The 57307-nt window shown below is 36.6% G+C and overlaps 4 protein-coding genes across 4 annotated transcripts; 3 read left to right on the top strand and 1 right to left on the bottom strand.

The window, feature by feature from the left end:
• Positions 1-3354: 3354 nt before the first annotated feature.
• Positions 3355-11838, top strand: LOC117341794 (monocarboxylate transporter 7-like). Its single transcript, XM_033903657.1, has 6 exons — positions 3355-3639; positions 4873-4879; positions 6620-6736; positions 9562-9708; positions 10083-11216; positions 11666-11838. Exons 1-6 carry the CDS (start codon positions 3355-3357, stop codon positions 11836-11838), a joined length of 1863 nt encoding a protein of 620 aa, XP_033759548.1.
• A 6459-nt stretch (positions 11839-18297) lies between these two features.
• On the top strand, positions 18298-27939 carry LOC117342617 (monocarboxylate transporter 10-like). The gene is made up of 7 exons (XM_033904815.1): positions 18298-18357; positions 18616-18704; positions 22432-22554; positions 24580-24723; positions 25360-25506; positions 25825-26961; positions 27430-27939. The coding sequence occupies exons 3-7, from the start codon at positions 22437-22439 to the stop codon at positions 27579-27581; spliced, it is 1698 nt and encodes a 565-aa protein (XP_033760706.1). The 5' UTR covers positions 18298-18357; positions 18616-18704; positions 22432-22436; the 3' UTR covers positions 27582-27939.
• Positions 27940-28827: 888 nt separating this feature from the next.
• Positions 28828-42017, top strand: LOC117342618 (monocarboxylate transporter 12-B-like). The gene is made up of 8 exons (XM_033904816.1): positions 28828-28973; positions 32681-33258; positions 35710-35769; positions 37811-37916; positions 38351-38494; positions 38662-38808; positions 38985-39989; positions 40751-42017. The coding sequence occupies exons 4-8, from the start codon at positions 37850-37852 to the stop codon at positions 40912-40914; spliced, it is 1527 nt and encodes a 508-aa protein (XP_033760707.1). The 5' UTR covers positions 28828-28973; positions 32681-33258; positions 35710-35769; positions 37811-37849; the 3' UTR covers positions 40915-42017.
• Positions 42018-52967: 10950 nt separating this feature from the next.
• LOC117342630 lies at positions 52968-55178 on the bottom strand. Its single transcript, XM_033904829.1, has 2 exons — positions 53961-55178; positions 52968-53612 (listed from the first exon to the last, which is right to left on the bottom strand). Exons 1-2 carry the CDS (start codon positions 55125-55127, stop codon positions 53403-53405), a joined length of 1377 nt encoding a protein of 458 aa, XP_033760720.1. The 5' UTR covers positions 55128-55178; the 3' UTR covers positions 52968-53402.
• Between the last annotated feature and the right edge of the window lie 2129 nt (positions 55179-57307).

The following is a 57307-nucleotide window of genomic DNA, read 5'->3' as shown; positions in this document are numbered from 1 at the left end:
TTAAAACACATCAGTTACGCTTGTTTGTGAAATTATCAGAGATGCAGTTTGAACCTTACAAAGATTTTTCGACACTTGATTTCACACACATATAGTATTGGTTATCCTTTCCATAGGCGTCTGCATCTGGTTTTGATACGACAAGATTAAAGGCTAATACATGTATATTTTTTCTCTAAACGTGTCCTTTCTGATATTAAAGTATTTCTTTTATCTCATTCCTTGACATTGTAGTCATGGTATCAAATATACTTAAACAACCTAGTGATGGAAAAAATACTAGTTTAAAAGTCAAGTATTCCTATACCCCTGAGACAAGTAGTTAAAACAGCCTTAAAAGTCGCCCCTTTTTCTGTAGTCAAATAAAACATGTTGAAACAGTATGATAACTGATAAGTTTATAATCTGTACCTACATACGTCATGAGGTTAAGTGCCTCATTCGTAAATTCTGTCCTGAGTGAGATATGAGAACAATGGCTAGATAGGTTCCCCATTACTGTATACAACACTTGTGGGTACTCATGTCATATCGGTCATCAACTGTACATTACGATATCAAGTTGTTTAAATCGGTGAAGGACGAGGATAGACTTGTATTTTGTTCGCGTTGCTAGCCTCTCCTACCTCAGTATCAAGGTCATGGGTACTTATTGGCTTGACGTAAATGTACATATAGTTACGCGGTGTAATATTCATTTTTTTTCTGAGAATGTATGAAGCTAACTATATTTATTATGTATAGGGTTTTCACACAGAGTATCATAGTTTTATTGAAATTTACAAATAATCGTGGGCTATTTTATGTAGGAATGAGGCCAGGTATTGAGTCCTTTATCATTTGGTCTTTTGGTGTAGTCACTGAATAATCTTTACTAAATTATTAAAGAGTTAATAGTGTAGGACACGAAACACCATTTATAAAGAATAATTATCATCACTAATTGGTATGCAGTCATTGTATCTATGATAATCATATATATATAAAAAAAAAAGGATGCCCAGTTTTCACGGAAAAGAATTTCAGATTGAATGAATGAATAATAAAATCCCTAACAGTGATTTATTTTCACTGACCTCATCGTAATTGATATTGAAAATAATGGAAACCGAAACTAATCAATCATAATTTATCGATGATATTCCAGAAGCCAAAGCGCTGACCTAAAATTGATACATGTAGCTAAAACAATTAATTATCTGCTCAAATCTTCAACTGAGAAATACATAGGATATCGTGTTTGTTAACTTCTTAATGAACGATGCCGATGAGTTCCGCATATTGTGATTCAAATACACGAGAATGCTACAAAAGGTAGTCGCTTTTGAGATATAGATTGTGTATATTTTCTTTTCTGCGTCGTTAGTGTCAAATATAATTAGACTGAAAATCGAATAGGCATGTGATTGAAAGAGAGCTTTATTAACAGCAAAATTGTCACCTATAGTTTGGTCCTCTATCATCTGGTACGACCACAACTTTTTTGGTTTTTGTTGACATACCACCTGCGCAACTGTGTGAGTTTACATGTTTCATTCTACATTTTGTCGTGCCGATAATAATTATCTACTGATTTTTAACAGGTATACCATGTCTGTTTTGTGACACTATTTACACAGGATTAATCGTTATACGTTACGGATATAGCCATACTAAGTACCACCACACCTTTTATTATCTGATGATGACAATAGATAGGGCACATCAACCTCCTCTACGTAGTAGGTGTTCTACTGCTAGACTACACAGGTACATGCGTGATTGTAGATTAGTTTTCAGTTTAAATATATTTCATTGCTTTTTAAAATCAAGAGGATTGGGCACAAGTTATGGCAAATTATAGAAACCCTTTCATCCACAATTGAATTCGGCAAGGTGACAGCAACAGCCGACATATATGTACAGCTTATACAATACCATGAATTTGGAATCAGTAAAGTGGAAGAAGAAACAAGTTGAAAGTGCAGGGATTTGCTAGTTTGTTTGTTTTGTTTTAACGGGTAATCGACGGCTGTGACCATTTAGGGTCATTGTGATTCATTTAATATCTTATTATATACAAACAAGTAATATTCATTTTTAAAAACACTCGCATTTCATATTTAGACAATTAGAATGAAAAGGGTGTTAAATGATAAAAGAGATAACGAATAGAATATAGATGATGTGGACTATATGGTAAATCGCCAAAGCGAGTAATGTTAAAGGACATCAAAGTCTGTAGAATAGGTTGATGTTTTTGAAATAGCTTAATAATGCCTTCGAATCCACGGAACTGAAAAGAATTTTTTATCCGGGACTCGGAAGTATTTATCACGAATCTACGTAATATCGGAACATTCTAGTGACAAATGTTCCTTTGAAATGAAGTATCACATTCATGGCATATTTGCTAATCTTCTCGCTTTAAAAGGAACGAATGAGTATGATACGTACGGAGCCAAGAGAGGACAACTACCTCTACGATCTTTCCGACTTGGAATGTATGTTTTAAGTTTCTGTTGTACTTTAGAAAGATTGTTCGGGGAAATGGCATAAATATCAAAACGACATATTGTGTAATAATGTATAAAATATCATATGGGATATATAATGTATTTGTCTGGCACGTACTAGCTTTCTCTGTCCCATCGTCCATGTAAATACTCATACCTATAACAATCTTGCTCCAATATACATTCGGGCTCCTTGTAGGTATCGTTTCATTGTACCAGACAGAAAATAAATTTCAATTTGTTTTATTCTCTTTTAACACATTTAGTATAGAGAGATATAAATAAGAATATATATTTCACTGTAGTACTGTATATATATATATATGGAGGTCCCGGTGTGTCTCCTCCATCAACACCAATGGCAAATAAAAATACAAACATTTGCCTTCATATTTTACGTTTTTAATGAACGAGGGAATAAGGTAGATGTTTTTAAGGGGTAAGGGAATGGGGTGGATGTTTTGAAGGGGTAAGGGAATGGGGTGGATGTTTTGAAGGGGTAAGGGAATGGGGTGGATGTTTTGAAGGAGTTAGGGTTCTAAGGATTGGGGTGGATGTTTTGAAGGGGTAAGGGAATGGGGTAGATGTTTTGAAGGGGTAAGGGAATGGGGTGGATGTTTTGAAGGGGTAAGGGAATGGGGTGGATGTTTTGAAGGGGTAGGGAATGGGGTAGATGTTTTGAGAGGGTAAGGGAATGGGGTGGATGTTTTGAAGGGGTAAGGGAATGGGGTGGATGTTTTGAATGGTTAGGGTTCTAAGGATTGGGGTAGATGTTTTGAAGGGGTAGGGGAATGGGGTGGATGTTTTGACCGGGGTCCGGGAATGGGGTCGTTTTTGCCGGGTCCGGGCCTGGGGTCGCATGTTTTTGCCGGGGTCCGGACATGGGGCTGGCTGTTTTGCCAGGGGTCGGGCATGGGGTGCATGTTTTGCCGGGGTACCGGGCTCGGGTGGCTGTTTTGCCGGGGTCCGGGCATGGGGTGGCTGTTTTGCCGGGGTCCGGGCTGGGGTGGCTGTTTTGCACGGGGTCCGGGCATGGCTGGCTGTTTTGCCGGGGTCACGGGACTGGGTGGCTGTTTTGCCGGGGTCCGGGCATGGGGTGGCTGTTTTGCCGGGGTCCGGGCCTGGGGTCGCTGTTTTTGCCGGGGTAAGGGAATGGGGTAGATGTTTTGAAGGGGTAAGGGAATGGGGTGGATGTTTTGAAGGAGTTAGGGTTCTAGGAGGGGTGTGTTGAAGGGTAAGGGAATGGTAGATGTTTGAAGGGTAAGGGAATGGGGTAGAGTTTGAGAGGTAAGGGAATGGGGTGGATGTTTGAAGGGGTAAGGGAATGGGTGGATGTTTGAATGGATAGGGTTCTAAGGATTGGTGGAGATGTTTGAAGGGTAGGGGTAGGGAATGGGGTGGAGTTTTGAAGGGGGTAAGGGAATGGGGGGTGGATGTTTTGAAGGGTAAGGGGAATGGGGTGGATGTTTTGAAGGGTAGGGGAATGGGGTGGATGTTTTGAAGGGGTAAGGGAATGGGGGTAGATGTTTTGAAGGGGTAAGGGAATGGGGTGGATGTTTTGAAGGGGTAAGGGAATGGGGGGATGTTTTGAAGGGGTTGGGGATTGGGGTAGATGTTTTTTAGGATTGAGGGAATGCGGTATATGTTTTGAAGGAATGAGAAATAGGGTTACATATGTTGAAGAGGCGAGGGAATGGGGAAGATTTTTTGAAGGGGTTAGGAAATTGTGCAGATATTTTGAAGGGGTGAGGGAATGAGGTAATTGTTTTGAAAGGGTAACGGAATTTGGTAGATGTTTTGAATGGGTAAGGGAATGGGGTAGATAGTTTGAAGGGATGAGGGAATGGGAAGGGGAACATGTTTTGAAGGGATGAAGAATTGGGGTAGATATTTTGAATGGGTAAGGGAAAGGGGTAGATGTTTTTAATGGGTAAGGGAATGGGGTAGATGTTTTGAAGGGATGAAGAAATGGGATAGATGTTTTGACGGCGTAGGGTTTTGGGAAGGGGAACATGTTTTGAAGGGGAGAGGGAATTAGTTAGATGTTTTGATGAGGTAAGGCAATGGACTATATGTTTTGTAGGAGTAAGGAAATTGGGATATATGTTTTAAAGGGTGTGTCCCAGAATTCCCTCATCCCTCACATGGCACTCCATCATCAGCTAGACATGCGCTGTGATATTCATTAACAGGACATATTTTCAGTAGGTTATGTTCGATATATCATTTCAATGTTGGCGTTAACGTTTATGCTTAGTAGCATTACTCGATTAAGTTGTCACACAGTCCATTCTAGAAACGTAACCTCGTGTTAGGTGACTGATAAGCGTCTCTCGAACAGACTTTCTGAACGAAGACAATGACCGTTTATCCACAGGATACAAGTAAGTACAATTGCACGTTCTTCATGACATTCACATTTTGTTTTCGTCCTACTATGGTTTCCCTCTTGACCTTGATAGTATTCTATCATATAGATTAATGACCTTGATAAGATATTATCATGTAGATTAATCTACGAACACGACAAATGTGGAGGTTTCTACTAGTAGGAAACAGACAAGATGTTATATTTAGATCTCTAATGTAGGGAACTGCTTTGTATATACGGTGTATTAATCAGTTGTGATATTGTCAAGGTTATGATGCCAGCCGAAATGTAATAGCTGGGAACAGGCAGATATCGATCCTGTGTGCGTTATTTTAGTTTAGTTTAGTTCTCATTATTTTATTCATTTTTTGTTTATGCTTTAGTTTATAACCTTTCAAAGTTCATGAAGTTAATAAGCATGGATTCAATTCCAGCATTGACCCTCTTACGTCAATTGCAATATTAAAGCACTGTTTATTGAAATCATTGGAGGAAAAACGGGAAATTATCATCCAAATTTTGAATCTAATTACCTATCTTAAATATCATAAATTAGGAAAGTATGCCATTTCAGTTCATCATTATCTATAGATTTAGTACGAGTACATCTAATTCCAAGATTTATTTTGACATCAGTTGGACAAATGAACCATAATGCCGTAATGAACCCCTATATAGAAGTTATATACGTAGCTGTAAGGCTACGTATTGACCTTGCGAGGTGAATTCCAGAATTGATGTTCCCCCTCATTTACAGACGTATCTCCCGTTTTAACTCTTCGAAATTTCTGTGTCATATCATAGGTTGTGGTGTCTTAGGTTGTGACAGATAGCACCTGAAGGTATTCTGAACCGGAAATTAACCGGAAATGCTTTTATACATGATGTCTACTAGAAGTTTTTGTAAAGAAATGCAGGTGAAAATAAAAATAGAATACTGAGGGAAAAATCAACACCTAGCTTACGGGTGTGACAGCGAAATATCCAATCGCCGGGTGACATTTTCGATTGTCTAATCAGAGACTCTGTCTTGTTGGAGATGTCACACTCCAGATAATCGATTATTCTATTTATCACCAAAAGTTCTAACCATGTTTATCATAATAAGGATTTGCATATACTAAAAGGGCATTATAAAGCCATTTTATTTCAACGAAACAAACATTTCCTCTCAAACACATGTAACCACCACTAGTCGTACTCTATAACGTCCACGTATATAACCTGTTAAATATAGGTTTTGATTTTTATTCAAATATGTTTATTGTCAGCCAACATTGAACAAGGGCATGGCTCAAATTATTACAGCTTATCTATGCCTTCTCCCACATTTAAACATGGGAAAACTATCATTTATAACGACCCATGGATATTTCTGCAAAGAGGTTAAGAAATCAAAATCTGTGGCTGAATTATTTACCGTAGAATTTAGGTGGAGAGCCTGATGAATATGTTTCACAACACTGGCTTGAGTTGACGAACGTACGATCATAATTCAAGATGTCTGTTACAATATTAGGCTCGTAAAAGCACCTGACAGTGGCACGATTGATATTCTGACTTTAGTGCTGAGACGAATTCCAGCGAGGGGTGGAGGTGTGTAGGTGGTTAACTACTGAAAATAGCTAATTTAAGATCACTACCCAAAACGCAAAGAAACAGAACTGTAATCGTATCTATGTTATAACCATTACAATCCACATAACAGATACATTATAATATATTATGCCATATATATGTTTATGTCTTATAGGCGTGATGAAACAAGGTGAACGAGAGAGGAAAGAGGAGGCTGAGGAAGAAGAAGAGGACGAAGAAGTCGACAAATATAAACAAACAGATCGGGGATGGGCTTGGATGGTGTTGATAGGTAAACGTTTGGCTTAGGATGGCTTGCAGACGGTAACATTCGGCTCGTCAGATAAAGATGGTTTAGGGTAGGGGTCCAAAAGGTAACGTTTGAGTCGTCAGATATGGATAGTTTTGGGAGGGGTCAAGAAGGTAACGTTTGGCTGGTCTAATAAGGATAGTTTATATTAGGATGGCGTTTAGTAGGTACCATCTGGCTCATCAGATAAGTATGGTTTAGTATATGTTCAGTAGACAGTGTTTAGCTTGTCAGGTATGGGTGGGGTTAGGATTGTATTCAGAAGGTAATGTTTTAACCTACGGGACGGGGAAATGGGTAAAAACAATGATCTATAAAAGTGACATCAAAATAAGAATTAATGTGCATGTGGCAAATCTAAGGTGTACAGAATGCACGAACCGATATACAGATATGATATATCTTTTATTCATTTTTTTTTTTGCATTCAACAACGATATAAACGTAGAATCTATACAATCCGGAACTCTCTACAAACCGGCTTTATTTTGTGGTCCGAAATGTGTCCGGTTTAGACAGAGTCCACTGTAATTATTTATTTGCCATGTTCATTATCAATGTTTTATCATGACGCCATACAAGAGATTCCGTATATTAATGTTGATTCCTCGGTATATAATGTTTTCACTGCGTACATACGAAGGGTGCATTGTCTGTACTCTGGAGGAGTAAGATTTCCTACTCATTCAGCGACACACATAGCTATTCATTTCCATTTAACACAATATCTAATTCTAATTAGTCCTGTAAATATTGCATGTTATATGCTAATATGATTCATCATCTGATGAAATTCCTGAGAATTTGTTCGCACAACAATAAGAGCTATCGCCCTTGTACTGCATAACATAGATACGGTGCTTCAACTTTTGACAAAACACTCAGCATCCGAAAATTTATAACACATTTTCTGTATGATTTAATAATTCTGTCTTCCTTTAGCTGCGACGCTGGAGAGTTTCATGCTTATAGGATTCCTGAGATCGTTTGGGATATTCTTTGTGGAGTTCCTTGTTGCTATGAATACAAAAGCGTCCATTCTGTCATTGGCCTTATCAGTACAGACACTGGTTTTTTGTTTATTATGTGAGTATTTAATCGAGCGAATCACACTGAGTATTCCGAATGTTGATACAGTTGAACTTCGTTAACTCGAACTCTACAGGGACCACGAGATACTATGATAAAGAGAGAATTCGGCCGGGACTGACGACGTACTTCGAGTTAAGCGGGGTATTCGAGTTTTCCGAGTTCTAGTTAACGAAGTTCCACAGTATATATAATTGAATATCTTGTGGCTTTGTTAACACTGACATCCGATCGTGAGATTGATCTGTATTGAAGTTTGATATGCTTTGATAGCCTTGGTGATCCTATTCCTTCGTGAGCTAAATCTGTTTTGCAGCTGTTGACCCTGGCAGTGTGCAATTTTGATATGTTTGTAGCCTTGTTGACCCTTACTATGTGAAATATTGATATGTTTGTAGCCTTGTTGACCCTGGCAGTGTGTAATGTTGATATGTTTGTAGCCTTGTTGACGCTCACAGTGTGTGTAATGTTGATATGTTTGTAGCCTTATTGACCCTGACTGTGTGTAATGTTGATATGTGTGCAACCTTGTTGACCCTGACAGTGTGATGTTGGTATTTTTGTAGCCTTGTTGACCCTGAGACTGTGTGTGATATTGAAATGTTTGTAGCCTTATTGATGCTGACACTGTGTGTAATGTTGATATGTGTGTAACCTTGTTGACCCTGACTGTGTGCAATGTTGGTATGTTTGTAGTCTTGTTGATCCTGAGAGTGAACTGTTTTGATATGTTTCAGACTTCCTGACTCTATCTGTGTGTACTGTTGATATGTTTGTAGCCTTGTTGACCCTGACTGTGTGATTTTGATATGTTTGTAGCCTTGTTGATCCTGACAGTGTGCAATGTTGATAGGTTTGTAGCTTTGTTGACCCTGACTGTGTACAATTTTGATATGTTTGTAGCCTTGTTGACCATGACTCTGTGATGTTGATATGTTTGTAGCCTTGTTGACCCTTACTTTGTGCAATGTTGATATGTTTGTAGCCTTGTTGACCCTGACTATGTGCAATGTTGATATGTTTGTAGCCTTGTTGACCCTGACTCTGTGATGTTGATATGTTTGTAGCCTTGTTGACCCTGACTATGTGCAATGTTGATATGTTTGTAGCCTTGTTGACCCTGATTGTGTAATGTTGATAGGTTTGTAGCCTTGTTGATCCTGACACTGTGTGTAATGCTGATATATTTGTAGCCTTGTTGATCCTGACACTGTGTGTAATGTTGAAATGTTTGTAGCCTTGTTGACCCTGAGAGTGTGTAATGTTGATATGTTTGTAGCCTTGTTGACCCTGACTGTGTGATGTTGATATGTTTGTAGCCTTGTTGACCCTGACAGTGTGATGTTGATATGTTTGTAGCCTTGTTGACCCTGACTGTGTAATGTTGATATGTTTGTAGCCTTGTTGACCCTGACTGTGTAATGTTGATATGTTTGTAGCCTTGTTGACCCTGACTATGTGCAAGGTTGATATGTTTGTAACATTGTTGACTCTGACTCTGTGATGTTGATATATTTGTAGCCTTGTTGACTCTGGCTGTGTGATGTTGATATGTTTGTAGCCTTGTTGACCCTGAATGTGTGTGATGTTGGTATGCTTAAGTCTTTGTGATTCTGACTGCCTGATATTTATTGTTTAGAATTAGAGACTTTGTTTGATGTTTGATCTGTTCTGTTGCCTTGATGTCCCAGACTATATAACGTTGATACGTTTTTCAGCCTTAGTAATCCTACCCATTTGTGAGATACTTGATGCTAATCGACCGTTTGTGATTATTGGTGGAATTTTGGCCTTCGCCAGCTACCTCCTTAGCAGTTTCGTGAGAACACCGGAACTCCTCGTCCTCACCATAGGGTTCTTATTCGGTAAATATTTTTGAAAAATTCTTATATTGTACCGATAAAGTATGCTCATTATACTTACGCTATTGAAATCAATCTATTCAGATCAATGGAATTATTAAAATATTTAGATCAGATTGAACGGTGTTTTAGTGTTTTAAACTACTTTGGCCACGATCAACGTAAACACAGTTTGGTAAATGCATACCCCGGTCGGTCTTCTGGCACATACATGTATAGCAATTTTAAAGGTGGCAAAATTAAAAGTTTGAGTTGTTCTCCAACACTTGAACCGCAAAAAGTATTGACCTGTTTATGATTGGCATTGTCCATTGAAATCAGGTTTTTTATTTTACAACAAATATAAGTTTAAGCGTATTGCTTTTTATTTACAATAGGGTCGGCCATGGCTTTTACCCACGGACCAGCGCTAGTGATGTTAGGGAAATACTTCGACAAGAGACGGGGAATGGCTAATGCGGTAATGAACTTTGGCGGGAGTTTCGGCCGCTTGGTCCTACCGAACCTGTTCCGGATCCTATTGGATGTGTACGCTTTACAAGGGACATTGTTGATTGCCTCGGCATTGCTTTTCCATATTATGGTCACAGGATCACTTCTCCGTCCTCTTAGACGTCGCCCAATCATAAATAAACTATTAAAGGACAATGGCGAGGGCAAAATTGCAAAAAAGCTTGAATTTAATGGCGTGATCTACAAACCCCTTAAAGTTACAACAGCTTCTATTGGCCAGTCTTATGACAGGCTGGTCATGAACCATGGACAGGATGAAACATGGAGTAAGCGGAGCTATAAAATGCTACAAGCAGAACGACGACGGACGGTCTCAGATTCCGTAGTGACGGGCGACGTATATGCTGCGAAATCCCGTTTTCACAAAAGCTCGGAGTTAGCCCAGGGACTTGGAGACGCCTTAGGCTCCCTTGGTCATATACACTTTTCTGTATCGTCAGCAGGCGATGAAAATGACAGTGAAGACGAAGAGGATACCTGTGTATCTAGTTTCTGTCATAAACTCACATGTAAGAATGTTCTTGCAAGCATTTCAGATTTAAAGCTTTTGAAGAATAAACTGTTTTTGATGAACTTGACAAGTTCAGTATGTTCTGTGTTTGGTCTTGCCCTAATAGTGACCTATCTACCACATCACGCTAAGGACGTGGGTATGAGTGACCAACAAACCACACAATTACTTACAATCATTGGCTGTACAGATTTGCTAAACAAATTCATATTAGCCTTCATTGCTGATAACAAGAGGATCAAACGTCATTTCCTGGTTGCGGGCTCCTTAATAATTACAGCTATATCTACTCTGCTGATTCCCTATTGCACCGAGTTCTGGTCACTTGCCCTTTACTCGGTGTTGTATGGGACTTTCCACGGGACGTTTTTCGCCATGCTTGCAGTATTAGTCGTGGATTTTGTAGGAATCGAAAATATATCCAATGGATTAGCAATAACCATGCTTTCCCATGGAGTGTCGGTCTGCGTCTTCAACCCAATCATTGGTAAGTTCAATTAATTTATGGTTCAGCTATATTTTGCTCTCAGTTTGTATTAAATCATGTTTACATATTGTGTCTCTTTTAGAAAATAGCATAAAAAACACTGAATTGCAAACAAAACCGTAATTCTACACGTAACTAAAAATCAGGACCAAATATTGACAAAATTTGCAAGGACAAGAAAGATAATAAGATCTGAATGAAAAGCGCCATCGGCGACATCCGTCATACAAATCTAGGAGAAAATGTGAGTTAAGTCACATGCTCAAAATTATGATTAGGTCTTTATAACATATGGCACACTCTGTATCAGTAAATATGATAGTACATATTTAACGATTAGGTACCTTTTATTATTTCCTTGGCAGTTAAGAAGCAAACTTCATTGATACGGTTCCATACTCTTATGCATGATTGTTTGTCTATAATTAATCATATACCGTTTTATACAGGTGCTATCCGGGATAATTTCCACTCATATACACTAGCGTTCTACCTCATGGGAGGTTTTATGTTATTCGGAGGGATTATACTGTTCTTGGAACCGAAGATACGACAATATGAAGAAAGGAAGAATAAAGATGTTATACAAACAGAATTACAGCGTACTGAAATAGCATTGTAAATAACTTTTAAAATAAATTTTACAACTTTAAAATATGTAAATTGTGATAATATCCAGGTAATATCTTATTTGTGAATTCGTGATAATTGCATGTGAAACTGAATGTTGATGATAATGTTGATAGTACATGGATAGCGGTTTCCAGATTGGTGACGCTATCCTAATGTTGAAGGTACGATAGAGCTGTTGCCAATATTTATATGATCATGTTCTTCTTACGTGTCTGTTAACTCTGTGGTCATGCCTTGTTTACTTACCTGTTAATAGTATTACCACATTGTTAATACTCAATTGTTAACACTGTGACAAGTAATGGGTGCTCAACTGTTATCAATATGACAACATTTAAGGAACTTCCATTTGAGGCAGATTTGTTTTCATGTTCTCATGAATCTTAATTGAATTTAAGTAACATTGTGCATTTAATTATATTCATTTAATTTTTTTTCCAAATTGCTGGTATTTTTAGTCCCCTGCCGTTTGAAAAACGGGGGGACTATAGGTTTACCCTCCGTCCGTCTGTCCGTCCGTCTGTCTGTCTGTCACCGGAGAACTACTCCTAAAGGACTACTCCGATCTTAACGAAACTTGGTATACATTATCAGTATAACATGTAGTTGTGCATCCCACATTTGTTTTTTTCGAAAAACTATTTTTCAAGAAAAAATGGGAAATGAATAGGTGCACTTCTAGCTCAGGCAGGGGACTTTGTATTGCTGTTGCAATACTATCCATCCTTGTTATATATAGAATGTGAGTTATGATTATTTTACACGCAAGGTATTTGTACGGGAAGATATATTTCATTAAGCAACAAACTTTCAAACATAGCTTTATGTTTTATTTGATAGCTACAAGGCATCTTTTATAAAATTAGATTGACAAGTGACGTTGAGTAAATAACTACATGTACCGTTAGAAGTGTTTGCTTAGCCGCATAAAATCGTTGATAAACTTGATTTATGCGTTAGGGATGGTAAACATTTTTTTGTAATATGGATTCAAACTTGAGCTTTACATGTATGTATATTCTTACCATTAAGAACTTACATGTACCTATTGGTTGGAAATGTCTTTGTTTAAAATTCAGATAGGCTTTTTGTCGATATTATTTACGTGGACTGAACATCTTCGAACGATATTACCCAACTACAGACGTTTTAGAAATCTTAAATTTATCTATGAATAGTCATTGACATACATATGACAAGCAATACTTTTAGAATATTGTATTACATGCAGAATAATGATTGTAAGAATGCACAATATATCTGTTTAAGTCCTCTAGTCGGCGATGGCCCCCACATGTTAGGAAATCTAGAGAGGCTAATACAATTCAAATTGGGTCTAACGAAATGTCATAGCAACTAATTAAAATATGTAGAGTGGATGTAAAGGTATAAACCGGATATTGAATACCTTGTGTAATTTAACAGAACATTAACACTATGTGTTTATTTTGACCTGTAGCAATTAATATTCATGGTAGTTAAGACGATACATACATTGTAATGCAGACTAAATCCCAGTTAACAGGGCTTTCTTCCAAGTAAGGGCTGTAAAACTACACACTATCACACCAGTAGTACAAAACATATATTGTTTTAAATGGAGAATCAATTTTGTAAGCAAACATCATGTAATACTGCACTTTTACATCATAGGTGAATTGATTACGATTCAATCGTATATAAATTATACTGCTTATTAAATTATTTAAAGTTATTCTTGTACATTTGACATTGAATGTATTCCACGTACAGCTAATGTTCTTAGTATACGTTATCCGACACAGACAATGTCTTGAGGTAAATTTGACCTGAACAAATATTGACCGAAAATCGACAGAATTTGACATGAAAATATACAAAAATGGACTTAAATTTGACATGAAAAAAATAATGTTATATTCAGGTAAATTTCTTGAAATTCATTGACCATTTTGCTCTTTTCAGGTCAAATTTACACATTTTCACACAAAATTGACCTAAATTGACATGAAGACATTTTTCCTGTGTAGTATAATGATGATGTGTGGTCTTTTAATCCATGTTCAGATAAATTGTATAATAAACAACCATCGGAGGGGAAAATAGAGTCGCATATGAGATGGGATAACTTAATTCAGGTGATCAATAAAGTTTGACTGCACTACATTAAACATATGACGATGACGATGGCGATGCTATTTGTAAATTGCCAAAGCTTCATCTTCAGCTTCGTCTTTTCCCTTGTCTTCTTGATCAGCCCAAAATAGTTCCAACGGGACCAGAATACGAACGAAACATAGATGCATATGCAGGCCTATGAAATGCTGACCAACGTGAATAAGACCCTGTGTTCTAGAAAGAGGAATGACCGCTTCCTCAACGAACACTTCCGCCGTGTAAGTCAAATTTGTTGCTAGGATGTATCATGTTCTGAAATCTAAGATCCGTCATTGTGACAACGGTTTCACGAAACATATCAACGAGTATCGAACACTTTCAATTAGCATCTGTCACGGGAATAGTAATATTAGGAACAATATATAGCACATAAAATCATCTATGACGTATCAGTACCAAGGCTTGTTCAAGGCGATATTCTACTATGTAGAAAGGGAAAGTCCACGGCTGATGTGGAAAAATTCAAGTGTTTAAGTTGTAAAAAGGTGGCATTGCCAGTCGTCATTTACATGAACGTCTTTTTAAAGGCAGCAAGTCACTAAATTCACAAAAACTATATTACATTAATGCCAAATTTTGTGTGCTTAGTACATTTAATTATTTGAGTCATTTGTATTTGTGAACAGAAATCAAAATATATCGAAGAGACTACACTCTCCACAGGGTATCAATACATACCTGTCAGTGATATCTGCGGCACAGGTAAGATATTTTTGTCGTTTCGGCTTACGTGCGATTTTGATTGTACTAGATTATATAAAGATCAATGTGACAAGCATTCGGCAAGTCGTTGTTTTTTTCTTCTGTACCGAGTTTAAGTATATGACAATATTTAACGTTTAGCAAATGCAAACAAATTTTAAACTTCGGTGAATTATGTGCATGTGTTTACCTTTCGTCTTCTGTGGACGCATAAAAACATCCAGACAGTTGTCAAACTAGAAGAAGGTTTGAAAACACACGCACGGATATTTCAAAGGAAATATACATGTAGATCAATTTTTGAAATGCAGTCAGAGGTATATGAATGGTTCAAACTCTATTGGTTTCAATCAGAGACTACTGGACCTTTTTTATATAATAAGTAGGTCACGCAGCGCGGATGAACACGTTGGGCCTAATTCTTATGTTGACAAATTAAAAAGGCATCAACTTTGACAGGTGTGCAAACATATATGCAAAGTACATCCGGGTTAATGTTGCTCCCGAAACTTTAGAAGTTCATATTCATTTACTTACAATAGTGAGCCGCTGATGATTGTAGACTCTTTATCTTGATTTATTATATTGTTTTATCATGTACGGTTACGTTCATTAAAGCCATGAACACATTTTCTGAACAGGCTAGAAATTCATTACATGACCTCTATCGGGAAATTAGAAATATAATAATATATGTTGATATTTAGCTTAAATTTTTTGATTCACCTGTATCAGCAATTTAACTGTATGGGTGTGAGGTACGGAGTTTTCAGAAGGTGACTGGTATTGAACAAAATCTGCAATTTTGCAAAAATAGTCTTAACCTGAGAAGTAATACCCCCCTTTTTTTGATATAGCGAGGGCTTGGTCGTTACCCCTTGGCAATAGACACTAAGACACGAATTGTAACCTTCTGGCATAAATTCGTTACAGGTGAAAATAAAATATCTAGTAATCTACATCTTTTTATGTATAGACTTCTGTTGCAAGATCAAACTGATTTTAAATTGTTAACGTTTATAAAACCAATACCGATTGATACAGGATATAGCGATTTATGGCATACACAATATCTATGTACTGCCAATAGAAATGTGTTAAAGGCTAATGTCAAACAAAGGCTAATTGATCGATTTATTCAGGAAGGGTATCATGGTATAGGTATTTCCTCACGTAGGAGAACTTGTTCAAGTTTAAAAATTAAATAGGAATTAGAGACTTATCTAATCAAACTCAATCCAGAGAAAAGTAAATATCTCTGCAGATTTAGAACATCTAATTTAAGATTTCCAATTGAGTGGTCTATGGGCATGGGAAATGTCCTTTATGTAACATATACATTGGCGATGAGTTTCATTAACTTTATCAATGCGAAAATGCGAAAGAAATAAGTGACGAATTTATACATAAATATTATTACATGTATCCAGAGTATTATCAATATGAAAGGAATATTCACGATTTGCAATACTAGACTACTTAATAAAGTGGCAATATTCTTACAAGAACTAGATAAACTACACAGAAATTTATTGATTATTTAAATAATAAAAATTCAATGAAGTTGAATAACCACATTTCTCTCCGTCTAGTAGGCTTACGAGTTGAACTCAAGGCCGCGTCACAACTACTTTAATAATCCTGCTGCGTAATGTTTCGTCCATCTAGGACTCGTCAGTGATGCTGGGGACATCATACAGCTGTGTCGTCCTTCTATGACTCGTCGGTGATGTTAGGGACACCATACAGCTGTTTCGTCCTTCTAGGACTCGTCAGTGATGTTAGGGACATCATACAGAGGTGTCGTCCTTCTAGGACTCGTAAGTGATGCTGGGAACATCATACAGCTGTGTCGTCCTTCTATGACTCGTCGGTGATGTTAGGGACACCATACAGCTGTTTAGTCCTTCTAGGACTCGTCAGTGATGTTAGGGACATCATACAGAAGTGTCGTCCTTCTAGGACTCGTAAGTGTTGTTAGGGATATTATACAGCTGTTACGTCCTTCTAGGACTCGTCAGTGATGCTAGGGACACCATACAGCTGTTTCGTCCTTCTAGGACTTGTCAGTGATGTTAGGGACACCATGCAGCTGTTTCCTCCTTCCTTCTAGGACTCGTCAGTGATGCTGGGGACATCATACAGCTGTTTCGTCCTTCTAGGACTCGTCAGTGATACCAGGGACACATACAGCTGTTTCCTCCTTCTAGGACTAGTTAGTGATGTTAGGTACATAATACATCTATTTAGTCCTTTTAAAACTCGTCGTTGATGTTCGGGACATCATATAGCTTTTTCATCCGATGACTCGTCAGTGATGTTAAGGACATCATACAGCTGTTACGTCCTAGGACTCGTCATTGATGTTCGGGACACAATACACCTGTTTCCTCCTTTTATGACTCGTCGTTGATGTTAGGGACACAATACAGCTGTTTGCGTTCTTTTATGACTCGTCGTTGATGTTAGGGACACAATACAGCTGTTTGCGTTCGTTTATGACTCGTCGTTGATGTTAAGGACATCATACAGCTATTTCCTCCTGGGACTCATTATTGATATTCGGGACACCATGCATCTATTTCGTCCTTTTAAAACTCGTCGTTGATGTTAGGGACACAATACAGCTGTTTGCGTTCTTTTAGGAATCATCATTGATGTTCGGGACATCATGAAACTCTTCGGCCGACTAGTTAGTGATGCCAAGAGCCTAAAGTTCAGATACCATAAAAGGCGACTAAATGTAAAACTTGAAACATTTTTTCATCATTGAGTACGCTCATCAACACATTAAACACAGGTTTATATGAAATGTACAAATGCAAAATGTGCTTACGACCTCCAGGCTGCAAGCAGAAAACTAACGGCACAAAGTTATGTGGTGTTTTTGACTTTCTTTCGGATATTTGGTATTACATGTATATACTACAAATGTAAACTTACACGTAAGTGAAAGCAAACCATCCCTTTTTTGTTCTAATTTTCGACCTCCTGGTCTTGATCACGGCCAATCATTGTTAAATAATAGCAGGAGGTCAAAAATTAGGAAATATCATATGTTTTGCTGCGTTATAAAAAATAATTTCCCTGAGGAGAACTTTTTGCGATTATTTTTAAATCTATGTAAATATTGAATTTTATCACCCGAGTTATAGTATAAAGTGACGTAGGTGATTCGTGTGTTGTGTTTAAATGAATAGTCAATAATAACTTACTTAAGTACCTCTTATAATCGATATCGATCCACCATATGCATGTATATATTCAAATAGTCCAATATAAGTAATCCGAGGAATCACCTGCCATACTCTATTGTGTTCATCCTAATGTCAACATAATCAATTTATAACAATACAAACTAAAACCACTATGGAATTACCCATTCATCAATCTTTTCTATTTACTATGTATAGACTGCTTACGTAGGAACCTGGCTGTTCTATTGTTGGGGTGTTTGGGTGATATTACTATAAGCAATGTAAACGTGTAAGCGACATGGACGGCATAACAATGTATCTTAAGTCAGTAGCAAGTAAGGCTTACTGAATAAACAAATTGAATTGAATTGAATTGAATTGAAGACAATGGCTCAAGGTACCTGGCTCCGGTTGGTTTACGGCCATTGTGCTGAGGATTATCTTTCGAACAGGTATGTTTAATTTTACTAAAACGTATTGCATATGTTTCGTAAATTCGTCAAAAATTCCATTTTTGCGGCAGAATCTTAAATCTGTATTAATATAATGTAATACTCTATTCCCGCGGAACATAGCGGTAAGCGGCTGATGTCGTTATTGTGGCTTAAAGCATAAATAATATAAGTAATGAAAATGCTGGTAACTGTTCATCACAGATTAACTAGTTGTCTACGAATGACGTAAACAAAATCCGCTTGTGTATTCTACAGCCATTCTTCAGTTGCCGCGAACATTTAGGGAACCCGTGAGGACAGGAAAACCCGCGAGAATAGGGAACCCGCGACGATAACAGAAAACGGTAAACATATATTGTAGCTCAATGTTTACCCAAGATACTTTGTTTCGAGGGGTGAAGGTTGACCAATGCTAACGTGTAGTAGTTGATCTGATGATCTCATTGGGCCCATTATCTCCACCCGTACGATATGAAGTCATTCATGTTTGATGCTCGTTGATATACTTTGTGGTCCCTTATCTCTTTCTGAGAACAGGTCATAACATGTGCCAGCCATGCGCTACATATCGGTTTTAATCATTAGCTATATATTTTAAATATCTTAAATATTAACTACATATTTTAATTGTTAACTGAATATTTTAATTATGAGTAATACATTTTCATAATTTGCTGTATATTATATATATTATTACTTCTATCTCATAGGGTATTTGATTTAAGTTTTGGGTACCATTCGATATATGGTCATTACATACATGTATGTCAACGGTCATTTCGTATCAGCACTTAGACTTACAGTGCCTCGGGTTGATTTCTAGGCGATAGATAGGGTTCGTACGAGGAAGGATTTTACTGTAGTTAGCCTCAAATCTATCGTTTAAAAATTGTATATGGAGTATCCCACTTGCATGTAAAGCACCACTTTAATGAAGGAATATCTCAATTAATCCTCAGTCACGAGATATTGCATACTACTCCGACGACAAACACAAAATATGCACACAACATCAAAAGTTAAACTCTTACGCTCTAACATGGGCCAATATCCAACAGTTTTAGTTTCTCGTGCCTTCTTAATATGCAAGTGAGTAGATAATTCCATCCCCAAAGATATTCTATATCGTAGATATAGGACCCCGAAAATCAGCATATACGCAGCCGGCCGCGTATCATCTTTAAGGTATTACAGGTATACCAGATCTGTGATATGACTTTACGGTATTATCTGATACTGGCAATAGATACGGGTATACGTATCAGCCTCCTTTTGACAGAGGACCCCCTATTAATATATTACACGTATACGCTTCTGTATTACTGTGTATAGCGGTTCGGGTGTATCTCCCCCATCCAGCACCCAAGGCAAAATGAATTACAAATATTTGTCTTCCTTTTACGTTTTCAAGGGGTGGGGGGAATGGGTAAACGTTTTGAAGGATGTGTTCCAGAAAAATCCGTGATCCCTCACCGGGCACCCCACCATCAGCTGGACATGCGCTGTGATATTCATATTATCAGTACGCGATGTTCGATATACGCTCCCTGTTAGCGTAAACGTTTACACTCAATATAACATTACCTAACTCGATCAGGTTGTCACACAGTCTATTTGAGGGACGTACCCTCGTGTTAGGTGACATATAGGCATCTCTAGGTAGACTTTGTGAGCGAAGACACTTGTGCAGTTCTTTTTGGTAAACACCGACCGTTTAACCGCAGGTTAGTAAGTACCATTGTACATCCTCCTCTGACCTTCACTACATGTTTTTCGTTCTACTACGATTTACCTTTTGACCTTGATAGTATTTTATCATATAGATTAATGACCTTGATAGTATTTTATCATAGAGATTAATCTACGAACATTGACAAATGCGGAAGTTTTAAGCAGCAAGAAAGATACATGATGTTATATAAGTAGGTTACTTTTTTTTTTTTTTTAACGTGGTGTTTATTAGTCACTGTGATATTTTCTGGATTATCGTGACAAGTACATCTCATTCATTTTCCACGTTCTGATTTTAGCGTGTACATGTATTCGTGTTGACATTACAAATCAGCTGATTTAGAATGTACGCTATGTATAGAACGAGGTCAGAACATTGTGTAAACATTAATACCATACTTTTTAAACGGGCAATCTTATCGCGAGTTGTTCGCTTTTCTTATCGAATTCAGTTTCGTGTCAACATTGCTATGGTTCTCATCAAAACTTATCAGAAGACACATTTTCTGCCCACCTGGACAGATGTACCACATTTTACTTGTAGTTAAAAGGTACATATAGTCTTTTCTAAAGGAACAGACGAGGGATCTCTTCTTCTTTATTTTTTTTTAATATTCTATTTCATTTATAGCATCAAAGTCGTAGCGTTGTATTTGCAGTCGTTATGTAGCACCTGGGAACACGCAGGTATCGATTTATGTATAATTATTTTGTATGTTAAAATTAAATTTATTTTTTTAGTTATAACCTTTGAAATATTAGGAAGCTAATGAACAGCGATTCAACTCGACCATTGACCGACTTACGTAGATTGCATTATCAAAGCACTGTCTATAAAAATGGAGGAAAAACAAGAACTTAATATTGAATTGCTTCAATTTTTTTAAATTCAAAATACTCATAAATTACTTATTTGTTCTATTTCAGTAGACCGTTAAACTGATATATTATTAGTCATGTAACACGTTAATTGGAATATCCAATGGGATGGGGATTTACATCGGCGTTGATTCTACAGACCTCTATCTAACCCGTTTCTGTGTGTTTGTCAGTATGCCTAGTATCATAGAAATCTCTCGGATGAAGCTCTTATACAATAATTTTCTAAGTGTAAACTACTTGTGATCCAACCAATTGCCTCTCTGGCCGTAACCATGGTTACAGGGTTAGTTAAACGGGCTACCCGTTGAGAACATGCGTAGCAAGTATTTGTACAATTAGTGACATCTGTTGTCCGGCTGTATATGACAACCTACCTGTAAAGTGTTTTTAAAACCTTATATCAATTACTTACAATGTACAATGCAATGTAGTCATTGTAGACAAAAATAATCAAAAGCTAGTAGGTTCAGTAGATGCATGTACATTCAGGTACGTACACGTTCAGATTTGGAGTCAGACTCGTATCTTATGCAGAAATCTACAGATTGGTAAGTGTATTGATACTTGAACCATTCAATGCGAATGCAATAATATGAACACTTGTAGATTGGTCACCATTTTACAGTAATTAGTATTGAGAATACCTTATAATTTCAATTAGATTTTAAGTAAATTCCATCACATGTATATTAGGCATTAGTTGATGAATGCTGCATTTTGAAGTTATTTCTTTTGTACCCTGATATATATGTATGGTTAACATATAAAAAGGACCTGATCTTAATCTATGTGAGTTGTACATGTAGCTGTAGACTACGTATTGCCTTTGCAAGATGAATTCCAGATGAATTTCCCCCATCATTCACCGATTTGTCTCCCTGTTGTTCGAGATTTCTCTGTCAACTCCTAGGTATGATTTCCGTTTAAACAGATGTGAAAATAAATTAGTTTGTCGGAGAAAAATTACCCTCTACCTTACAGGTGTAAAAGCAACCCACCTCTATAACGTCCACTAGTGCAACCTGTTAAATAAAGGTTTGGCTTTTAATTCAAACATTTTGTATTGCCAATCATCAACGAACATGGGTTAGACACAAGTTACTACAACTTATCTACACCTTCTCCCAATAATTTCTTCAATGACTTTACGAAATAAAAATCTACCGCTGGATTTGAAGAAAGTTTGAGAAAGGGCCTGAGACAATATAACTCATTTAAGTACTTAGCTCTTTGAATAAATCCCTGCTTACAATGGCACGATTGAAAGACTGACTATAGTCGGTGAGAGGAACCCTAGGTATATGAGTCACGTGGGCGGTCCTTCTGTAACTGACTTGTTTATGATCCTCTGACCGAAAACTGAAGAAACACAATTGTAACCGTATCCATGCTATAACCATAACGACCCCTTTAACATAAATATGATATATACCATATCTGTATGTTTATGTCTTATAGGCGTGATGGAACAAGGTGAACGACAGGAGAAAGAAGAGGAGGAGGAGGAAGAAGAAGAAAGGGAAGAAGAAGACGACCCATATAAACAAACAGATCGGGGATGGGCTTGGATTGTGTTGATAGGTAAACGTTTGGCTAAGGATGACGTGCATTAGGAATAGTATGGTTTAGTGTGGCGTCCGGAAGGTAATGTTTGGCACGTCAGATAAGGATGATTCAGTGTGGCGTCCGGAAGGTAATGTTTGGCACGTCAGATAAGGATGGTATAGGGTGGCGTCCGGAAGGTAATGTTTGGCACGTCAGATAAGGATGGTTTAGGGTGGCGTCCGGAAGGTAATGTTTGGCACGTCAGATAAGGATGGTTAAGGATGGCGTCCGGAAGGTAATGTTTGGCACGTCAGATAAGGATGGTTTAGGGTGGCGTCCGGAAGGTAATGATTGGCACGTCAGATAAGGATGGTTTAGGGTGGCGTCCGGAAGGTAATGTTTGGCACGTCAGATAAGGATGGTTTAGGGTGGCGTCCGGAAGGTAATGTTTGGCACGTCAGATAAGGATGGTTTAGGGTGGCGTCCGGAAGGTAATGTTTGGCACGTCAGATAAGGATGGTTTAGGGTGGCGTCCGGAAGGTAATGTTTGGCACGTCAGATAAGGATGGTTTAGGGTGGCGTCCGGAAGGTAATGTTTGGCACGTCAGATAAGGATGGTTTAGGGTGGCGTCCGGAAGGTAATGTTTGGCACGTCAGATAAGGATGGTTTAGGGTGGCGTCCGGAAGGTAATGTTTACCTCGTCAGATAAGGATGGTCTAGGATGGCAGTCAGTAAATAATGTTTACCTCGTTGAGGAGTTGAGGAATAGGGTTGTTCCAAATATGGCGACACACAGCCATGCATTTCAATTATACACAGTATGTAATTGAAATTAGGACGATGTGTGATGTATGTTACATTGCATATGTTGCCATCTGGTTAGTATGTATTGGTAAACTATTAGCCCTATTCCTAATATATCAACAAAGTAAAACCCTTCATAGTTCGGAAGTGAGGGTGAGCTTCGATTCAGTTCAATTTAAGTTCAATCTGACTGAAATATCAAATGCAAAACAAACAAACAAAACAAAAAAACAAAAAACAAAACATCTCAATAACAAACCATGGTCATAAATCCTTAACTATTAATAATGTTATTGTTTTGTCGTGTGGCAATGATTTAAAGATGAGAAAATGGACCAAAAGCGGTCGTGATAGCCGATGATGCATCGGCTGTGGAAGGGATGGATGCTACATATTTGTTTTTAAATCCACCAATGAGACTGTCCGTTTTAAAACAGCTCTATGCTATTTAACCTACTTCCATTCCACAATCGATGTATCGTTCGATCTACACGTGTTACGTTACACTTTGTTGATACATTAGGAGTCGGGGCTAATATTGTTTGTTCTAGTGAATACTAACCAGATGTAGACGTTTGTGGATACATGCACATTACAATAATTTATCAACAGAGTAAATTCATGTGATTTTCAGCAATGGGAGTTATCGCCCTTATATTGTATTACAATGGGCGAACTTGATTCTGACGTGCCGGTGTGCCGGTGGCAAGGTGGGAAGGCGGTAAAATTACTTGATTGTGTCCCGAATATGCGCGCGCAATTTCGGCATGTGCCGATCGGCGCAAATTCCAGCCGGTTTGAAACCACCGGCACACCGACAAACAAGATGGCGACGTGTTCAACCGAAAGATTAAATTAAGTGAGACGTTAAAGATTTTCAACTTATTTTGATCCGGTCGGGCTATTTTAGTCATATATATATTGCAAAATAAGCTGATTTTGAATGTTCTGCAGCGTTTGTTGTTTACAATGCTTCTGAAATAGTTTATTCATATATAAATGTATAAAATAAAAAAATAAAAATATGTTTTGGTCTATGTCGGCCATATTGCAAATGAGCCGCTTTGCTTGAATGTACGTGCCGTCGGCAAGCTCAAAACCGGCAAACGGCACTGACGGCAAGCTAGAATCAAGTTCGCCCATTGATACACAGTATACACGGCTTCCTCTGTTGTCAAAACACTAAGCCAACGAAAATATAAATGATTGAAACTACACCATTCTCTGTATAGTTTATTTTTTCTCTGTTCTTTCAGCTGCGACACTGGAGAGTTTCATGATAGTAGGATTCCTGAGATCGTTTGGGATATTCTTTGTGGAGTTCATAGTGGCTATGGATACAAACGCGTCCATTTTGTCATTGGCCTTATCAGTACAGACACTGGTTTTCAGCCTCCTGTGTAAGTATGATTATTTAAACATAAGAATCATATTGAGGATTACAAATGAGGATACATCTAATTTTCTATTTTGTAGCCTTATTAACTCTGACTTCCTTCTGTTTTATAGCTTTGGTGTTCATGACTTTCGTTCGAGTGGTTGCTCTATTTTGTAGCCATGGTGACCATGACTTCCGTTCGATAGGTTAACCCATTTTGTAGCCGTGGTGACCCCAACTGTGTGTGAGGTTGATTTGTATTGTAGCCTTGGCAACTACGAATTCCGTTCGAGAGGTTGATCTGTGTCTGCAGCTTGTGTGATCCCAACTGTGTGTGAAAATGATTTATTCAAGCGTTGGTGATCTTGACTGTTTTATGTTTTGTAAGCCTTGAAGTCCTAGACTATGTAACGTTGACCTGTTTGGTAGCCTAGGAGTTATAGACCATGTAATGTTTTGTAGTCCTAGACTATGTATTGTTAATATGTTTTGTTGCCTTTGAGTCCTAGACTTTGTAATGTTACTCTGTTTTGTAGCCTTTGAGTTCTAGACTATTTAATGTTAATCTGTTTTGTAGCCTTTGAGTTCTAGACTTGGTAATATTAATCTGTTTTTAAATTTTGGAGTTCCAGACCATGTAATGTTTTTTTTTTTTCAGCCTTAGTAATCCTTACCATTTGTGAGATATTGGATGCTAATCGACCGTTTATAATTATTGGCGGACTCCTGGCCTTTTCCAGCTACTTCTTTAGCAGTTTCGTGAAAACCCCGGAACTCCTCCTCTTGACCATAGGATTCTTATTCGGTAAGTATTTTTGAAATATTCCGAACGAACTATATAAGTGTTAATTTGAATAGTATACCTATTATGCTTACACCATTGAAATTGATATATTCTGACCAATGGGACTATTAAAACGTACACAAAGATTGGAGTGAACGGCATTTGAAAAGAAAATATCTATACAATTTAAAGGTTAGGAAACAAACCTAGTTTCAGATGTTTTCCAACACTTGAATCTCGACTGGCATTGGCCTCTTTAAAGTTGCCATTGTAAATTGAAATTAGAACGTGTGTTCACTGCACTTATAAGATTAAATGTATTGGTTTTATTTACAATAGGGGCGGCCGGGGCTTTTGCTCACGGGCCAGCAACAGTGATGTTAGGGAAATACTTCGACAAAAGACGTGGAATGGCTAATGCGGTAATGAACTTTGGTGGGAGTTTCGGCGGCCTGGTCCTCCCAAACCTGTTCCGGATCCTTTTGGATATGTACGCTTTACAAGGAACATTGTGGATTGTCTCTGCTTTGCTTCTCCATATAATGGTCACAGGATCACTGATGCGTCCTCTGAAACGTCGCCCAACGAAAAACAAACTAAGAAAGGAGAATGGAGGGAGCAATATTACAAAACAGTCTGAATTTAATGGTGTGATCTACAAACCAGTTAAAGTTTCAACAGCTTCCATTGGCCAGTCTTATGACAGGCTGGTCATTAATCAGTCGAATGGACGGGGTCAAGCATGGAGTGATAGGAGGTATCAAATGGTACAAGCAGGACGACGACGAACGGTTTCGGATTCCGGAGTGACTGACGACGTATATGCTACGAAATCCCGTTTTCACAAAAGCTCGGAGTTAGCCCAGGGACTCGGAGACGCCTTAGGCTCCCTTGGTAATATACACTTTTCTGTGTCGTCAGCAGGTGACGGAAATGACAGTGAAGACGAAGAGGATTCCTGTACTTCTAGGTGTCATAAACTCACATGCAAGAATGTTCTTGGAAGTATTTTAGATTTAAAGCTTTTGAAGAATAAACTGTTTTTGATGAACTTGACAAGTTCAGTATGTTCTGTGTTTGGTCTTGCCCTAATAGTGACCTATCTACCACATCACGCAAAGGACGTGGGAATGAGTGACCAACAAAACACACAATTACTTACAATCATTGGTTGTACAGATTTGCTAAACAAATTCATACTAGTCTTTATCGCCGATAACAAGAGGATCAAACGTCATTTCCTGGTTGCGGGCTCCTTAATAATTACAGCTATATCTACTCTGCTGATTCCCTATTGCACCGAGTTCTGGTCACTTGCCCTTTACTCGGTGTTGTATGGGACTTTCCACGGGACGTTTTTCGCCATGCTTGCAGTATTAGTCGTGGATTTTGTAGGGATTGAACATATATCGAAGGGATTAGCAATTACCATGGTTTCTCATGGATTATCGATATGCGTCTTTAATCCTATCATAGGTAAGAATAATTCATTTCTGGCTCAAATGTACCACGCTTTCAATTCATATTGAAGTTTGATGATATACAGGTATTATGTAATGTTTGCACAAAACAACTGAGAATACCAATATACTAACGGAACCGTCAATCTAACTACAAATCGAATAAAATTAGCATAGTAATCAATAATACAGTAAATGCATAATACAACCAGATGTTGCTGAAGGTTAAGCTTAATTGGCGACACCCGCCATTCAAATCTAGTGTAAATCTAGTGCAAATTAAGTCACATCCTCAATATTTTATTTAGTGTGCATGGTCTTTATAACATCGTACATTTGATATTATTAAGCTTGATGGTACTTCCTTATTTACAATTATGTTCCGGCTTTTTTAGCCATATCAGAAGCAATCTTCAGGTATACAGATTTATAATGTTATTCTTGATTTGTTTGTCTATAATTAATCATATACCGTTTTATACAGGTGCTATCCGGGATAATTTCCACTCATATACACTAGCGTTCTACCTCATGGGAGGTTTTATGTTATTCGGAGGGATTATACTGTTCTTGGAACCGAAGATACGCCAATATGAAGAAAGGAAGAACAAAGATGCTATACAAACAGAACTATAGTGAACCGCAAAAGCATTATAATTCACATTAATAAATGAATAAACAAAAAACGTATTGTAGTGTTAATTGTGATAATGTGGTTACTTTCCAATCATGCACGGGAATGAATTACTTCAACTCATACAGATAAACTGTCAATCTCGATCTGTCTGTATTTTTAAGAGTTTAGTAATCATGACTTGATATGAATTACTATATATGTACTTTTTATTGCATTCACGTAAAACTAATGTTATTCTAAAATAGTACACATGAACCTGACATTATCACCTGTAATCGTATACACTAGTCGCCGGTATACCCCTGTGACGTCACATGCCGCTCGTTCTATATCATTTCTCACATCTAACCCTCTCTACAGTCTGAGGATCATAGCCACATTTTGGGGTGTAACGAACATGTGAAGGCGATATATGGCTTGATATTCCAGAGGGCATGCTACATTAGACAAAATGTATCAAAACGAGTATGCAAGAAGGAGATATAATAAAAGATTCGAGAGATTATGAAGCATAACTATCTTAATGTTCATAAGCTAGCATCGATACGACAGACAGTAGTTGCATCTTCACAATATTTTTTACACTCATTTTCAGTACAAAATTAACAGAAGATACTTTATTTGATGATCAATTAAGATAAAATGATATATGAAAAAATACAGGTAGATAACAGTTTTAAAGATAAATTTAGCAATATACACGAAATTAATTTGTATTTTGTTTTGATTTGAAGTTAAACATCAATAATTGAACACTGTACATTCACAACGCCTTCGAATGGTTCGATTTGAGTGAACACAGTCACAGAGGTGACATGCACAGCTACAACGTAAGAAGTGCTAAATTAATACTACAGTCGCATGTAAAGATTAGGCTTGTGGTATATCTTGTGTAGGTGTTTATATACGAGGCGCATTCGGAAGGTCGGTTCACTAAGCGGGTACGTGCATCCACATGCTGTACAATATATACAACTTTCCTGTGTGTGATTAGAAGACCGGTAGTGCTGGCTAGCTCGACTTCCGGATAGCTGGCAGCTATAATACTGAAAGTCATTTAGGAATGTGATAATTATGAATGCCAAAGTGTTGTAATTGCTAAACCGTGAATGACACCATATACGGCCCGTTTTTGGTGTTCATAGTAATATATACGTACATGAAGTATATTTGTGGGTCGGAACAAGTTCATAATATTACTCTGCTTACCGATTAGGGGAAAAACATGTTGGTACCGAACGTCACTCGCTCAGATGAGAACATGTTGTGCGTCTGCATTTTTTGGGACCGAACGTCACTCGCCCAGATAAGATGTTGCATTGGAAAGTTTATACATTGTCTACACTTGTACCTAGAAGTGACAGGACTAACTTTGCAGATGGTCTCAAAAGGTAAAATACATAACAATCAATAGTTATATATCTATTGTTTACTTAGCTATTGAATAAGCAACTATTATTGATTCTACTACAAGATGTGTTTCCTTTGACATCGAATAATGAAGTTGTTAAAGAAAGCTTAAACGACATACAGTTAAACAATGGACCCACAGGCCAGGTCGTGTCCGATATCAGAGAATGTAGATGGTATAGGCAACATTTTGTACGTTTTACTAAGTAAGGTACAATGATGACAAATAATGTAGAGATTATAGGAATCATCAACTTTTTCCACCTGGTAAATTTATACGGTGACCAAGAATGTGGATATTATAAGCAACAGCTTGTTCTATTAGTTAAGGTTATACCGTGACCGATAATGTAGATATTATAAGCAACTGATCGTTTTATTGAGTAAGATTGTCCGGTGACCGATAATGTAGATAATATAAGCAACAACGTGCACGTTTTACACAGTATGGCATCAATATAAAGAAACCTGAGTATCCTTGCTTGAGGCCAGATGTCATACCGATAAACCATGGTTTCAACAAAAGGACACAATAAAGCGGCCCTTTAATTATCTTAACACGTTGATTGTATGTTAAATGATACCAAGGCCATACCTTACAGTGTGGCAGTTGAGACTGTTTTCCTTTGGTTGATTCTTACCACGTGAATTAATTAACAATTGACCGAATGACGATCAGTCAAGACATATAGGGAAGCAGATGATTTATTTTTACACATAATTTGTAAGTGCATGTTTAGCATTTCGTTGAATGCTACTGCTAATAGCACTGTTTTATCTTTCTATTTCACACAAAGTTAAAGGTTTTTCTCATGTAGAAGCAGCGTCAGTATTTTTTGAGTATACAGTAGTATTTGATCACCAGATTACAGTAAAACACCAAAAGTTTTTTTCATCTTTTTTATTTATTTATTTTTTAACACAACCAACACGAACAATTTGGCACGTGTACATGCATGTATGCTTGCTATTTATGTAACCTGAATACATTGATAATTTGCCGTCTTACCATTTAATATATAAAGTGTGTGTTATTGAAATTTGATGTTTCTGCAAGGAACCGACGGGGTTTTACTGTAGTATTTCTTTTTTGTTAATGATTGTTGAATCACCATGAATACATTAGGTGCAGTCTAATGAAAAGTGGCACCCAGGTTTAAAATCAATAAATATATGATTCATCTATTCATATGCATACCTGGTAAGGTAGATATGATGTCCCAGTGCATGGCCGTTAAGGTCTAGTGATTAACAGACATAAAACGGTTTAAAGATTTTTATGTGCTAACTACTACGTGTAATATGAACCAGAAAGTGTGTAATATTTACATTACTTATATGATAACTCCTATAGACTTTCTATTACAGGGGTCGCGGTGGCGGAGTGGTTAAGGTGTCCCGACACGTTAACACTAGCCCTCCACCTCTGGGTTGCGAGTTCGAAACCTACGTGGGGCAGTTGCCAGGTACTGACTGTAGGCCGGTGGTTTTTATCCGGGTACTCCGGCTTTCCTCCACCTCCAAACCTGGCACGTCCTTAAATGACCCTGGCTGTTAATAGGACGTTAAACAAAAACAAACCAAACCAAACTTTCTATTACAATCAAACATTATTACACGACACAAATGCTTAGTTAGATAAACTGGACTCACAGTCATGATTGTGATAGCTAGTGTTAACAATGTTTAAAGCGACTATAGCAGTAAAAATCACATTTGAAAAAATTAATATCAATCGAAGCTTATTCATGTATCAATAAAACATAGACGAATCCAGGAGATTCGTGGTTTCCATTCAGGGAATTGATTGTCTATCGTTGTACATGATAGCTATTGGGGAGTTTGAGATATTTTAAAGTAGATATAACTAATATATCTAATTACCACTGTATTTTCTCCTAAATTAACAGCAACACAAATATAGTATATATATAATATGAATATAATATAAAATATTTACTCTTTTTTTAATGGAGAGAACTTTAATAAAGGCTTAAGCCTGATGTTCAATCAATTGTTTTACCAATGAAATATGTTGAAATGAAATATGAAATATAAAAATGACAGGAACAATATATCTATTTATTTGATAGTTAAATTTAGACCTTAACGTAATCTATTGCATTGTGTGGATTGGGTCCATTATATAGTTTGTCAGTTTGGAATTGTCAACTTTGTAACAACAGGGAATGACTTAAATAAGCCAGCTAATTCACACAACAAAAAAACAATATTTTACAATGCTCCACATAATAAGTTGCTGCTGGGTCGCTGATCGCTGTTATTAACATTTTATTCTTGGCTGATGAAAGTCGTAAACTAATGTAAATTAATCAAAGACGAGATTGAGGGCACCTGTTTACCATATGTTGGTTATTTGATCATTTAAATGAACATGAACGTTAGGCTCTTTAAACATTTTCATGATGATATTTTTATCAGTCTACTTTCCAGTAAAGTATCTGTCTGCTGGATATCAACTAATCTATTATCCGACTCAAGGCTAGATACCTACAATGGACATTTTTAACCTTCCTCCAGTTTGACATAGTCCAGGCTTTCTACAAGTGCATATTCAAAGGATAACTTTAAATATTTATAAATTATATTGGTAAAATAACCTCTAAAAGGTACAATGATGGCATGACCAGACTTTCCGGAAAGGATAAGCGTCTTCTGCTTCATTTTTATAATCTCAATGTAAATCTAGGTAGAATGCAGGTGTTAACAACGTAATCACTATGAATATCAACAAGCTTGACTAAAATCACCCAAAGCATTATGATATTTTCTAATAAGATGCTGATCTGGACCATACAGCATTCCAATGGCCTTCATTAACTAGTATGTTTTTGATTTATGTGGCCTTAGGGTAGGGTAGGTCTCTGGATATCGAATCAAATGTGATATGAAAACACCGAGGAAGCAGGATTGCTACTATATAGAAAGGGGAAAATAGACAATGAGGAATTATGTTGAATAATCTGAAAGTTCTTAAGTTCAAGTTTTACGGGGTGTATTCGATCGACATGGACATTAAATGTTGTATTGTTCAAAATTTAAAGATGGAAGCTTAAAATCTATCTACTGAAAACGCCGTTCACCTCTCATGGAAACAGAATTGGCATCACAAAAGAATGAAGACTTTCCTTTAGCTTTTAATAAACAAGGAAAGGGAAACTTTAAATCTTAAATATGAAATGACACAAGTTACCTTTTCCCCGCGCCGTTAGTTGTCCTTTCCACGTCACACAGCGAGCGCACGATTGGCTAGTTAACCTTCTTACTTCCCCACCATCTGTCCAACACTTATCTGTCTGAGTGACCATGTCCTTCATCTCACTCCAGTACCCAAGTAAGTACATGTTTTTTGCTCATCCTCCTTATATTTCTGATCTTTATTTGTTATCATGGTTGTGTTACAGATAATTTGTATCAGAAACGTTTGAAAGCAACATCTGAGTGCTTTAAGATGTGGATAAACAAATTGTTTCTCTCTCCTTTTTTTGTGTTTGTGCTATATATGCAGCAGAGCAAAAGTGAATTTTATGCACCATAACATTTCTAACAACGAAAACAAAATTTGTCAACAAATTTACGTGTATGTTGATTATACATGATCAGCTCTACAATTTAGATAACAATCTGAAAATTATAAATCAGTCGTATCGTATTACTTTAATTTAAGGATGAGATTTTGAAGACATCTCCAGCAACACCTGACTATCCCGAGAAACAAGAGCATGTAATGGAAAGAGCCATACCACATAATGGAATGTGAGCCAGCAAGTTGTTTTTGATGATATAACTTCCTGTTCGCGTGGTTTGGCAGACGACCGATGCGTTGAGTCCGGTGTTGGGATGTACATGTGCACAGTGGACACAACTAACTCTTTATGGACCACACATAGCTGAATATTTTGCGAGAGAATTTGTGGTAATTATGTTCATTTGACATCAACGGTATTGGGCGTTTAATATACCGACACACAGGAAATAAAAATAACTATAATGATCTATTCCTGTATTGATGACAGTGTGACTCATTGCCTTGTCGATTTAAATATGTAAATTTATTCAAATTGAAGGAATGAAATCTTCCACAATTATGCAGCTTGTGTATGTGAGTGTTATTTTGCAATTTCTAACATTGTATATGGTTTGGACTGTGCGTTACAAAGGACCATTGATCTAGGATACCAATCACCATCACCAGTCTTTAAGGACCAAAGCAAAGCACTTATCATCATGTAAAAGCCCGGTAATGTGAGTATAATGTGTTCTTTGTACCAGCAACAAGTGTTTTTCTCTCTCAAAAAAAAAAAAATGAAAAAAAATGGATCTGATACAAAGTTTATAATTTGATATTAAGTTCACTTATAGGGACTGTTAGGATACTTTTTACAGGGAAATCTTCATGCTATAGTTGAGAACACTAATACTTTGTACATTTGATCTGGTACTTCAACCCAACTAAAACAACAATATCCATTTATAAAACTTTGCCATCCGCCATAAGGGGTATAAAAAGTATACCAATATCTATACTGATATGATTATCGAATAGGTAGACAAAATAATTTAGTGCTGAGCTGCCGTTGTCTGTGGGATTCCACCGAAAATGTGTTGATCCAGATGAGGTACTGACAGACAAAATGCTTACTGTATTCCCTGAATGTCTCTCTTGTAATTATTTTTGATTGACCATTTGCCTCTGTAGAAGGCTATTGACTTTTTAATCACGTTTACCAGTTGTCAGTATAATGTGACCAGATGTGTATCAGACTCCGGAACAAATTGTAACCTCCAAAAAACACAAATATTCAATTCAAGCATTAACTTGGTATACATTAGGAGACAATTGCTGTTGATATGATGATAATGCTATAATCAGCCTAGCGCCTATATCAATTATATGTAAATATGCCAAATAGGTACTTTAGACAATTTGCCTCACTATTGCCGATAATTGACAGAACAGGGTAGATAACATGTCTCTACTTGAAGAGCTTGGTATTAGATTAGACACACGTGTGCAACAAATTCTTGGTAAATAACAATTTGGGCCAAATATAGATCTACTCGATCCAGCTTAAACTGCAATTCATTCCAAATTATAGACGACAAGTCTTTTAAACAATCGTAGGATTCCACTGGGTATATATACAGAGATTTGCCGCCAACACATCAAGTAAAATATTGAATTAATTCAATTTGCAAGGAATTTCAATAAGACACTAACGGTATCATACTGGCAATAGAGCACGATATTTGAAACCTACCTGTTGTAATTTGCATAGTGTGTATGTGAGTTTCTTCTATCATTGTGTAAATGTGTGTTTCCTCTATCATTGTGTAAATATGTGTTTTCTCTGTCATTGTGTAAATGTGTGTTTTCTCTATCATTGTGTAAATTTTTGTTTTCTCTATCATTGTGTTAATGTGTGTTTTCTCTATCATTGTGTAAATGTGTGTTTTCTCTATCATTGTGTAAATGTGTGATTCCTCTATCATTGTGTAAATGTGTGTTTTCTCTATCATTGTGTAAATGTGTGTTTTCTCTATCATTGTGTAAATGTGTGTTTACTCTATCATTGTGTAAATGTGTGTTTTCTCTATCATTGTGTAAATGTGTGTTTTCTCTATCATGGTGTAAATGTGTGTTTTCTCTATCATTGTGTAAATGTGTGTTTTCTCTATCATGGTGTAAATGTGTGTTTTCTCTATCATTGTGTAAATATGTGTTTTCTCTATCATTGTGTAAATGTGTGTTTTCTCTATCATTGTGTAAATTCGGGTTTTCTCTATCATTGTGTCAATGTGTGTTTTCTCTATCATTGTGTAAATGTGTGTTTTCTCTATCATTGTGTAAATGTGTGTTTTCTCTATCATTGTGTAAATGTGTGTTTTCTCTATCATTGTGTAATGTGGTTTTCTCTATCATTGTGTAAATGTGTGTTTTCTCTATCATGTGTAAATGTGTGTTTTCTCTATCATTGTGTAAATGTGTGTTTCTCTATCATTGTGTAAATGTGTGTTTTCTCTATCATTGTGTAAATGTGTGTTTTCTCTATCATTGTGTAAATGTGTGTTTTCTCTATCATGGTGTAAATGTGTGTTTTCTCTATCATTGTGTAAATGTGTGTTTTCTCTATCATTGTGTAAATGTGTGTTTCTCTATCATTGTGTAATGGTGTTTTCTCTATCATTGTGTAAATGTGTGTTTCTCTATCATTGTGTAAATGTGTGTTTTACTCTATCATTGTGTAAATGTGTGTTTTCTCTATCATTGTGTAAATGTGTGTTTTACTCTATCATTGTGTAAATGTGTGTTTTCTCTATCATTGTGTAAATGTGTGTTTACTCTATCATGGTGTAAATGTGTGTTTTCTCTATCATTGTATAAATGTGTGTTTACTCTATCACTGTGTAAATGTGAGTTTCCTCTTTCTTTTTGTAATTATTTTTTCCCGATCATTGTGTAAATGTGAGCTTCCTCTATCATTGTGTGTAATTTTAGTCGCCTCTAAGACATCAACACTATAGACATTCAGCATTAGTGACGTGTGTCATTTGTATTCTAGTCATTAGTGACACAAAGATGCAATCGCACATGCAAGCTGTTATGGTCGGTAACCGACACCAATAGATAAAAACTGTGTCATGAGCATACGTGTGTTTGATTGTTCCAACCTTTCATTTACCTTGCCCGTATAGGTGTCACTATTACAACCTGTCCACAGGTTACCAGATCGCGGTACCCTCACCCTAGCACTGGTTAGTCTCACTATTTTTCTCATCTTCTCTCCTTATCGTTCAGCTGTGTGTGTTGTCGCTATTGGATGGAACAATATGTGTGGCTAGAGTAGCCTATATGTAATGGTATGGTCTACAGCAATATACGTTACTACGTAGACGTACACCAGCTGGAATACGTTTCGTATATATTAGTAAGTATTACGAAGACAATCCATCAAAATTATTCTTGTTATTATAAGTGTTGTTTATTTTCTTAATAAATTTCTTCCGATACCTCGACTAATAAATTAGATCTTGTATTATGTTAGATCTTAAATGATTATATCTGTAAAAACTGAGATATCATTATTTAGTAACTCCAATTTAAAGGTCGATAGCTCGCTTGAATTCAACGGCTGGGTCACCTAGCTGTATACGACACCATGTAGTCCAGGTATTCAGACAGATGTAAGCGATCATTCCTTTACAAATATAATGGGAAAACGAGACCCTTGGGTGACGTGGGTTATTATTCTGAGGATAGTGTAACATTTACTGCAACTGAAATGTTTGAATTAGTTTTGTGAATCATATTGTTAACTAACCTATATTTCTTACACACATTCGGGAAAAGCTACCGTTATAGCCATACACCTGTCTAGTAATGAGTTCTGTGCAAGGTTTGAAAGACGACCGTGCCCTTTGTTGTTAACAAAAACGAAGTGAAATCATAGTAAAATAGACAATGTATTCGACTTTTTGCGTAATCTGAGGTTAATACCTTTTCCTTTATCGATAAATTCTTGTAAAGACGAAAACTACACTTGTTTCCTAATTTTCAATGCAAATGTACATTAACCAATGATGAAATACTATAAATATGTCGCGTCCTACCTCAATTACTATTTTCATGTATACAATGTAGTGCAAATTACAAACTTTCATCTTGAAATGCCAACCCGGTATCCAAACATCCTAATATAACAGAAGTGAAAACCTTTTTTGTCGGAGACTCAATTTGGATACGTTTCTCGTTCAGATGATGGCCGGAAATATCCACTGCTGTCTTCGCTGATTTCCTTTTTATGAACCACTTATACCTAACGAGAAGACAGTTAACATATCCAAAACATAAGCATTAGTGATGTTAATTTATATAGCATTTTTGTCCGTCGTTGACGTACGTATTGACCAGCTTTCCCATACGTTTACATTTGGAAAGAATACACCATTGATAAGAAATTGACCTGTGTCCTTAGATGACCTATACACTAACCATTGCCATAAGCCTGCAGATTACTGTATAATTAAATGGATGGCAGTCGATGACATATATCTGGGCTCACTTGTTTAAAAGGTGATTAAGCTAATCATAGTTTAACAGCAATTTTAAAATCCTGATAAAATCATTTCTGGTACAACAAACTTGATCAAATTTTATGAAAATATAGCATTCCTCAATGTTTGCTTATCTGCCTATTTTAAGGAATATAAACACGACGGTTTTGAAGTAAAGGTGAAATAAGATTTTCACTGATAAAGTGATTAAGCTAATCAACGTTTGAACAACTGGGCCCTGGTCGGTAGGTCAGGTTTGATGACCTTGCAGCGTACACTATCATCTTAGTGCCAGGTTGATAGTGGGATCGACTTAAGATAGATGTAAAGTGAAAGAAGAACATTTTAATTGACCATAAGTACCGGCATACTCTATCTTAAAACATATGAAGATATTGAGTATTTAACAAAGGGACATTTAAATATATTGTGTGTCGATGTTGTTGTAGAACAATACCGATCCGATTTATTCGTCAGGTGAACATTTAGGTCTATAGTCTACTTTGTTTTCAGAACGTGACATTACTTTTATTTGAACCCAAACAGCGGCTGTCGTAGATAAACTTTAAAGGTCCTTGTCCTTCGGAACACACACCTGATTTTATTGACTTTGTGCTTTTTCATGTGTCTAACTACATTTATAGTTTCGTGAAGAGAGCTGTTAACTTTTGTTGTTTCTAAATGAAAATATCTACTTTGAAGATCCATTGCAGTATAAAATAGCTTTGTCCGACCTTTACAGACTCGGCAATCCGATCTAGATAGTTTGACAAATGCAGTGATGACTGCAGAAGACAAACGTGGCTCGGCCCCTATAGACAGGGGGTGGGCATGGGTCGTAATGGCAGGTAAGTTTGTCTGTTTTTTAAAGTATCTCGAGGTTTATTTCCTTGATAATGAAATATGTCTCCAATATTTAATGTCCTCATTCTGTATATCAGCTTATCTTAATTACTGTTCAATTTCGTTCTATTGTCAATTGGTGTTTAGATGATAACTTTCTTAATTAAGCAGTAATGAGTGGAGAGGAGTGGAGTGAAGTGGAGTCGAGTCGAGTCGAGAGTCGAGTCGAGTCGAGTCGAGTTGAGTATCAAGAAAGGAATTGACAGTTGGGAACCATAACAGAGACAATAAATGTCATTTTGCAAGCATTCTTATAATAATACAGATATGTGTGATGCAGGGAGCGGGGTTTTAAATTTGTAAATCAAGTGAATAGTAAGGTGATAAAATGTGCTTGCTGGATCCAAAATTTAATCGGATTGTTCCCTCTTAATTGTAGCGGTCATGCTGTCAACATTTCTCGAGATGGGATTATACAGATCTTTTGGTATATTTTTTGTCGAGTTTATTGAGACTTTTGGATCGAGCGCTACCATGACGTCGGTGATATCAGGCGTATACTTAGCAGGATACAGCATTTTTGGTAAGGTTCCTAAGCATATGTTTCTTTGAATGAATCAGTGTGGTTTCGGATTTACAGGATGCTCATACAAATATAATCATAAAAGGTGTCAATCAACAGTAAAGTGAAAACTTACTCAATAATTACAATAATATGTTTTGTGAACTGTGTGCTATGCTCTATTTTAGCGCTGGTTATGATGACGTATGGACTGGGAAAGGTAAGCTGTCGACAGTCAGTGATGACTGGGGGCGTCTTCCTAGCTGTCGGCTACCTCCTCTCAAGTATGGCTACCTCTATAGAAGCCGTAATCCTTGCTCAGGGAGTATTTACCGGTGTGTTAATATGCTAATTGCATATCTTTCATTTTTATTGTTCCGCAAACATCAACTAACGATTAGATAATTTAATGAAAGGAACTATAACACATGAGTTAACAAATGATACGCTTCTGTTTCGTTTTATTTGTTTTCTAATTAATCAAATGTTTATCAATCTACTTCCATTTCAGCGATCGGATCTGCCTTAATACACGGCCCAAGCATCGTGATACTCAGTAAATATTTCGACAAACGAAGAGGACTATCAAATAGTCTCGCTATCTCATGTGGAAGTTTAGGTGGCCTGGTATTACCCATTCTTTTTCACGAGTTAGTTGAAATGTATAACTTAAATGGCGCTTTGATGATAACTTCTGGCATTATTTTGAATTGTACTCTTGCTGGTACATTGATGCGGCCTATTGACCAATATAAATTGGAAAGTAATGATTCTTTCCTGACGAAGGAAATCAATAGTCAGGATGTGGAAGAAGCGATGAATGTGTCAAATGGTGAAGATATACAGATGTTACAGAACTCACGGCAAAACACGCGTTCTATTAGTTCAACTGAGACAATAAAGAAAACAACGGATATTAACGAATCTTCCGGAAGTTGTATAAGTTTAACTCATATACCAAATTATACAGTGGATCATGAAGTGCAGCTAACAGTTGATGACATAGACAATTCCAAATGTGCTTTGAGATGTGGAATTTTATCGCAGATATTTGACTGCAGCCTTTTCAAAAATTCACTTTTTTTGATAGTTTTAAGTGCAGTTTGTCTGGGTCAGATTGAATGTGCCCTTGCACACATTTTCATCCCACCATACGCGAAAGATCAGGGTATTGCTGACAGTGACATTGCTCTGATAGCTGGAACTATCGGGATCGCTGAATTTGTCGGCAGGTGCCTAGTTAGCTTGCTTGCCGACGTACGATGTATTGAGAGACATGTACTCATATCTGGTTCGTTAATAATAACTGGTATTGTCACCCACTTTGTACACCTGTATGATAGTTTGTGGACATTCGTGATGTTCTCAGTTCTGTATGGAATTTTCAGTGGGGTACTAGTTGCCCTATACTCTCCCCTCTGTGTTGACCTTTTGGGAGCTGACCGCATGAGGAAAGCGTATGGTATATCTTGTAGTTTTACCGGAATAGCAACAGGGGCATCGGCCCCATTATTTGGTAAGTAAATTTGTTAACGACATCTTTTTATTTAATGTTTGTCAATGCTGATGTTTTCGTGCATAGGTTTTCCTTATATTATTAAAACGAAATAGGTTCGCTCAAAAATAAATAAGAATATGGATAATAATTGATTGAAAAGTATATACCTGTATATATAATGAAAGGTCGTAACTGTTAACACGACGTGTGATGTACATTTTCAACAAGCAGTGATGATAGGTAAGATGGTGCATAACATCCCTCTTGATATGAATTTTTATTTTCTTGCAAACAAAAAGTGTTATTATTACGTGTACCATGATAAAAACAGTAATATCATGTCGTGTTCAAAAAGCATATTATTGATTTACACGTGGTATTATTACAATAAGTTTTGTAGAAAGAGGTTAACATTGGCGTGATATAGGATTACGGTGGTGTTATTGGTAATGCATCGTTTTAAACATGACGTTTGGGGTTATCCATATTGATTTTTTTCTTACAAAATATACAGAAACCAAGAGAAACATAGACTGCATGGCGAGTTTGAATATCACAAATACATTTTAGCTGTGTTATTACATACCAAGGTCTAAGGACTTTTGATTAAGATATTTTACATAGTTCTGTTTGACAATTTAACCCTAAATCTTTATATCTATTAATGAGTGTATACCTATATCTAATATAATTTCCGTTATGGGTCTTTATCTACTGACGCATTATTCTCTGTGTACGTTTATTGTAACTTAAACCATTCCGTTTTCCGTACGTTTCAGGTTTTTTGAGGGATATGACAGGTTCTTATGTTCTGTCATTCCACCTAATGGGAGGATGTGCAATGATTGGTGGGAGTGTTCTACTGTTGCTACCCTGGGCGAAAAGATATGAGGACCGGAAGTTGAAGAAAAATCAAATAGCTAAACAAATTCCATGTATATAGGCATATATGTCGCAGTGTTGAATGTAGGGCATTATCTGATGAAGAACCAAAGACATCTACTTCGATTTATTCTAATAAAGTCACCTCAATAATTTATAATATACATGTATACACTTTACTTACCGTACGTGTCTGAATGATGCACTTTAATTCATTTCAGGCTATCTGGTATACAGAATATATGTCACTTTGTATTGTAAGGTGCTTAGATCTTTTGTAAATATTTATATGAAATACATATACTACATTTTCAACATGTAATACAGATTTATATCATCCACATTTGATGCAAAAACAAAATGTCTTGAACCTTATTTTTGACGAAGTGCATGTGTGCTATATTGGGGAAAAGCCATACTTGCAGTCGAATGTCTCTAATTGTATTGTATATATGTAATGACACAAAACACATTAAACATTCGGCATACTCGATTTGTATCATACATTCTGATAGCTTGTCTTGTGGTTCAATAGCTGGAAAACGTTGAATTCCAATTATGACGATTTGACACCTCCCATGAGACAGCAGTCCTATATATACATTTCATTGATCGACGTCAAATTTAATATAGATTGTTAATTATGATTGATTCTACTGGAAAGAAAATTAAAGTGTTTCGATACTTGGACGTAAAACGGGTATTGTTTATATAGATTAAATACTTTATTTATAGCCTTCAATATACAGTTTACCATAAGACGATATGATGACAACAAGGTAGAGTTTTATAAGGGCCAATTATGTCCATTTTTCTTTGAAAAGTATCTTCGGTGTACACACAGGTAATTATAATACGTGTATCCAATATTAATCTTATCTCGCCAACAACTATCAATAATATCCAATAAAGGTCTTTATGTTGCTGCGTTCATATTTGTATGCGATTATTTATAGACTTGTATAAATTGCACGTAAATAATTATCGTTTTTTTTTTGTAATATAAAATGTTATGCTTTCATAGGAGTTGTTATACCACTGATTAAAGCATAAATCACACTAGCCCGAGTTTTCTCTGGCCCTGTCACCATGTCTGGTGTAGAGCCTGAGCGCACTACTATATGAAAACCTGGAATTATCCGACTAAGTTTGGCGTCGCTGAGAATTTGGTATAAATACAATAAAATCGGGTGTGACATAACACCTACCTTACATATATGGATAAAAGAGATACATTTTTGTATTTATTTACCCCAGAACACAAATTTAGTCCCATCTAGGTGTTTTATTCCGTCAGTATAGACCCTCACTTTACGCTAGTCAAAATTTCGTTCTGTTGACCCGCCATTTTGTAAGTGACAGTACGACTAACCACCCGAATCGGAACGCAATGGACCGAAAAGACCACATATGATTTATTGTGTTTTTTGTTCTTGCATAGTTTAAATTAAGAAAACTAACTGTTATATTAAATTCAAAAATGCATTATTCCTCAATTATTAGGGGTTAAAATATGTAAAAATAAATGTTGTATTTTTTTCTTTTCGCTCCATCGCGCACTGATAAGGATAATTAGGACGCCCGCGACCCACATAGTTAACAATATGGCGTCGAATCAAGTATGAAATTTTGACCAGCGTAAAGCGAGGGTCTATACGGACGGAATAAAACAGCTAGATGGGACTAAATGGGTGTTCTGGGGTAAATAAATATCTCATTTATCCATACATGTAAGGTAGGTGTTATGTCACGCCCGATTTTATTGTATTTGCACCAAATTCTTAGCGACACCAAACGGTGTCGGATAATTCCACGTTTTCATATAGTAGTGCGCTCTGGCCCTACACCAAACAGGGCAGGGCCAGAGAAAATTCGGGCTTAGATCACACAACACGTGACTTAATACAAACATAAAAAAACATATATAGCCAGACATATTGGTCTGAACATATTTTACTATACCGCTACATATCTATGTACATGCACCTTTTTTGTTAAATTATGATAATAAGATAATATAATTAACTCGTCTGAATTCTTATAGCGTCATTCTCTTAAGCTTCTAGGTTTCTCTCTTCACACCGATTCTGTATGTCCGTATGTTCGCACTTCAGTGCGCCTAGTCTATGGTGTGAAACTCATCTCCGTACATGCGTGACGTCATGCTATAGAGTCGAATTAAATATTTGCTTAGAAAATGATCAAAAACGTTTTTGCTTTGTCTTTCATTTGCGACATTTTGTGAATTTTGGTAACAAAGTTATCCATCCATGACTCATTAAAAATAGATGCATGACGGCCTTTCCAGTTAATTGAATCTACCTGTAGTATCCAGCTAAACACTCAAAACACGAACGTTTGAAGCCTGGTTTACCAGCAACAGCCTTTCAGAGTTGTCGATGAATGGATCTTTTATACACAGATAACGACCCGGAACTACGTCATCCCAACGGAAGTGAGACTTGCCGCCATTTTTCTCAAGAACAAGCATCACTCGTACTTCCTTTCCAATTTCATCCTGCAAAAATGTTATGTGTCTTATATTTATATTTAACAATCATTTATTATAATACAAAAAAATAATGAATAAACAAAATAGTAAATATTAATAATTTTAACAATAGATAAAGAAATTTGATGCGTAAATATTCCTTAAGTGTATTTTTTTTCTTTTCTTTTTTTCATTTACTTCATAATCATTTATCTTAATTTAAGTAACTTATCAGAATCTCTTGCTTTGCCATCTTCGTGTATATCAATTACCTTCAATCGGATTTAAATAAGTCTGCCTTTTTAACTTTATAGAGAAGAAACCCATTTAGTGTACAATTATAGTTATGGTAAATATTTTTTGAGATAAACAAAATCCATTCATCATTTACCTGCAAGTTAATGCACTTTGTGCAATCTTCATTGATTCGTGATATAATACCGGTAAAATATGTTGATGCACACTTTTTTTGAATTCCGCAAAGATTGCGCCGAATCTGATGAATATAATGTATCACAGTAGAATTACCAAAAGCACCCCGACTACGTCTCTTCGCCTGTTCAAACCCGATTTGTCTGCTGGTCCCAGATACAAAGGCTCCCTTTGGTCGTACTTCATCTGTTGTAGTCCCCGATACAAAGGCTTCCTGTTGTCGTACTTCATCTGTTGTAGTCCCCGATACAAAGGCTTCCTGTTGTCGTACTTCATCTGTTGTAGTCCCCGATACAAAGGCTTCCTGTGGTCGTACTACATCATCTGTTGTGGTCCCCGATACAAAGGCTTCCTGTGGTCGTACTTCATCTGTTGTAGTCCCCGATACAAAGGCTTCCTGTGGTCGTACTTCATCTGTTGTAGTCCCCGATACAAAGGCTCTCTGTGGTCGTACTTCATCTGTTGTAGTCCCCGATACAAAGGCTTCCTGTGGTCGTACTTCATCTGTTGTAGTCCCCGATACAAAGGCTTCCTGTGGTCGTACTTCATCTGTTGTAGTCCCCGATACAAAGGCTTCCTGTGGTCGTACTTCATCTGTTGTAGTCCCCGATACAAAGGCTTCCTGTGGTCGTACTTCATCTGTTGTAGTCCCCGATACAAAGGCTTCCTGTGGTCGTACTTCATCTGTTGTAGTCCCCGATACAAAGGCTTCCTGTGGTCGTACTTCATCTGTTGTAGTCCCCGATACAAAGGCTTCCTGTGGTCGTACTTCATCTGTTGTAGTCCCCGATACAAAGGCTTCCTGTGGTCGTACTTCATCTGTTGTAGTCCCCGATACAAAGGCTTCCTGTGGTCGTACTTCATCTGTTGTAGTCCCCGATACAAAGGCTTCCTGTGGTCGTACTACATCATCTGTTGTGGTCCCCGATACAAAGGCTTCCTGTGGTCGTACTTCATCTGTTGTAGTCCCCGATACAAAGGCTTCCTGTGGTCGTACTACATCATCTGTTGTGGTCCCCGATACAAAGGCTTCCTGTGGTCGTACTTCATCTGTTGTAATGCTTTTGTAATCTTCCTCCTTGACGAAAGCACAATACGGCTTATGTGCTTTCCAATTCTGACGTAGACATTTGCTGGAACAGAAATTCATTTTCCTACAACGACTGCATTTCTGCGTAAAATAAACACTCCTGCCGCATTCAATACACTTCCCGTGTGACCGGGTTCCGGATTTTTTGTCGTCACCTTCGAGTTGATCATCTTTTTGGGCAAGTTTTTCAGTTCGGTGTCCTTCGGATTTCTTCATTGTTGACTGTTGTTCTGTCATCAGTAAGTCGGCGTTTTCCTTGTGTACATGACTCTTAACTTCCATACAATTGGCTTTGTGCTGACCTTTCCAGTCTTTTTGTTGACACTCCCTGGAGCAGTAGTGAATCTGTTTGCATCCTGAACAGCGTGGTAGATTCGAGGCTTGTAATCCGCAGTATCCACAGATCTCTGCCATTTCAATTCCTGTAAAAAGAATACATTTGGAACATCAATTCGGAGTAAAAGAACATTGATTTAGTTTCAATGTTTAAGTGTTGAATTTAAACAGAAACGTTATTTGAATACTTTGTAACACGAAAGGAAAATTGACCAGATCAAGACTCGAGGCTGGGACCTCCGAACTCTTAACGAATACTATAGTCATTTGAGCTACCAGTCCATCGGTGTTCAGACAATTCCCGTTTACTACATTCATCCATCCTTCAATAAAGCCTTCGACCCGAAAACTGAAATAAACGTTTGAGTTTGAGTTCGTCTGCCGTTTATAAAGAAGCAAAAGGGAGGAAGTTCCGCGCAAAATATGAGCGTCAACTTCATATCCATGTTACAAAATCTAACATACACAATAATTATCATTATAATGTTTTCAGTGGTTTACCGGTAGTTAGGTGAATAATTTCAGAATACGTGTTAGTGTTCTATTACAACTGTCTAATATCCAACAATGGTTATTTTTACTGAATTGATTAACTATGATGTTAGTGCGGCTCTCTCTTATAGATTTTAGCATAGGTCAATAGGCAAATTTGCATTTCTCTTACTTGATTTTCACACGTTATTTTCACGTTTCCTGCATAATGCAGTTTTATACATATACACTTTATTTACTCTACAACAATTGCGAAATTAGTTATATAAACTTTTATGCATCACGCTTTTTGATCCGAAACTAAGCGCGCCAGGGGTTTTACCGTGGGAGGAAACCGGAGCAGTCGAGGAAAACGCACATGGTCGGCCAGATGACCCATTACCTTTTCATATCCGATCGGGGTTTGAACCCCGGACGCCTAGGTGAAAGTCAAGTGTGCCACCCAACCACCCAGTGTTACATTCAATATTTGACACATGCTATAATATAAAACTACATGTTTAAGCTGTAATTTACAACAATTGCAAAAACGTGTAGGAATAGCTCGTGTTGGCTACGATGGAAACGCGCGACGGGTCTTACTATGGTACGAAGCTGAACCCAAGTGATTGGACAGATGGTGACCTTGAACCTTTTCTATTTTGGAGTTATAATTTATTATGTTCTATCAGTTATTTTCGTTTGGTTTTAAAACAAATGTAACGTGATAAGCAATGCAATCATAAGGCATTGAATTAGAGGGTAACATTTTATGCTGTTTACGCAACGTTTGGGATGTAATTAGCATTGCAAATTGCCTCACCTGAGATCCCAGTACTGCGAGGTCACTATTTATCGTGAAAAAAGATAGTAAGGTAATGTTTTGTTTTTTTGTTTATCATCAAAGTGATATACCAGTATTGTGACGTAACTTTTAAATAAATATTTTGCATTGTTATAATACTTCGTTATCAAAGTGACATTACATATATACTAGATGATACTGATAACATGCGTCTTTATCTTTTTTATCTACTTTCTACTTTCATTTTTTGTTTCGGACATACGTACATTTCCATAGCAGCTATAATTGTATTGACCCAGATATTGGACAGAGGTATGTCATATTGACCCTAGGTTGCAATTCGGCTTTATTAATGGGTTTAAATGAGATATGATTAACGGCACAATAATTGATAAACAAACGTCAAAAAACGCGAAGAAATATTTGTATGCGGGTATCGTATGCCCGTATTGTACTTAGGCAGAATGTTACTTTTTGAAGTAAATCCAACTTATCGTTATACGTATTATACTGGTTTAAGACAAAGAACTAGTCAACTATCATATTTAGAGAGTCGAACATAGTACACCGCTCAGTGAAAGAAGACGCATACAACAAAACATTTTTTTTATAATATACATAATACAAATTGCCCTTATTCATTACTTCTCATAACATTGTATCAATATCAGAGATAATTATAACTTTCGACGTCATAGATCATTTAATGTTGCAGCATGGATTAACCCCGTCTCTCATGACATAATAAAATTATCCTCCCTGTCTCTTTCCTACTATAACATATATTAGAGCTATGGAAAAGGAATATGCTCATAAACAAATGTTACCGATTCTCATTCTTATGGTACTGATACTATCGTGATCAAAGGATTAATATCATTTTATGTCAACAAAGGAATTTTGCAAGTAATCTGAGAACAAATATCTTTAATTCACATCTAAATGACAATACAAACTGCTTGTGTGGTATTCCAGTTGAATACTATTACTTCCTCTGTTGTCATATCTATACTAAGATGACTCCGCTGTTACCATATTGTTGTAATATATAATATCCAACTAACCAAACACTTGCGGTTTTCACAATCAGAATGTTTAAATGCATACGTAACGACACTAGCGAAAGTTTAGGAATACAACAGAGATACCAGACGCTTTTATTCATTGACATATATGAACACAATTCAAAACTAACTTGTAAACTTTGGTTGCTAATCTACAATCTGGATTGGATTCAGTAAAGTTTATATAAGAATAGTTAGTTTTCTGTCATCCAACAGCTATATTGTTGATCAGCTGATTGATACTATGATTTCTCGCTAGTTCAAATTATTATCTTCCAATAATGTGATATCATAGTTTATTTTGTATCCAGCATAACAATATCCTACTTATCTTTATTGTTGATGTTTTATATAATAAATATATGATTGTACTGATATAAATTGATACATATAACATAATGTGTATATTCTGTCGACATAAAGATGTCTGGTACAGGCGTCGTCTGTTGCACAATTCCGTTTGTGCTAAAATCGGTAGAATAAAGGATTCTGAGATGAAATAGAAATCTGACCACAAATCTGACAAAAACCTGTTAACAACAATAATTAATAACCATTAATTATGCTGTCGAGATCTGTGTCGTCCAGCGTTTGTCGTCTGCCAGTCATCAAGTGACAGTGAATGTTGAAAATGAGACTTCGCATAGCAAAAAACTCCGAAAGTCAGGTTGCAGCCGATATGGCAGGATTCCATATTTGTATGTCGACTTGGAAAGTCATACATGTATATACATATGTATAGAGAAAAAAGAGTCACTCGTGACGTTTGACACTTATGTAAAATTAATTTGTTGATTGAGTTAATATGTCAACAATAATCACGTAGGGTTTTAATGTTCGAATGAGAATGAGCATACAAGATATTCCATGTAAAACTGTAAGATTGCGAAAAAAATACATTTAAAAGAATAAGTTTGTTTTTGCAGGCTGCGGTATGTTCGTGCTATCGATGGTATAGCATTTTAAATAATTAGACAATTTATCTATAAAAGTTGATATCAAACATGTTGCTGCTTTGACAGAAGCACACACAAAGAGTATATGTACACAAATAAAAGTATTCTTTTAGAAAATACTCGCATCAACATTATTGTCTTTCGACATTTTTTTAGAATTAAAATACTTTCATGATTGTTTACAGAAGTCAATAATAAAAATTTCTTTAAACTTCTTATTTAATATATTATACGTACAGCTTGTTGGTTTCTGCCTGTTCCGCATCAGTACATCAGGTCCTAGGACAATTGGATATTGCGTTGCGACTAGCTAGGTTTTATAATGAAAATATACCATGTGATTGTCTGTTTTATGAAATTGTGATGTCACTTACAAGAACAGAGCTTGCGGCCTATTTTTAGATTAAAAGGTATGTATTGTTTATTTCCGATAGGTTATATATATTGCTATTGTAATACTGACGATAATGAAGATAATGAAGGGTGTTTTGACTTATTACCTAACAGATAACGAGAATGCATATACATGTTTGACATTCGAAACTCCTGATATGCATTCGTTTCACGGGAAACCTTTTTTTCAGTTTTCCTTTCACCTTGACTAACATTTGCTATTGTGATATACGTGTTTCAGTGGTTTCCTTTATAAAAACCATTGGTGTGTCAGGATACATATATGTATATGTATTAGTAGAAAGTAGCACACGTATCTGTCAATCACCAAGACATGGAAGATGATAACATAGCAAGAAGTTCAACTTGCTTGTTTCCAGTCACAGTACAAGACTTAGTGTTGTTTTATCCTATTTACACTTGCGTTGTATTGCCTCTAGATGAAGCTAACCAAACTCAACGTAGGTAATTATGGATGTTTACGCATGGTAGGCCTAATTAGGGCTGCGCATGAATACAATGAATCAATGTAAACATAACTGATTGTCTAGAATCACCAGTGCTTGAAAAATGAATTAAAAGATACATCAATTAATAATGTAAAAGAGTAGCATTACTTAAAAAAAATAGAGGTACACATTTCAGACAAAACTGAATATAAGAATAAAAAGGTTTTGTCCAATCAGACGCTAAATGGGAATTTTATCACATGTAACAAATATTGACATCATGAATGCGGCTGCGGCTGATTCCTTCGGAATTCTTGAACATCAGTCGGATTGACCCGGAGCATAATTTTGTAAATATTGATATTCTAATTGAATTTTATTTAGGAGAGTGAAGGATATCGTCAGGGCACTATTAGAGCCTGTGTGACATCCCGAGACTCCAACGTCCAGTTTCATCGCTATTTTTTATTTTTTTTTTCATATCTTTTTTTTAATTATTATTATTTTTTTTTTTGCAAAAAAAATGCAATACAAAATTATATACATGTATATCAAATCATTATGATAAAAATCCGACTTCCCCAGCAGCGCCGTCTAGTGCTTCCGGTATAATTTAGTTGTATTAGACTCTTCGCTGTCCAGACGATGTTATAAATTAATGTATTATTGGAATACCGTGGTTACCAAGTGAAAATGTAAGACAATTAAAATCGAACAGAGTTAAGATAACATGTAATCAAGCACAACAACAGGTACATGTAGCTTATGTATATGTATATACAATGTACATGTATATATATGCACCGCTTAATTAAGATATTTAACAATACCGTCTACGTTTTTCTTGTAAACGTCTATTATTACCAATTATATAACAATATACAGTGTATTTACATTCTGTGTTACATCTGTCTGTATGTTGTTAGTAATCCAAATTGTATTCATGAGACTGTATACCAAAATTTACAGTCATTTGGTCAGTATAGGAAGACAGTACAGCTCTATGTGTTGCACCTTAAAACAATCGCCGCCAGGTACGTTCGGCCTAGAGAGCTTTCGAGTGCTAGCATTTATTTACATAAGCCACCACAAAAAATAAAGCAAAATCCCAGGTGATGAGAGTAATATTTTATGGTTAAAAAAATGGAGTCAACACAAACTTAGTATAAGCGCCATTCTTGATCTTTACGAAATTATCAAATAGTCGTCACACTAACAGGGGCTCGTTTCCGAATTTTCAGAAATGCAAGACACGACAGCATTAAAAGTCCAGTTTTAATAACAAAAAATCTTGTAAAAAATCGAGAGTATCGGTATGTTTCCGATTGTGTATGTATACTGGATTTTAGTTTGGTGGTTATTTACTGATATCAAAGGCTTACCTTTAAATCGAGCCCCTGTGAAGCTGAACATCGTCTGCTAAGTTAGTGACACTGATGTGACCGGTTAGACGGGAATCTGTTTCGAACGAAATAATTATGGAATCATTTTACCTACAGTCAAGCCAATTTTCATTTAAAATTGAACAGCTGATATTCTTCTGAAATTAACATAAATCCAGTCAATAGAAGAAAAAAAAATTAAGTGTCTCCGAGGATTCGAGTCTGTCCTGTGCAATACCCGTAAAGCGGCTTTGATTTTAAAAAATAAGAAATTATGCAATTGTGAAATATTTGACGATATCCAAATTTTTGCAAAAATCATTTTATGTGTTTGCTATTAATAACAACATGGGGGATTATATTATTGCTTCTGGAAATTTCGGCTGTTCCATTATTTGAACCTGATGACGTCAGCGATAAGGTAAACGCGTTATAACTAACAGTAAATAAAAAAAAAATCTTTATGAATGTAAATATAGGCATTAAACTGTTACCAAATGGTAGTTTACGGTCGATATTAATACAATTTGGGTACAGATGAATATTCATAACGGGCCATATTATATTTATCTGTCACCCAAATTGTATTCATATCGACTGTATACTGCCATTTACAGTTTTAGCATTTACAATGCTTAAATACATGTGCAGTAGACTTTCACATGGGATCACAGCAATGCACCTAATTTCAGAAGGAAATGTATCTGATTCAGAGATTGATCACGTTATAAATCTCTGATTCAGACAGAGTTCTTACAGGAATTAACAGGTACCCAGTCCATTGTATGTTTCGGCTCTCGGCCATAGCCGAGGGCCTATATCAATACAAGGTATCGAAACTAGTTTTTTTTGTTTTTTTTGTTTTTTTTTGCAACATTCCCAGCAAAACTATAATGCGTTACACAATGCATTTGTCGAGTTGTAGCACCTAGTGCAGATCAAGCTTTGGGGAATGCATTGTGTATGAAAAACTGCTATATAAATGATAGTTACCTGCAGCTAATATAATAAGGAGGTTATTCCGGCAGCCTCTCATTTAAAGCTCGTATCATTTAAGCATAATTTTGCACCGCGTCCTTCGTAGCTACATAAAACTGTGTATCAGTACATTTAGAAATAGAGCAGACCCTTTTCAGGATAATGTCTACTATTATTATCATAAAATCGTAATAAAAGCAAGAAGTTTATATAGAAACAGACTACAGATAACACATCGTCAATCAAAGCAACAAGCACCTGCTAAAAATCTATGGCCGCTGAATTCAGATAGTAAATGAGGAGATATAAATCGTATCATTTAAGTATTGTGAACATTTGCTGCTAAATTCATACATCTATAGATTTATCTCTATTAAAATCACTATATGCTCATTCGTGAATTACATCGTAGCAAGGGAATTCGAAGCAGTCTATAGATAGCATGTCATCACGTTCAGTAATAGGTACAGGTCTACAAAATTGCGAGTTTGTAAAACATATCAAAATGATGATAAGAAAACGTAGAGAGCAAAATTGGTGGGAAAAACAATCAGAATATATTGTAGAAAACTTTCTTCCGGTACAGAGCCTCGTGTCCTTTGGCATCTTGTTGATTTGTGTATCTTTGCCTCCTTGTCATAGCGTGGAATTCGGGATACTCGATTTGTATCATACATTCTGATAGCTTTCCTTGTGGCTCAATAGCCAGCAAACGTTATATTCCAATGATGACGAATTTACTTCCGTGCGACATTAGTCCATGAGACAGTTGTCTTATTTTCTTTTTATGTATGTTAATACCATTAATCGACGTCATATCCAATACAGATCGTGAATTATTATGGATTTTACTGGATTGGACAGAAAAGTGTTTCGAAACAGCATTGTTTATATATAGATTAAATACTTTATTTGTAGTCTCCAATATTTTCGAATATTCTCCATGTCTCAATATACAGAGTACCATAGGGCGATATGAGGACAACAAGGTTGAGTTTTATAAGGGCCAATCATGTACATTGTTCTTTAAAAATTATCTCCGGTGTACACTCGGGTAATTATAATACATGTATCCAATATTAATCTTATCTCGCCAACAACTGTCAATGGTATCCAATAAATGTCTTTCTGCTGCTGCGGTCATATTTGTATCCGATGAATTAAAGACTTGTATAAATTGTACTTATATGATTATCGTTTTGTTGTAATACGAAATGTTATGCTTTCATAGGCGTCGTTATACCACTGATTAAAGTATAGACCACCACAACACGTGACTTGATGCAAACATAAAAATACCACATAATTATATAGCCAGACCTCTTGGTTTAAACATGTTTTATTATACTCCTACATATATATATACATGCACTTTTTTGTTGAACTATGATAATAAGAAAAAAAAATATTTAAATTGTCTGAATCCTTATAGCGTCATTCTCTACAGCTTCCAGGTTTTCTCTCTTCACGCCAATTCTGTTTGTCTGTATGGTCGCACTTCAGTGCGCCTAGCCTATGTTGTGAAACTCGTCTCCGTACATGCGTGACATCATGTTAAAGAGTCGAATAAAATATTTGATAAGAAAATGATCAAAACGTTTTTGCTTTGTCTTTCATTTTTGACGTTTTGTAAATTCGGTAACAAAGTTTTGAGTTATCCATCCATGAATCATTTAAAATAGATGCATGCTGGTCCTTCCAGTTAATTGCATCTACCTGTAGTATCCAGCTTAACACTCAAAATACGAACATTTGAAGCCTGATTTACCAGCATCAGCCTTTCAGAGTAGTCGATGAATGGATCTTTTATACACAGATAACGACCCGGAACTACGTCATCCCAACAGAAGTGAAACTTGCCGCCATCTCTCTCAAGAACAAACATCACTTGTACTTCGTTTCCAATTTCATCCTGTAAAAATGTTGTGTGTCTTATATTTATCTTTAACAAGCATTTATTATAATAAAAGAAATGATTAATGAATAAACAAAATAGTAAATATTAATAATTATAACAATAAATAAATTCGATGCCTAGATATTTCTTAAGTTTATTTTCATTTACCTCATAATCATTAATCTGAATTTTAGTAATTTATCAGAATCTCTTACTTTACCATTTACATGTATATCAATTACCTGTAGTCGATTTTAAATAATTATGCCTTTTTTAACGTTATAAAACAGAAACCCATTAAGTGTATAATCATAGTTATGGTAAATAATTTTTGAGATAAAAAAAAATCCATTGATCAGTTACCTGCAAGTTAATGCACTTTGTGCAATCTTCATTGATTCGTGATATAATACCAACAAAATATGTTGATGCACACGTTTCTCGAATTCCGCAAAGATTGCGCCGGATCTGTGGAATGTATTGTATCAGAGTGGAATTAACAAAAGTACCCCGACTTTGTTTCTTTGCCTTTTGAAACCCGATTTGTCTGCTGGTCCCAGATACAAAGGCTCCCTGTGGTCGTACTTCCTCTGTTGTAGTCCCCGATACAAAGGCTCCCTGTGGTCGTACTTCATCTGTTGTAGTCCCCGATACAAAGGCTTCCTGTGGTCGTACTTCATCTGTTGTGGTCCCCGATACAAAGGCTTCCTGTGGTCGTACTTCATCTGTTGTAGTCCCCGATACAAAGGCTTCCTGTGGTCGTACTACATCATCTGTTGCGGTCCCCGATACAAAGGCTTCCTGTGGTCGTACTGCATCTGTTGTAGTCCCCGATACAAAGGCTTCCTGTGGTCGTACTTCATCTGTTGTAGTCCTCGATACAAAGGCTTCCTGTGGTCGTACTTCATCTGTTGTGGTCCCCGATACAAAGGCTTCCTGTGGTCGTACTACATCATCTGTTGTAGTCCCCGATACAAAGGCTTCCTGTGGTCGTACTACATCTGTTGTAGTCCCCGATACAAAGGCTTCCTGTGGTCGTACCTCATCTGTTGTAGTCCCCGATACAAAGGCTTCCTGTGGTCGTACTTCATCTGTTGTAGTCCCCGATACATAGGCTTCCTGTGGTCGTACTTCATCTGTTGTGGTCCCCGATACAAAGGCTTCCTGTGGTCGTACTACATCTTCTGTTGTGGTCCCCGATACAAAGGCTTCCTGTGGTCGTACTTCATCTATTGTAGCCCCTGATACAAAGGCTCCCTGTGGTTGTAGTCCATCTGTTGTATTGATTTTGGAATCTTCCTCCTTGACAGCAGCACAATACGGCTTATGTCCTCTCCAATTCTGACGTAGACATTTACTGGAACAGAAATTCATTTTCATACAACGACTGCATTTCTGCGTAAAATAAACATTCTTTCCACATTCAATACACTTCCCGTGTGTCCAGGTTCCGGATTTTTTGTCGTCAACTTGGAGTTGATCACCTTTTTGATCAGGTTTTTCAGTTCGGTGTCCTTCGGATTTCCTCATTGTTGACTGTTGCTTTGCATCAGTAAGTCGGCGTTTTCCTTGTGTACACGATTCTGGACTTCTTTGCATTTGGCTTTGTGCTGACCTTTCCAGTCTTCTCGTTGACACTCTCTAGAGCAGTAGTAAACCTTTTTGCATCCTGAACACCGTTTTAGATTCAAGGCAATCCGCAGTATCCACAGATCTCTGACATTTCAATTCCTGTAAAAGGAATACATTTTGAACAACAATTCGAAGTAAATGAACCATGATTTAGTATCAATGTTTAAGCGTTGAATTTAAACAGAAACGTTATTTGAATACTTTGTAACACGAGAGGAAAACTGACCAGACCAAGACTTGAGGCTGGGACCTCAGTACTCTTAACTAACGCTACAGTCATTAGAGCTACCAGTCAATCGGCGTTCAGACAATTCCCGTTTACTACATTCATTCATCCTTCAATAAAGTTTTCGACCCAAAGACTGAAATAAAACTTTTGAGTTTGAATTCGTCTGCCTTTTAGAAAGAAGCAAAAAGGAGGAAGTTCCCCGCAGAATATGAGCGTCACCATCATACCCATGTTACTTGTCAAAATCGTACATACACAATAATTATCATTTCAATGTTTTCATTGATTTACCGGTAGTTAGTTAAATAATTTCAGAGTACGTGTTCGTTTTCTATTAAAACTGTCTAATATCCAACAATGGTTATTTTTTACTAAATCGTTTCATTACACGTTATTATCACGTTTTATAACAATTACGAAACAAGTTTGAAACTTAGAGGGTATCACTCTTCCTGGCCCGAAACTAAGCGTGCGAGGGATCTTACTGTGGGAGGAAACAAAGAGCACTCGGGGAACACCCATGTGGTCGGTCAGGCGACCCCTTACTTTTTCACGTCCGATCGGGGTTTGAACCCCGGCCGCCTAGGTGAAAGGCAATAGTGTTACCAGTATGCCACCCAGCTACCCAGTTTTACATCCAATTAAAACTACACGAATCAACTGTATTGTACTAAAATTTCAAAATCTTGTAAGAATATCTTGTACGATAGAAACACGCGACGGGTCTAACTATGGTACGAAGCGGAACCCAAGTGATTGGACAGATGGTGACCCTGTTTTGGTGCTATAACTAATTCTATTTGATCACTTATTTTCGTTTTGTTTTAAAACAAAATGTAACGTGATAAGCAAATCAAGCACAAGGCATTGAATTTAGAGGGTAACATTTAATGTTGTTTACGCAACGTTTGGGATGAAATAAGCATTGTAAATTGCCTCACCTGAGATTCCAGTTCCAGAGGTTATTATTTATCGTGAAAAAAGATAGTAAGGTAATGTTTTGTTTTTTTGTTTATCATCAAAGTGATATACCAGTATTGTGACGTAACTTTTAAATAAATAGTTTGCATTATTATAATACTTCGTTATCAACGTGACATTACATATATACTAGATGATACTGATAACATGCGTCTCTATCTTTTTTTATCTACTTTCTACTTTCATTTTTTGTTTCGGACATACGTATATTTCCACAGCAGCTATAATTGTATTGACCCAGATATTGGACAGAGGTATGTCATATTGACCCGACGTTGCACTTCGGCTTTATTATTGGGTATAAATGAGATCAGCTGATTAACGACACAATGATTGATAAACAAATGTCAAAGAACGCGAAGAACTATTGGTATGTGGGTATCGTATGCCCGAACTGTACTAAGGCAGAATGTTACTTTTTGAAGTAAATCCAACTTATCGTTATACGTATTATAACTGGTTTAAGACAAAGAACTATTTATACTATAACATTTAGAGAGTTGAACATGTCACACCGCTTAGTGAAAGAAGACGCATACAACAAAACCTTTTTTTATAATATACATAATACAAATTGCCCTTATTCATTACTTATCATAACATTGTATCAATATCAGAGATAATTATTACTTTCGACGTCATAGATCATTTAATGTTGCAGCATGGATTAACCCCGTCTCTCATGACATACAATGTAATAAAAAATATCCTCCTCGTCTCTTTCCTGTTATAACATATATTTGAGCTATAGAAAAGGAAAATGCTCATAAAAGATATCACTGATTCTCATTCTTACTGTACTGATGCTATCGTGATCAAAGGATTAATATCATTTTATGTCAACAAAGGAATTTTTCAAGTAATCTGA

This window comes from Pecten maximus, chromosome 14 (assembly GCF_902652985.1).
Source record: "Pecten maximus chromosome 14, xPecMax1.1, whole genome shotgun sequence".
Taxonomy (NCBI): Eukaryota; Metazoa; Mollusca; class Bivalvia; order Pectinida; family Pectinidae; genus Pecten; species Pecten maximus.
The sequence above is the reverse complement of the archived record's forward strand: the minus strand, read 5'-3'. Positions and strand labels throughout refer to the sequence as shown.

Excerpts from the sequence above, each read along its gene's own strand:
- LOC117341794 (XM_033903657.1), top strand. The coding sequence starts at position 3,355 with ATGTTTTTGCCGGGGTCCGGACATGGGGCTGGCTGTTTTGCCAGGGGT. Across the intron at positions 6,737-9,561 it reads GGCTTGGATGGTGTTGATAG|CCTTAGTAATCCTACCCATT; the intron begins GTAAACGTTTGG and ends TACGTTTTTCAG. Across the intron at positions 9,709-10,082 it reads CACCATAGGGTTCTTATTCG|GGTCGGCCATGGCTTTTACC; the intron begins GTAAATATTTTT and ends TATTTACAATAG.
- LOC117342617 (XM_033904815.1), top strand. The coding sequence starts at position 22,437 with ATGGAACAAGGTGAACGACAGGAGAAAGAAGAGGAGGAGGAGGAAGAA. Across the intron at positions 22,555-24,579 it reads GGCTTGGATTGTGTTGATAG|CTGCGACACTGGAGAGTTTC; the intron begins GTAAACGTTTGG and ends CTGTTCTTTCAG. Across the intron at positions 26,962-27,429 it reads CGTCTTTAATCCTATCATAG|GTGCTATCCGGGATAATTTC; the intron begins GTAAGAATAATT and ends CGTTTTATACAG.
- LOC117342618 (XM_033904816.1), top strand. The coding sequence starts at position 37,850 with ATGACTGCAGAAGACAAACGTGGCTCGGCCCCTATAGACAGGGGGTGG. Across the intron at positions 38,495-38,661 it reads AGCAGGATACAGCATTTTTG|CGCTGGTTATGATGACGTAT; the intron begins GTAAGGTTCCTA and ends GCTCTATTTTAG. Across the intron at positions 39,990-40,750 it reads GGCATCGGCCCCATTATTTG|GTTTTTTGAGGGATATGACA; the intron begins GTAAGTAAATTT and ends CGTACGTTTCAG.
- LOC117342630 (XM_033904829.1), bottom strand. The coding sequence starts at position 55,127 with ATGAGGAAATCCGAAGGACACCGAACTGAAAAACCTGATCAAAAAGGT. Across the intron at positions 53,613-53,960 it reads CAAAGTGCATTAACTTGCAG|GATGAAATTGGAAACGAAGT; the intron begins GTAACTGATCAA and ends ACATTTTTACAG.